This window comes from Erythrolamprus reginae, chromosome 7 (genome assembly GCF_031021105.1).
Source record: "Erythrolamprus reginae isolate rEryReg1 chromosome 7, rEryReg1.hap1, whole genome shotgun sequence".
In the NCBI taxonomy this organism is placed as follows: Eukaryota; Metazoa; Chordata; class Lepidosauria; order Squamata; family Dipsadidae; genus Erythrolamprus; species Erythrolamprus reginae.
The window spans coordinates 33,159,506-33,231,594 of record NC_091956.1 but is presented as its reverse complement, the minus strand read 5'-3'; the positions used below and the strand labels follow the sequence as shown (position 1 = coordinate 33,231,594).

Genomic DNA, 72,089 nt, shown 5'->3' with positions numbered 1-72,089 from the left:
AGTAAGTAGACTGTTATTTCTGAAAATTTTTAGTGGACTTTTTTTGACCATGATAATGTTTTAAGGTTTTGTTTATAGATAAGGAGATGCATTGCTGAATTTTAAATTTCTCTGATTGAGGTTAAAATAGCTTGCTTACTTACTTACTTACTTACTTACTTACTTACTTACTTACTTACTTACTTACTTACTTACTTACTTACTTACTTACTTACTTACTTATTTATTAGATTTGTATGCCGCCCCTCTCCGCAGACTCTTTTGTTGTTATCTCTGGTAATTTTTATTGCATTTTTATTGAATAGTTTTTAATGACAAAGTTTGGGAGATTTGTTTAACAATAGAAAATGGAGATATACAGTAAATGTAAAAGTAAAAAATTCAAGTCAGTTTATTAGAGCAAGTTTCTAGTAACCCAATAATCCTTAATGCTGATTAGAATAGATGGTGAGAATTTAAAGATTTGTTTTCATAGAATGATGTGAAATATGGGATAAAGACAAGATTTAAGACATGGTGATATGAATCTCTTTTATGAAAATATGTGTGTGTGTGTGTGTGTGTGTGTGTGTGTGTGTGTGTTTTTGCTGAATTTGAAAATTAATGGAGACTAGGATAGATCTATTTCGGCCTTATTTTGGCCTCATCAGCTAGCCATACCCACTGGGACTTGAACCTGCAACCTTTGCCTTATAAGGCAGAGAATTATCCTCTAGGCTACAGTAGCCAATCCCTTCAGCTCTGCACCAGGGAAGGGTTACATATTTTTGTGTCGAATCACCCTGGTGTATTGAAGGAACATCACAGCTCCTTATTTGCCTCTCTATATATTCATTTTAATTTATATTTTTATACTTTGTATTAATGTACCGTAACCTTAGTTTAATGTTAAATTATTTCTTAAGAAAGAATCAACCTAAGTGAAGATCTGTTCTTTCATACCTCAGAACTTATAGCTTGCATGTTGAAGCTATAAGTTCCTCAAAAGCAATCATTGCTTTTTATGGAAAAGACAAATAATAAATATTTAGACTATCTTGGAAATTTAAGCAGGAAAATTGATATGATTTTAATTGGGTCTCTTGGACAAGAGCAGAAGAGCAACAGTTACATTTGTCTCTATAGCTACATATAAGTTCAGTTTTACTGTTCAGTTTTATTGAAACATAGTTTAGTTTTACCTGTTAATTAAAGCTGACATCGGAACTACATGCTGATATTAAAGTACCCACACAGTTTTTCCTCATCTGACTTTTCAAGTGGATAGCAAAATTCTGCAAGAAAATCAGTTTAGAACTACCAAAGTTATTACATATATTTTGATAATTCTAATACTGTGCTACATCATAGTGATAGGACTGCCATATATAATTATCACCTGAAAAAGAATGGGAAAGGATATAGTAGATACAAGAAAAATGAAGGAAAGTATCAGGAAAAGAGTAACTGCAAGAGCAGATAGTAAATCAAACTGAATATTGGAGAAGGAAGAAGGAAGATGGTTAAAGAGGAAAGAGAGAGGGAGGGAGGCGGGAGGAGGGACAGAGGGAGGTATCACCAAGAAATTAAAGAAAAATGTAGCAACCATGAAAAATAGAAGAAAGGAAAGAAAAATGGTGAGGCTTTTCATTTTATTTGTAAAAAGGTGAACAAAGTTCAATCATTTTAATGGCAATTTTCCTGAAAAAATGTTTGAGGTTCCTATAGCTATTTTCCTTGACTTTTTATCCAGTGCATCTGTTTGTTTCATACACGCTTTATTAATAATGTACAAAATTATTATTTTTGAGAAAATGTATTGTGTGCTTTTTTTAAAAAAAGTGAATATTGTTTTTTTAATGTATCTTAATAAACAGCAGGTTCAATGTCCTTTAGTAGTTTTTGAGTATGATCAAAGTTTTGACTTTATTTCCTATTTTCCAGTCTCATGCACATCACAGTGTTTTTATTCACTAACAAACAAAACAATCCTTTTTAGAAAGTGCAAAAAGAAGAAAGGTTTGAAAACCCAAATTCATTCTCCATGCAAAAAACACTGACATGACAAATAAAATCAATGTGCCATACATGTGTATGAATATGAAAATGTGTGCATATATATGGTGAAATTTTAAACTTTATACAAGCTAAGTTTACTGATTATACATATTGTTTATGATGGCACCAATCAAAGGAATTGTGATGTTGTAATAGAGTCAGTTTTCATAAAGAAGAAATGTTGTGTCAATGATAATTGAAAGCCTACAGTTTCTTAGTTCCTTTTAAGTACTTTCTCTGTAGAAAAAGAAAGGATTGTAATTTTAATATAAATACTACTGTTATAATAGAAATTCCTTTGAGAGGCTTATCTGGAATTCCTAAAAGAGCCATTCATATTGTTAAAAAACTCTTTAGCTTAGAAGAAATAAATGCTGTTTCAGCTCCTGGCCATAGGGCTATGGTAGTCTCCTACTTAGCCTATGAACATTCAATTTGATAAATCATCATTGGTTTAAATGTATACAGGATAAAATACATATGAATATTTCAGGTTATGGATTTATAAATTTCAGTATGCAATTAACTTTACTATGAGTTCAGTAACTTTTGAAAATCTTAGACTATGATTGCTTTAATAACCACAATGGTTGGAATAATAAGTACAGTTAATAAGAACAATCTACTCAGCAACAGCAACGATTATCAATGCTTTATAAACTTGTGTGTGTGTAATAATAATATATAGGTTATGACCTATAAAGCCCTTCAGGGCATCGGACCAGAATGTCTCCAGGACCGCCTTCTGCCACACAAATCCCAGCGACCAATTAGGTCCCAGAGAGTTGGCCTTCTCTGTGGCGGCCCCAACCCTCTGGAACCAGCTCCCCCCTGAGATTAGAATTGCCCCCACCCTCCTTGCCTTTCGTAAACTCCTTAAAACCCACCTCTGCCGTCAGGCATGGGGGAATTGAGACATCTCCCCCGGGCCTATATAATTCATGTATGGTATGTTTGTGTGTATGTCTGCTTTAATAACGGGGTTTTTTTTAATGTTTTTAAATTATTAGATTTGTCTTGAATTGTTCTATTGTTGTTGTGAGCCGCCCTGAGTCTACGGAGAGGGGCTGCATACAAATCTAATAGATAGATAGATAGATAGATAGATAGATAGATAGATAGATAGATAGATAGATAGATAGATAGATACACTGTGTTTCCCCCAAAATAAGACCCTGTCTTGTATTTTTTTGAACCCTGAAATAAGTGGTTGGCCTTATTGCCATGCACTCAAAAGACAATTTGGGCTTATTATCAGGGGATGCCTTATTTTGAGGAAAACAGATGGTAGATATTCTTCTTCTTTAGCAAGATATTGTGGCTAATAATACTTTTGTCTGGATAAAAAAATCCATATGGCAGAATGAAGGATATAATTCCTTCTTACATCAGACTTGATCCATAAAGATTGGGAGATGATTTTAAGGGTTTGCATGCAGAAGGCTCCTGGTTTCAATTTCTGGCATTTCCAGAAAAGACTTTCAGGCAACTTGTGCCTGAAATTCTGGCATGCTGTTTGACAAATTGATCAATGTTCTGAATTAGTGTAAGGCATGTTTCTAAATGTACCACTTACTCTTTACACGTGGCTTGTTCCCTTCCAAAAATACCCAGATGTTTAGAGTAATTCAGAGGAAGGCAGGCTCTAGCAATTTTTAACAGTAAACTGTCAAACATCTTTGAGTCTTTTGTGTGTCTGCATTACACTCACACTTAACTGATTCTGAAGTCTGAGCTTTTTTCAGAATTATTTTGAGATCTTTGAGGAACACAGAACAAAATTCAACAAAATAACTGAACTGGACTTTCTTGGGGTTTTTTTCTTTGAAAGTGTTTGATTTCTCAATCAAAAAGCTTCCTCAGTTCTCAGAACAATTATATTTATTGGGTTCCAATCCAGTGGTGACATTCAATGTTTTCTCCTAACAGTTCTGTGGGTGTGGCTTGGTGGGTGTGGCCAAGCCCACAGAACTGACAGAACAGTTTGGCCAAGTCTCCTAGCATTCAACCTGGCTGCTCTTCGCCTCCGTCTCATGTTTGCTCTGTGTGTATGAGCCAGAGAAGGAGGAGAGAAGGAATGAGGGACGAGGCAGGGAAGTGATACAGTTAGTGGTACAATTTACTGGTTTGCCGAACTGCGCATAATCACCACCATCGATTCTACAGAACCTGTCTGAAAATGCCTCCCCATACCATAAGGTTTTAAAGGTGATAGCCAGAATTTTAAAGATGCTATAACATTTTAGAGAATTATAACTACAGGTTATTAAAGGCAACTCATGTAGTCCGTGTTACAGTAGTCAAACCTTGGAAAATGACCAAGGCATGAATAACAGTTAAACAGGGCTTCAAAGTTCAGGAATGGGCACAAGTGGTTCATAAAATGAATTATTGCAATTCCTCTCTAGCCATAGCTGCCACCTATTCCCTGAACTCTGTGAGTTCAGAAGGACCTCAAATTCTGTGCCAGCTCTGTTCAAAGGAAGTCTACCCTCTAAAGAATCAGATGACACCAGATCCAGGGGTAGTCAAAAATCCACAGGTGCTCTATCTTGCTAACCAGCTTCTTACAGATACCGTACAAGAGCACTAAAATTGTCTGATCAGCCTTTGTGGTATCATAAAATACTGGGCATATTGCACTCATGTCATCAAATAACCTCTTCATGTAGATATTAAAACACAATATTGAGACATCAACTCCCTAAAGCATCAATATCGTAGGGTACTAGAGTTAGTCTTTTCCTCTCCTTCCTTCTGCAGGAGTGGGTTCCTCCCTGTTCAAACCAGTTCACCCAAACCGATAGTGACCTGCTGGTGATGTCACTGAGTTGGATCAGTCAGTGCCAATCCAATTTTGTTTGCATTTTTTAATTTTTTTTCCTTCTGAGAATGTGCAGAAGCCAAGTTCTGGCAGTGTGCAAGCGGTTGCCAACTTGTTTTCAGCTTCATTCATTTATTTATTGAATATTTTTAATATATTTTTTAATTTTCTTCTGAGCATGTGCAGAAGCTGAGTTTCCAGCATTGTGTATGTAGTTGCCATCTCTTTTTTTTGCTTTGGGTTTTGTTTGTTTTTTTATTTTTCATTACTGCGCATGTATGCCCACAGAGCACTGGAGGAAGTGAATCGTCAACAAGGTAAGTTGGAAAACCCCCCCCCCATTCCCTGCCACAAGCAACTGCTAAGGAAAGAGGGAAAACATCACAAACAGTGCCTCCCACTCCAAACCGAAAGCTAGTCCAGAAGAATATTGTAGCTGATCATACTGAAAGCTGATGAGTGATCTAGAAGGGGCAAGATGGATACACTATGATGCCAGCTTATTCAGAGATCATTTACAAGCATGATCAATACCATCTCGGTACTATAGCCCTGCTGAAAATAGTCTAGTACTAAGACCTTGTTGGGTGTTGAGAGTTGGGGGTTCCCTTTTGAAGCTGTGCCCATTTGGGATTGGGGGTGGAATCAACCAAGAGTCCAGGACAGTGATAGTGGAATTGCTATGATCACCTGGGATATCCTGGTGACATTCAGAGGCTCTGTCCCACAAGTAACTGATGTGAGATTGCAGGAGAGGCGGAGTAACGACACGGACACAAGAGCTGGATTTAACTGGGTCATTTTTATTAAATTAAATTAGCATAATTTATTCAAATAAATTAGCATAAATCAGCATAAAATTTGCATAACAACTATGACCCAAACAATGGACCTGCAGGGTCAAACAATTGCTTCCGGGGCGGAAAAGTTTACGTCACATAAACTTCCTGGGCAACTTATGGGCGTAGCTCGATGCTAGTCCAGGTGAGGGACCCCTCCCTCACCTGAGACCCTGCCATGCCTTGCATGAGGGGGGTCACGCCGGCTAACCCCTAACAGGGGACTTAAAGGTGCGTGACCCAAAGACAGGTTCCCCCCAACTGCTCAGGTCGCTTCCACCACAAGCTTGGAGAGAACCTGTCAATCATCCCCAAAGATGCCCAAGGGAGAACACCAGTTGCTAGACCACCACCCAGTTTTCCGCCCCTAACCTGCCTACCCAAATGACCAAAGTTAAGCCAATCAGCCTAATGAATGCAAGCACCCCCTAACCACACATCCATCATCCCAGTGTGGAATGGGCGAAAAAACGGCCCTGCGAACAGGCAGAGCCGCAAAAAATTCCCATTCGGCCCCCCTAGGGGCGACCCACCTTAGCACACTGTAAAATAGGGAGGGCGGGCGGGTGTCTGCTCAGGGTGATGGTCCGGGCGAAAAGGCAGAGCCTCGGGCCTGCTCGCCCTTAAATAGGGCGAGCAGGCCCCGCCCGGACCAATCAGCAGCCGGCGAAGTCTCGCATCGCGAGACTTCGCCCGAGAACAAAGATGGCGGCCGCCATGGGGTCTGGTGTCTTCCCGGCCCCTCCCACAAATGCCGCCGGCGGGTAAGTCCGCCGGCGCTATTGCAGGAGAGGCGGAGTAACGACACGGACACAAGAGCTGGATTTAACTTGGTCATTTTTATTAAATTAAATTAGCATAATTTATTCAAATAAATTAGCATAAATCAGCATAAAATTTGCATAACAACTATGACCCAAACAATGGACCTGCAGGGTCAAACAATTGCTTCCGGGGCGGAAAAGTTTACGTCACATAAACTTCCTGGGCAACTTATGGGCGTAGCTCGATGCTACTCCAGGTAATGGACCCCTCCCTCACCTGAGACCCTGCCATGCCTTGCATGAGGGGGGTCACGCCGGCTAACCCCTAACAGGGGACTTAAAGGTGCGTGACCCAAAGACAGGTTCCCCCCAACTGCTCAGGTCGCTTCCACCACAAGCTTGGAGAGAACCTGTCAATCATTCCCAAAGATGCCCAAGGGAGAACACCAGTTGCTAGACCACCACCCAGTTTTCCGCCCCTAACCTGCCACGGAGCGGGGGTCAGATCTCTATCTTGGCCCCCCGACTCCCCCCTCTAGCTGCGCCAGCTCACGCAGAGACCGCTGCAGGTCCTGTAAGAAAATGGCGTTCCCCTGTTCTGACAGGTGAACGCCATCGGCCCGGTAAAGCCACGGCCGATCTACAGTGATGAGGGGATGGGCCACTACAACCCCACCTGAGTCCCTGACTACCCTTCCCAGGGCCTTATTGCCTCTACACCTGACCCGGTGAATGGCCCTAAGGGAAATGGCGACCCACAAAGATCCCCAAGAGGATCGAAGACCGCACCACATGCATGGCGGGCCACACAGCGTGAAGCCACCACAGGCTTCCGCAAGCCTGGCAGGTCCCCTACAGACCCCCAAGCAGGTACCGGTCCTTGCCCGAAGAGCAAGACCAGCGACCGGGGCGCAGCAATGGTATGCCGCCCTCCCCGAACAACTGGGCGTAGCCATGGGATGCCACCCACCCAGCACCGCCTGGGCGCAGCAATGGTATGCCGCCCTCCCAGTACCACCTGGGCGCAGCAATGGAATGCCGTTCTCCCAGGACCGCCTGGGCGCAGCAATGGGATGCCGCCCTCCCAGTACCACCTGAGCGCAGCAATGGAATGCCGCCCTCCCAGGACCACCTGGGCGCAGCAATGGGATGCCGCCCTCCCAGCCATAGTGGTAGAAACACCCGTCCCACCGCACACCCCTCCTCCCCAACCAGGCAACAATGACCCAGCTGCCGCGACAGCAGGGTCCCACTTCCCGGTGGTACCTTGTTGCTGAGTGGTCAGTGGAGCACAATGACCCAAAGCAACACCGTCGGTCACGTCCTGGCGGGGTTGAATAGAAGGGGACCAAAGGGAGCCCTGGCCTAAGAGCTTACCCCAGACCCTCAACTGGCCGTTCGCATACTAAAACAGGCCGTCGACCGCCGGCGGTCGGCATCCCCGAATCCTCTGTATCGAGAACGCCATCACCGCACTAGAGGCGGCGCCACTACGGAACGAGCGTTCCCCAAGCGGCGGGATCCACGCTTGGCCTGGCCAAACCCTGTACTCCAGAAACCACCCGACTAAGGCAATGAGATGGAAGGCCGAAAGGACCTGGCAACCTGCGATAAGGCCCTGGCCCAGCCTTCCCGCATCTTCACCATGCGGAAGTCACCATAAATCAATAAACCAGCCCCCGCTTTAGACAAAAGGCGAGGCCGGCCAACCTGGGCCTCAAAGTCCTAACTGAAAGGCCATACTGCCTAAGCTGGACACAAATATGGCCAGGTACACAACTGGGGCAGGCCAGCTATAGGGGTAACCCGTATCCTGCCTGAACTCCCCGAACTCTACACCTGTCTGGTGCTAAGCCCCCAGAGTGCCAGGCACCACAGAGAGGGCCGTAGCCCAGCAGACCTTTACACTCCAATGCTCGGGAGCCCGCCCAGGTTCCAAAGGTGGTCTGGGAATGCCTCTGGCGACTCTCAGGCCCACGGGGCCAGGGTCCGAAACCTGGACAACTGACCACGGGACAAGGCGTCAGCGACCCCGTTATCCAACCCGGGGACATGCCTGGCCAAAAACAACGTGTTTAGGGACAAGGACCTGTGCACAAAATGATGGACAAGACGCATGACCCTGTCGCTCTTAGAGGACAGGGCGTTCACCACATGGACAACCGCCAGGTTGTCGCACCAAAAATGCACAGTCTTGTCCCGAAACTGCTCCCCCCAAAGCTGTAAGGCCACTATCAAGGGGAAGAGCTCTAAGAAAGTCAGGTCCTTAACCAGAGAAGAGGCACTCCATTCCGGAGGCCACGCCGACCAGCACCACTGGTCACCTAACACTACCCCAAAACCGCAAGTCCCCGCAGCATCAGAGCAGAGCTGCAACTCAGCTTCCAAAAGAAGCTCGTGCCTCCAAAAAGACAGGCCATTAAACTTGTCCAGGAACTCCCGCCACACGCGGAGGTCAGCCCTGACCCCCACGCAGAGGCGGGTACGATGATGGGGCAAACGTAGCCCCTTCATCGCGTTGTACAATCTCCTTGAAAAAGCCCTGCCCGGGACCACCACCCGACATGCGAAATTGAATATCCCCGCTAGTTCCTGGAGCTGCCGGAGAGTGACCTTCCGGCAACCAAGAACCTCATCGAGCTGTCCTTTAATTTTAAGTAACTTATCGAGGGGCAATCTAGAAGATTGCTCCTCTGAGTCCAATTCAATACCGAGGAAGGTAATCTTGGTGGCGGGGCCTTCGGTCTTCTCAGAGGCTAAAGGCACCCCTAGCTGAGCACAAAGGGCTTCGAAGTCCCACATTAGAGCAAAACATTGCTCCGAATGCGCCGGCCCCGCCAACAAGAAATCATCAAGGTAGTGAACGACCGAACCCAGACCACTGTGCCTCCTGAGCGCCCATTCCAAGAAGGTACTAAAACTCTCAAAAAGAGAGCACGAGACAGAGCAACCCATGGGTAAAGCTCTGTCCACGTAATAACCACCTTCAAAATGGAAGCCCAACAGCTCAAAGTCGTCTGGGTGTATGGGGAGGAGCCGGAATGTCGACTTAATGTCGCATTTACCCATAAGGGCTCCCACCCCACACTTCCTAACCATAGCCACGGCAGCATCAAAAGACGCGTACCGGACTAAACAAAGCTCGTCAGGAATGTAGTCATTCACTGACTCACCCTTTGGAAAAGACAAATGGTGAATCAACCTAAATTCACCACTCGCCTTTTTGGGGACCACACCTAAGGGAGACACCCTAAGATTCAGGAAGGGCGGCTCCGGGAAGGGCCCTAGGACCCTGCCCTCGGCCACCTCCTTCCGAATCTTGTCTCTAACAATGTCTTCATGTCCAACAACCGACCTGAGGTTGTCGGACATGAAGGCCTTCCTAACCCCCACGTAAGGGATCCTAAATCCCTTAGAGAATCCTAGCAAGAGAGCGGCCGCTCTCGAGCGAGGGTGGTAGTCCTTTAACCAACCCTCAAGCACCTGTAAATTAATTGGGCTGGGCCCCTTTACCCCCAGCTGGTGGGGGAGGCTTTGGTGGACCCCCACCCTTCTTTTCCGCCCCTTTCTTGGGGCGGGGGCACACGGAAGAGGCATGGTTCCCCCCACAGTTACCGCACGCATGCTTAAACCTGCAAAAGGGACGAAAACACACCCCCTTTGCGGCAAACTCATGGCACGCCTGGGAAACCCCCTTCCCTGCTCCCCCTGCAGCCGCCTTGGCTGGCGTGGAAGACACGGGATCCTCTTCCATGAAGTGACCGCTGTCGGTCCTGTCACAACCTTCCTTGCCGGGCATATAAGTGGCCTGGAACCACAGGTCCGGGACCACCATATCCCAGGGCAAGGAGGGGTCATGGGCTATGCGCATCCGAAACCCCTTATCGTAATGCCTCCAAATGGTACCACCGTACTCAAAGTTAGCCCTGGCAATTAAATCAATGTATTTAAGCAGAGCAGCAGCCCTAACCGGCTGCCTCTGAATCACTACAGATGCGAAAGTCAAGAAAGCGTACAGTCAAGAGCTGAAACACTTTGTGACTTTCGTTTTCTTCACCTTCTCCCCGGGCACGACATCTTTGTCCTGCTTGGGGACTTCCCTATTTAATAGGGAGAAGAGGTCCACATACTCCCCCCGCCAAATTGCCTCCTTCACTGATGGGTGGAGGTGGTACCCTAAGGGTGTAGCGGGGAGCCCGCATGGGATGGCCCCAGGCTTGATGCTGGCGAACGGGTCCCACACGGTGGATACCCCCGTTCCCAGCACTCCTAGCCCCGGTGGATACACCAAAGGGGGCGGGGGCATAATAGCAGGCGCTGGAGGGATACAACCCCCCACCCCTGCCCCAGGAGGGAAAGCTACCCCCGGTGCTACTGCCGGCGGGGCCGGCGGAGCCCACACCTGACCACATGTGCCTGAAGTGGACCCAAAAAAACTAGTGCCACTCCCCAACGCAGGCGGGCTAAACCCCGGACCCTGCATGGGGAGGAGCGGTGTAGAGGCTAAGTGTGGTGCAACCTCACCTGCCCCATATGGGGTGGAAGACATCCACGGAGGGCCCATCCGAGTGGGGCCCTGGAAAGCTGACATCTGCCCCGACTGGGCCATCTGCCCGGCCTGGGCCATCTGCCCGGTGTGGGCCATCTGCCCGGTTTGGGCCATCTGCCCGGTTTGGGCCATCTGCCCGGTCTGGGCCATCTGCCCGGACTGGGCCGCCTCTTCTTCTGGATCCCTTCCCCAGGCCGCCGATGCAGCCAGGGGGAGCCCGCCTGGGCCCGCACCGGACCGCCAGCGCTCCAGGTCATCAAGCCTCTCCAGGACCCTGGCCCGAGAGAGAGAGGGAGAAACCTCGGGTTGAGGGGCTGCAGGCATAAATCCCACCGCCCCCTCAGACGGGACCACCCCAAGGGGCCCCTCCATACCAGCCCGAGCCCGAGCAGAAGGCCTCAAAGCCCTCCTAGGCCGCGCCACCGGTTGGGCCGGGGGGGCCCGAGCTTGCCTCTTCTTTGGGGCCATACCTTTACAGTTAACACAATGCAATAAAAACCCTGACCCAAAAAAGGCCCGAGCCAGGAAGCAAGGCCAGCCTAAGGACAGTAGGCCTCACCAGGAAGGCCAATCCACTCCCCCCCAGCAGTGGGAGCAAGGCCTCACTGCCCACAGCTTCAGAAAGGGGGCCTGGAGGAACTAGCCCACCCTAAGGGCTCCCTGGATGGTGCGAAGAAATGCCCCCCAACCTTGAAGGGAAAACCAGGCCGCACCCCCCAAAGGGCACCCCCCCCCACGCCCCCGATCCCGGGGCAACCGAAGGGGCAAACTGGAGCGGAGCCCAGCCGATGCTGGCTCCACCACTGTAGCAGCAGCTCCTGCCACCCGAAATGCCGCCCGAAATGCTGCCGACACTCGAGAGGCCCTCTTCGCCGAACCAACAAGCCACAAAATGGCGGCCGCGCACGAGGCCGCACCCAAAATGGCCGCCGCGAGCAGAACTGACAAGTGTCTGCTTGGGGCGATGGTCCGGGCGAAAAGGCAGAGCCTCGGGCCTGCTCGCCCTTAAATAGGGCGACCAGGCCCCGCCCGGATCAATCAGCAGCGGGCCTATGCAGGCCCAACTCTCGGGCAAAGTCTCGCGTTGCGAGACTTCGCCCGAGAACAAAGATGGCGGCCGCCATGGGGTCCGGTGTCTTCCCGGCCCCTCCCGCAAACGCCGGCGGCGGGTAAGTCCGCCGGCACTATTCTATTTGTAAAGTTGGAGTCTAGGGATCAATTGGAACTGTTGTGGAGTGTCAGCACCCTTATTGCATAGCACAGTCTTTTAACTCATCTCCTTGACTTTATTGCTAATTTGACAATACAATAGAATCTAGACTTCAAAAGAAATCATGATCTTGGCACAATGTTAGAAGGTCACATAATCACTTTCTAAATATGCATATGTTTTTTTGTTTCTTTATTTGGTTTATTTTATATCTTGGATTCCATTGAGAAACAGGAAGCAAAATCTACACACATACACACAATGTACACACGCTAGAGCATCACATCATAGTGTAATTTAGGCAAAGAAAAAACTTCCTAATAACTTATCAATATGCTGTTCTTATTGAGGCATATTTGGCTGGGAAAGAGTAATTAACACAATCACCCAGTTGTGAGGATGGAGTTAAATCTGAATTTCCTGAATTTAGACAGAATATTCTGGGCCTTTATTGAAGAGAAAAGGTAGATGTGGTAGATCTATCTCTAATGCTAATTGATAGTTCAACAATGGTAACAAGCAACTTTTAAGGTAGCAGGAAAATATTGTATTTTCTGCTCTACTTCACATTTTATAACAATCTTCCTTCTGCATATTAGTATATTTTTCAGACAAATGTAATGAACAATTATAACCTTATATAATACAGAATCACAATAGTGCAAATAATTGTCAATATTCTCATAGCTTTTAATCTGGAATTGTGATGGACCATTTTTTAGATAGGCTAAATGAAGAAGATAAGGATTGTCTATACTTTAAAATAAATTCAAGTTGTTCCTAAGCATGAAAACATATAAGCTTATTTTTGTCCACCAAACTGGGTGTTGAGATTTGAATAGGAAATTTTATAACTGGATGGTTCATCAATTTGATTCTGCTATTAAACAGATGATGCAGTTCCCACTGGCAGAAAATAGCTCATAATAAAAATTCTAATGAAGAGGTAAGAGGTGGAGCAGGCACTCTTGTATCTAGAATCAAATGTAAATTCTTTTTATGTTGTTATGATTACATAGGAATATTCTTTTTAGTGGAAGTCAGTGTAATTATTGTTTTCAAATAATGCAAGTTAATATAGGATAGTATTTTTGTTCATCCAAAAAATCATGCAAAAGGAGAAGATATAAATATACAAATAAATATAGAGACACTATTCTAGTGCCCGCAACTGCTCAGAATATAGTGGAAACATAGACTTCCATTTATAGATGAGAGGACAAAACATTTTATTTCAAAAAGAAAGATCATACTTTTTACATGAGTTATTTAGTATTTACATCCAGTGTAACTTTTTTGATGGGGTGTATGAGTTAAAGATAGCAATTGGTATACTTTAACATACTAAAAGGACAAGACAAATGAAGATACTCAGAATGTTATGATAAAGCAGTGTAAAAACGTTGGTTTTATGCTGTCTTGTTGATTCAATCCATTTCTTTTCTATGTAGGTGTTCCCATTCATTCCAGCTGATTCATCAAATCAGTGAAATGCCATGCATAGTTAAAAGGAATTGACCATTTGCAATCATATATGACTATATTACTGTATTATGTCACAAGGACTACTGTTTCTCTATAAGATGGATATCTGTAATGGAAAATTATAGTGCTAAGCATACAATATATTTCAGAATTTCTTTGGTAGCCACTTTTATTTTGTAACAGTGTTTAACTAATATAAACACTTTTTAAAATTCTTTTAACATAACAACTTTTAAAAAGCCAAGTCAAAAATATGTCGACAGGGGCTCAGGATGATTTACCTCCAACTTATTAAAGGTATAACACTAATATTTTGCATAAAACCTCCAAGCAAATAATACCCTTATACCCTTTTAATTAAAATTCTTGGAATACATTAGTGGAAAGAATAGTTATAATATTTCAGAATAAGAGGGAGCAAGCTAAATAGTCTAAAGTTACAATGGTCTTTGTTTTGCACAATGAAAACTATTTCATTGGTGAAACTTCTGGTCATGTTTAATCTAAAAACACAACTGCTTCAAAATGTATTCAAGAAACAACTGCTTGTTCTTTTATCATTCTCATTCAATTTGATTGCAAAAATGTTTCAAAATTTATATTAAAACAAAAAAAATGCTGGTTAAAATATGAGTATAAATGATTCTGGATAACTAAAAATGTGGATAACTAAATGATTCTGGATAACTTTCCAGAGGTCTGTAGCTTTGCTTCTGAAATCTTAGTTAAGGAAAGATATGATGTGAGCCCAGAAGGAATGTATGGTAGGAGTGGAGTTATATGTTTGTAAATTTAATGACATTTTTCTAATTATAAGAAAAAATGTAGTGAATTTATTACACAATATTAAAGTTTATGGTAATTTAAATGTCAGCACAAATTGAGATCATTTTTTTTCATTTTTTCAAACCCCTTCTATATTTGCATTTTATTTAAGCAAGCATTTGCAACTGTCATAAGAAATGTTTCTTATTAATTAAAATTAATAGAGAGTTGCAAATTTTGTCATAAAAGTAATGTTCTCTCCAATTGTTTTATTTTATTACCAATAAAATCAAACAAAGAGAGGTAAATCTTTAAGGATTTTTAGGAATTATCACTGTTCCTGTATTAAAATTCATTCTATTCAGCAGGATCCTGCAATGTCGATGTATCATTTTAAGGTAACTGAAGATTAGGGAAGAAAGGCAAAACTAGTCTTCTTGTTATCTGAATACAATTATCTGAATATATACAACCCTGGAGATAAGAATGCTTTTATAAAACAAAAGCACCCTGCGATACTATTAGCAATGTGCATTTTTAAAAAATAATACAAAGAGCAACATGTATTTGTTAAATGTGAAATCTGATAATTAATTCCCATATGTTTGTTGTTTGTCAGAATAAATCTATAAATAAGCTCATACATTTCATTGAATTTGTATTCAGCCAAGTATATAGAATTACAACATAAATATATCAAGCACTTTTTTTCATCACTGTGTGTTTGTCTTTAATGATTTCAGACTCATTCATTCATTGGATATATTTTTGCTCCGTGAGCATTAATGTAGGTGAGAAGTATTTTGGCTCTTTGCTCTACAACATCAATCAGCTTTTCAATGCCTTGACGCCCTCCTTGGCTATCCCAAAAAATTCTGTCCAGGAACAATGACTGAAGCAGTTTTTCCCGTAAATGGTCACTTCTCAGCACAGAAATAGCAGATTCGGGGAACCTGAAAATGAATAAATCCATGAAATGTAATTTAAGTACTACATTGCTATTTCATTGGCAGTAGTAAAAGGAATGACCATACATAAATGAGGCAAGTTTAGGGCAGACTATATAATGCAGGTAAATCTAATGGAGCATGAGAAGCCAGGAGTAAAAAAGTAAAAATCAGTGAAAGAGTTCCTGATATTTAAAAAAAACAAAGTAAAATGAATATAGGCACAAGGTTAAGAAGCACTTTGTAGACAAAGTTTGCCATGAGAAGGCAAATATGCTGATATTTGTAAACCATTCAGAGAGTTCTGTTAAACAGCTTGTAAGTCTAAGTGCTATTGTGTGAAACATATTTTAAATCAGAAATGCCTTTACTAGAAAATGAACTTACTCGTTAATGCCTTGTAATATTTTGAAATCCAGATTATCTTCACTTCTGTCAAAGAAACCTTTATTATGTATAAAGACCAAGTGCCTTGGGTCATCCTTTCTCTGAATAATGTGAGTCAATGCTATGTTGTCTTGGTCATCACATTGCCGATTTAGCCCTTTCTGTACACAGGAATCCTCTTTACGTGGTTTGAATCCACAACAGTTCTTATCCAAGCGATGATAGATCTGAAATTGAATAAAGTTTTGTTACCATCATGAATCATGGACTCATATAAACAGTTCATTTTTAGGTTTACGGGGTGCAAAAATAAATGTGTATAGACATGGACAACTGCAGATCTGTGAAAAAATATTAAGGTGAAACTCTTAATCATACTGACCACAGCAAAGGGAGCTTAAATCTGTATCCATCTCTCCCAGTTTTATAATAGTGATTTATCTCTTTTCCTGACACTTCTTTTCTTCATGGACAGTTCATAATGCTAGCAGAACAATGTGAATACAGATAGTCCTGGATTTCATGACTCTAATTGAGCCCAAAATTTATGTTGCTAAGAGAGACACTTATTAAGTGAACTATGCCCCATTTTACAACCTTTTTTATCACAATTGTTAAGTGAATCCTGCAGTTGTTTAATAACACAGTTCTTAAGTGAATCTGACTTCTCCATTAGCTTTGCTTATCAGAAGGCTGCAAAAGGTAACCCCGTGACACTGCATCCATCATAAATATGACTCAGTTTCTAAACATATGAATTTTGATCACATGACCATAGAGATGATGCAATGGTTGTAAGTGTGGGAAATGCTCACATTTTTCAGTGTTGCTGTAATTTCAAATGGTCACTAAGTGAACTGTTGAATTAATGCTATGACAAGTACCACTTAATTTGTCTCATGACAAGCAAATTAATATGTTGTAGACTCTATGCACACCTAACCCTTCTCCATTTGGCCAGTTCATAACTTTATATTAATGGATCCATGTCAACTCTGCCCAAAAAGTTTGCCAGTAGGTCGAGGACTACTTGTAATATTTGGGTTTGCCCAAATATTATAGGCCACTGAGAGACATGTCCTTCACTCTGGGCACTTCTACACCTTCTGACTTTGTAAAGGATCAGTCAGGTATTACATAAATGATCTTATACTGTATATCAATTTAGATTTTTTAAAAAATAGTAGTAGACCAGTTTTTAAATACAAGCACTTTTTCTATGCTACACAGAAGATCAGTTTAAACTGGGAAAAAGAAGCTGTTTCTTCCAGCTACATGTTTCTGCTTATGTTTCAAATGAATGCAGTACAAAATTTCTATTAGATTTTATGTAGCCATGCTATTTCCATTGACTTCTTTTTAACATCGCAGGTCATAAGAACAGAACTGGAATCTTTAGATCAGTGGCTCTCAACCTTTCTAATGCCGCGGCCCCTTAATACAGTTCCTCATGTTGTGGTGACCCCCAACAATAAGTCTAGTGCCAATTCTCCCAACAGAGCTTTAAGCGGATTGGCAGGAAGGTCAGAGGGACACACCCATTGTAAATGCCTGATTGGATGGATTGTAATAATATATTCCAAGGCCCCAGAATAGAAGCTTTAGTTCCAAATACCATGGGAAATTTGTTTTTTTCAAAGGTCTTAGGTGAAACGGTCGTTCAACCCCCAAAGGGGTCCCGACCCCCAGGTTGAGAACCACTGCTTTAGATACTTGTCTCCATTACTGCCACATGCAATAAATCACAAAAGAGACACATTCCATTAATCTGTTCAATTACACATATAATATACATATAATCCAGTACATATAATATACGTACTGGACTCCAGTTGGAGATAGACTAATTAACAAATCACATGACAGAAGGATATTAGTAAAGCAGAATGGAGTAACTTGACCTGTTACTTAGACAACTTGAGTAATGGTTAAAATACTCATCTCAAATACCACCTACAATTTTTGAATAAGAAATAGCTCCATCAAATATCAGAAGTGCAATTAGAGGTAAATGTGTAGGTCCATAAAATAAATGTTCATAGATCAATGGAACTTTAGGCCACAGATTGTTCACCACTATTTTAACATTTCTTCTAAAACATGTATACAGTACGCATTACCATTTCTCTTGTAATAACCACAAGTGTTTCTAATTACTGTGTGAGTTGGTTGCATAAATTTTAAAAAATTGTTTATTCCTTTAAAAATGTATTGCTGAACAACTTACATACTCTCAACATATCTCTTTGGATATAATTTTCTCACCTGTAAAAGAAAATCAAGAAGTGCCATCTTGGACCATTCATGGTAATGAATATCAGTACATCCCCATTCTGCTTTGGGTACTTTGCCATTTTGCCAACACTTTTCCTTTAGTTGTTTCTTGTAGGCTCCCCAGGTGAGTCTCAGTGAAGAATGAGTCTTGTTATCTGTCTGAGCCAAGGAGGGATCCCAAAGAATGACAGGGCATGGTCCATTATCTCAAGAAAAAACATTTAGAATACCAATGTGAACTGTCAGTGAAATTTAGCCTTATAATCCTTGACTATTCTTTATATATAGTCTCAAATAGAAATAGTTAAAAACAGATGTTAGTAAAGGGGCATACTGGCAATGATTTTATTTTCCTTAGTTAATGTGGTTATATTCCACATGTAAAGAAGCTATTTCAGTCAAGAAAGAACACCAGATTTTAATTGTTACCAATACCAGCTGGCTTTAACCTACAATCGTGCTCTGCTTAAAAAGAGCTCTGATGCTGGAGAAGATTTATTAAAATTAGAAATAATTTAGCCAATTTGCTCCTGATATAAATCTTGATAGCTTATTCAAATATTGAAAAGTAATGTTTGTTTGTTTGTTTGTTTGTTTGTTTGTTTGTTTGTTTGTTTATTTGTTTGTTTGTTAAAACTATGAATGACCAAGCAGGGAATAGCAGCCTGTAACAAATAAGTTTACATTCGTGTCTTGAATTTTTTTTAGTTTTTAAATGGATAGAATTCTAGCAAAAAGATATGCATAAAATATGTGGCTCTACTACTTTCAAAGAGGAAGCAACAGTGAGAATGCAAAAAAATAAAACTTCAAATCTGCCTAATTAATGTGCAGAATGGTCATGCATAATTTCAATTACATTATTTTAAAGATGTTGCTTGAAGTAGCATCGGTGTAAAGCAGCTATGCCTTCTCCTGGTATCAAAATTATTTTACATTCCTGCACAACTCAAAGCACTATTTGGACAACAGATCCAAAGTATTGCAAAGCTCTTCCTCTGTATGTCATGTGTGCAGGCCAACATGATGAATATCTACATCCATTGCAGAATATGATAATAATATTTGCAAGAAATACCATTTGCCTTCAGGCTAGAATGGGGACCACCCAATAGAACAGTAATAAAAGATGAAGGTATTTTGTTTGTTCTGGGACTTTAGAATTCAAACAGATAAACATGTGCCACATAATTCCCGAGATTAACAATTATTAAAAAGACAAAAAAAACAAAAAAACCATGCATAGTGGACATTGCAGTACCTGGAAATCCTAGCAGAAAATACAAAAAAAAAAGACCAGAAATAGAATTTGAAAGACTGTGACAATACAAAGCAAAGATAGTATCAATAGTAATAGGCACTTTGAATATAAATTCAAAATACCTGGGGCACCACTTGACATTGACAATTTAATTGACAATTAACAGTTTAAGATGTACACCTTACATCCTGGAACAATTTCTTTAACACCACCACACAACATATTACATTTTTGTATCTAATGTATACACTTGAAATTTAATTACTTTACAGTATATTGTCGATTTTCTCAGTTCATTATGTACAAATGCATACATTTTAAAAGAGGAAGTATCTCAAATTTGGATGGGAATGGGACAACCAAATTTAGAAATTGAAATACAGTGTTCCCTCGATTTCCGCGGGGGATGCGTTCCGAGACCACCCGCAAAAGTCGAATTTCCATGAAGTAGAAATGCGGAAGTAAATACACCATTTTTGGCTATGGACCGTATCACAAGCCATCCCTTAACACTTTAAACGCCTACATTACCATTTCCCATTCCCTTAACAACCATTTACTCACCATTATTACTGGTACTCACCATTGAATAGTGATCCTGATATTTATAAACATAATTATTTATTAACAATAATTATTTTTTTGTTATTTATTTGCAAAAATTATTAGTTTGGCGATGACGTATGACGTCATCGGATGGAAAAATCCATGGTATAGGGAAAAAACTGCAAAGTATTTTTTAATTAATATTTTTTGAAAAACCGTGGTATAGGCAAAAATCGAGGGAACACTGTATATGGTAGGCCATACTGACAAATTCCCAAACAAGAGAAACTGAGATGAATAAAGATGGCGGGATTTACCCATCTCTTACAGGAAGAGGAGATACAATTCTTGTTCTGTTCTCTATTCTTGCTCTATCCTCATATTTCAGAAGCTAAATAAATTGATACTTCTGTTTTCTGCTTTATTTAAACTAGTGATGCACACACCTTTCTGGTTGCTTTGCCCTTACAGTTATTTTTCCCTCCTGCAAATCAGACATAAATGGCTTTCTCAGCACATATATCTATTCTTGCCTAACAAAAGCTGATTTATCCAGCCCTTCCTGTTTTCCTATTTTTTCTGCTTCCACCCATACATTCTAGATAAAAGGAAAGGGGAGGAAGAATGGATAATTAATGTTATTTTTAATACCTTAAAATGTCATTTGAGAAATGGAGTGAAGGTGAAGTACAGGAAATGAGTGTTATTCATGGGAAACAGACTTTCAGTCTACCATAACAATTCATATTTCAAAATCTTCACCAAAACAGGCTTCCCACTGCTATTATGGACTCCTCCCCCTTCCCCCATCCAATAATATTATTTAACACAAGTAGAAAGAACCTAAAAAGAACCAGTTCCAACCCCCAGCTCTAATGCCATTCAGTTTCAGATGAAATTATGTGTATATCCCACATTAAATACCAAATGATTTCTAAATTGCTGTGAATGAACAGCTGGAGGGAACAAAGTGAACTTAGAACTAAAAGAATTAACACATACAAAACTACTGGCTAATTGCCCATCTCAAAGAATATCAAAATTCTAATGAAATAAACTTAGAGCTTGAGGCAAACATTTTAAATCCTGAATGGATAAACTGTTTGCAGCCAAAAGACCCATCTTTTTTTATTTCTTCATTTATTATGATATCTGGGGGATAAAAGCATGATAGTCACACAGTGACTTCATTGGAGAACTGGAATCAATATTTTAAATCCTTCTTTGGCTTAGTGGATAGGATCTCCTCACCCAAATATTTAGTACATTTATCAGCTTTTTGCTGTTCTAATTTAGCAGCAAAATCTGGGGTTGTGCTCAAACAAAAAATACATGTGCAGCCCATTCCTACTTTAGAGATTTATTTATTTATTTATTTATTTATTTATTTATTTCGTCCAATACACAATGAGGGTTTTAGTGGGGATATATATATACAGTATATACACACATAGTAAAATACATGATGAAGGTTATAGAGGAGATACTCATAGTAAAATGTATCTAAGAAAGAATAGAAAAGAAGATATACTAATATAACATATCAATGAAAGAATAGAACAAGAGATATAGGAATAGAAGAAAGGTATAGGAGATATAGGAGAGCAATAGGACAGGGGATGGAAGGCACTCTAATGCACTTGTACTCACCCCTTACTGACCTCTTAGGAATCTGGGTAGGTCAACCGTAGATAATCTAAGGGTAAAGTGTTGGGAGTTTGGGGTTGACACTATGGTTGACACTATGAGTTCCACGCTTCAACAACTCGGTTACTGAAGTCATATTTTTTACAGTCAAGTTTGGAGCGGTTAATATTAAGTTTAAATCTGTTGTGTGCTCTTGTGTTATTGTGATTGAAGCTGAAGTAGTCGTCGACAGGCAGGACATTGCAGCATATGATCTTGTGGGCAATACTTAGATCTTGTTTAAGACTTCTTAGTTCTAAGCTTTCTAGGCCCAGGATTGAAAGTCTAGTCTCGTAGGGTATTCTATTTCGAGTGGAGGAGTGAAGGGTGAAGTATCTTTGGACATTTTCAAGGGTGTTAATGTCTGAGATGCGATATGGGTTCCAAACAGATGAGCTGTATTCGAGGATGGGTCTGGCAAAAGTTTTGTAAACTCTGGTAAGTAGTGTGAGATTGCCAGAGCAGAAGCTACGTAGGATTAGGTTTACAACTCTTGAAGCCTTCTTGGCTATGTTGTTGCAGTGGGCTTTGGCACTTAAATCTTTTGTTATTAGTATACCAAGGTCTTTAACCGAGTGGGGATTATCTGTGATAATTTGATTATTCAGTTCGTATTTGGAGTTCAGATTCTTCTTCTCAATGTGTAGGACAGAGCTTTTGTTAGTTGAGATTTGGAGTTGCCATGTGTTAGACCACTCAGAAACACAGTTCAGGTCTTTTTGGAGAGTAGTTGTGTTATCGGTGGTGTTGAAGAGTTTTACATCGTCGCCGAAGAGGACACAGTTGCTTGTGATGTAATCACAAAGGTCATTGATGTAGAGAATGAAGAGCGTTGGTCCCAGTACACTACCTTGGGGAACACCGCTTTTAACTGGGATGGAGGTGGATATGGTGCTTCCTATTTTGACCACTTGTTGTCTGTTTGACAGGAATGCTGTAATCCAGCTATGGAGGTATCCTGAGATGCCATAGGATTTGAGTTTTAGGAGTAGTTTGTCATGGACCACTTGCAGAGGTCTATATAAATTGCATCTGTAGATTTCCCTTGATAGAGATGAGTTGTCCATATATTTTTCCAGTGGAGGAGCTGCAGGTTGCAGGATAGTTTTTTCTGAAATCAAATTGTTTGTTAGAGAACAAATTATTAGTTTCTAGATGGAGAGTAATTGATTTGTTTATAATTGATTCCATGACTTTGCATGGGATGCAGCATAGTGAAATTGGTCTGTAGTTATCAACAAGAGAGGGGTCTCCTTTTTTGAAGATGGTGATGACCATTGCTTTCGAGCATAGCTTAGGAAGTGTGCTGGTTCTGAAGGATTTTTCAAATATTATGCTTAGTGGTTCAGCTATGGCAGAAGAGAGCTATTTTAGGAAATAAGTACATAGACCATCTGGTCCGACTGATAGAGAAGGTTTAAGGTCACGTAATGGTTTTTCAACTGGATCTTCAATGAAGTCTACTTGGGTTAGGTCGTTGAGAGAGTTTGAGGTGCGATTGATGAAATTGGGGGATGAGCCATTGCTGTTAACAAAGACAGAGCCAAAGAAAGAGTTGAGGAGGTTGGCTTTGGATGAATCATCGTGGTATTCTTTGTTGTTGGGTCCTTTGAGAGGTGAGATAGGTCTAGAGTCTTTGAGTTTATTGTTGACAAAGTTGTAGAAAGCTCTATTAGATTTGGTGCCTAGGAGATTTTCCTCTTGTTTGCTGTAGTAGTTAAGGCATTCTGCTTTTATTTGATTGTCAAACTCACAGCATCACATTGCCATCAGGTGATGTTTCATGATGTTTTGCTCATTGTGGAGCTGTGTGTCATGCATTAGATCTGCAGGTCATCAGTTTGACACCCCTGCTCTAGTACAATCTTCTCATTGGGTATCATTCACAATTGTCAGCCTTGCTATAAGAAAGTCAAAAAAATCTGTTGTTTATCAATTGAGAGTCTGTGGAACTCAGGAGAAAATGTGCTTTGATTGCAATAATGGAAATAGTAAAAGGGGAAGTATCTTATCCTAAACATCTTCAATATTTCAATAAATGAAATACATATTTTTATCCTATGGAAGCCTGGTGCCAGGTTTTATCTTCTAAAGTGATGAGCAGGAATGGTAGCAGGAACATGATTGTTAAATTCAGCAGTAGCCAACAATGGAACCAAAAGGTCCTTACCCAGGCTTTGAAAAACTAGTGGGGATAGGAAAGGTGATAATGCAAAGTTAGCAGCAAATGTTTTGGAATGACTAGTTGAGAGATAAATACCACATTGATGAAATGCCAGCTATTTTTGCTTTTGAAGGTTTCTGTCTCCATAGTAACTTAGTGCCTTGCCTACACTTTCTAATATTAGAACTGCAAATTTGGTATATTCTGGTACACAGTTATAGTTTGCTGTAGAATGGCTTTCAGAGGACTCCCATCTGTTTTTTATTGAAGTGCCATAAAAATTCTCCCGTCTTTTGTTTTATTGGTTTAATGGTTCATTATATATACTGTATATAGATCTCATTTAAGCATGATTAGGAAATTGCAAAAGAATTCAAAAGTGAAATTTATCTATGTAAATTCAAAATGTATATCAACAAGTAGCAATGCTGGGCAAAACATGTTGCTTTGTTTTCTGCAACTTTTGGAAGGGTGTCTTAGGGCTTGTTTTGATAAATACTCCATACCTAATTTTATATGCAGTTTTTCCTAGTAATGAATTTTGTATGCAATTAATCTGTTGAGATCCAAAAGCATATGTACTCTGAGCTATGGAAGCTGAATTCCCTCATATGCCAATTGGCTTTTAGCCTCTGGGGAAAATGCAATGTATACTGTAAATTTATTTATTTATTTGGATTTGTATGCCGCCCCTCTCCGAGGAATTTAACAAACAAATTTAACCAGCAAATCCTACATATACTTTTTAAAATCAAAAAGCTGTATTATGAAAAATGGAGTGGGAAAAGTTAATTATTTTTTTTTGCTGTGCTTTAATTTGGCCAGTTCATATTAAAATATGAGGGGAAAACCAAATGTATCTTTTATTCTAACAGAATAACAGAGAATTAAAGATCTTGATAGCAATATAAGTAAAATAAAAATTCAAAATGAACCAAAAGCAATTGCTGAATTCCTGACCCAGATGAATGTGATAAAGGCAGCCAATTTCTCTGAAATTGATAGACAATGCATTATGATCTTCAAAGAATAATATTATAAAATAGCTGTTAAGCCAAAGGTTGTTTGATAACTCTCTTAGATGTTAACCAGGATGAAATCATTTGTTAGCTTGGGGCTAAAGCCCAAATAAAGAATTGAACTGTTCCCGAGCCTCACTCATTAAGACCATGTTAGCATATTTATCACTGGTGACGAAAGTAGGATACAGGCATCTCCATAGTCACATGATCTTGCCGGATGCAACATTAACATTCCAAATTATATTATATTATTATTATTATAAAATATAAATTTCAGCCAATGGTTTTCTAAAATTGGAAAGAGAGAGTGGGAATTTCTTGGAAGTCAAGAACTATATTCTGATGAAGTCCCTCTCATTTTTGGCAGAGTGAATTTAGTCCCAGGTGAGCTCCAGTCAGGCTTATCCTATGGCTCCCTTCCAGGCCACCAATACAAAATGAATGAAGTCAGTACGACTGAAGTGGAGAGAAAGTGTCTTTTGCAACAGGGGACCAAGGGGAGCAGGAGGATTGAGTATGACCATAGATCAAAGCAGCGGCGGGTTGCTCCCAGTTCGGCATGGTTCTAAAAACTAGTAGTGCCAGCAATGGGAAGCTCCGTCCATCTGCCTGGAATGCTTCTGCACATGCGCAGAAGTGTCGCACATGTGTGAACCGATAATAAAGAGTTTTAGAACCTATTACTGGATCAAAGCCCTGTCTCATTGACCTAAGGATCTGGACTTTAATCAGATGGCCTTCTTGCTCCTGCCCATTGAAGATGCCCCTCATTCTGGCATAATTATAAGAGGCATTGGTCTGGGTGTGCCAATGCATTAGACTAAATAAGTAAAAAATTATAGAGAAAACCAGTTAATGAAATATACAGCCCCAACAAGGAAAAATATCCCTGGTGGCGTTCCCATCTACAGTGACAAACTGTGTATCACAGTGCATGGTACTTCCTTTTATACATCAAATGACATTGCAAGAAATATATTAAAGGTAGAATTTACATTCTGATATCATAATGCACATTTCATCTTACATACCCCCTACAAATTCCTGTGACTATTTTCTGATTTTATTTCTCATCAACTTTCAGTTTGATGACTAAAAATTATTTCAAATTTTCTTTCAAAGGATAAGAGAATTATATTAAATTCTCAAAGTAAGAATATGGTTTTGCTCTGATTTAGTACAAAATAAAGGAAACCTGTAAATATTCTCATCTAAGATTAAATCAGAAAAATACAATCTTTTTCACAGAAGAAAAACCTCTGTGAAAAATAGCAAGGCGGGTTTTGATACAGCTTTAGAACATCATGGTAATTTTATAATCTAAGCCTGAAGAATGATTTTCTTCAAACAAAAGTCTTGTTTATCATCACTGAACTAGGCAATTACATTAAAGCTATGGCTACCCAAATGACACTTCACCAACATTAACATATGTGAGAAGAAAAACTCAAAGGGTTACACTAACTTATAACCAAAAAAAGGCTTTTCAAATACATTTATCAGTACAGTACTAGCATTTTTGGACCTTTGGACAGGAGAGCAACTGAACAAAAGTATTGGATCTGATGAATGGCACAAAATAATATTGGAGACATAATGAAGGTTTTTTAAATTATCCTTTACATTAATTAACCTGATGTATCCTTTCAAAGGCTGGAACACCATAAACACGTTTCTAGTTCTTGCTGCTGCTTACACTGCACACAGGGAACATGTATATGAAATTAGTTGAGTTTCTACTTCTGTCCATGACAAGTTCATATGTTTATATTCCATTGGTATAAAGCCAATTACAGAGCAAACAATTACAATGAAAATTAGAGTCAGATGGTCATTTGCACTGTTTCAAAAGAAGGTTGTTCTGAATATGACCTCAATAAATAACTAGCCTTGCAATCACTGCAGTTGCATGAACATTCTTTCAAGGCTTATACATACTATATGGGATTATAGAGTTTATACACAAATATATAGCTTTACATAGACACACACACATACGCACACACACACACAAACACAGACATATATATACATGTATATCTATAGGTGCATGTACGTATGTAGTGTGCATAAATACATGACTCCAGAAGACCTGCCAATTGCCAATTATAGAAGAGTTAAGCGGACTCTATACTATACAAAGGATCTGATAGCCTGCAGTTCAGAATACTTTACATATTCTTGGCATTCTCTAATTTAGTTATATGATCTGGCACAAAAACAGGATGGGAGCATCTTAAAGGTTAAGTATGGATATTCCTTATGCGTCATCGGACAATACTGAAGCTGGATTTCAGCATTCTTACGAAACATCTCTATGTAAACAACAAAAATATTGTGAGATTTAATGATTTCACAAGATTTTTTTAAAGAGTTGACTTTTAATTAAATTGGGACAGTCACGCTTATGACCAGAAACCCCAACAACCATGTTCTCTATTCCCATTGTGCTTGGTACAAGTAGTTTATTAAAGCCACATTTGTTCTGTTGGGCCTCCTTTGTAAAGAAAAACCTTTATTCAGCCAATATTACATGTGAGCCTAAGGACACAATTCTCAAGTTTGAAATAATTATTATAAATAGCTTTGAAAGTCAGAATTGCAAAATCCTTCTTTCCCTTCTCATCTCCAAGCTTTATAATTTTGATCTGTCAACAATAATGAATCTTAGAAAAAAGCACTGTCACCACGACTTATCTTTGTGATAAAGAAGCTATGTCAGAGGACAAAGTAAAATAATTTGATGATTTAATAGGTTCACTATTCATTTAGTCAGTGACAAACCAAAACATTTTATTAGCAAGTCAGACGTGATGAGAACTTCAGACCAGAAACAAGAGATGTAAGCTGAGGTTATCTTAAGGGAGGCTTCCACAAAATGAATAATATCTGAAGATGCTTACTGTGTGAAAGGGTAATATGGCAGCACATTTATCTTTTTGTATCCTTTCTTTATAGAGATAGGTTAATAGCACATTGAGATGTTATTTCCAAGCTTTATTTGTATTGGCTGCTGCTGATTTTAATATGGCTTCCATGTTTATTATTTTATATAATGGTAATTGTTTTATTTTTATATTTTTGTCATTTTAAATGTGATCCTCTGAATAAGAGTGATTTATAAAATAAATTAATAAACAACACTTATTCTGATAGAGAAAATCACAACATTTTGAGGAAAAATAAAAGAGACAAAAGGGAGCCATAGAACATTAGACAATTGTGGATTTATTATAGCAGCTAATATCCTCATTCAGTCTGGCTTTCTGAATCTGACTTTCTGAATTACCTTAGAGCTATACAAGTAGAAATATCTAAATATAATAGCACCATCATATACAAATATACAAAATTATACAAAATTAATTCTATTTATAGATTTCTCCTTAACCTGTTTCATCAGTAACCACACTGATATAAGAGTGACGAATTAGAGATAGACTATAAAACTCAAAACATATTGGGAGATTTGTCCATGCTTATTATAAAAAATGAAATCTTGCAAGAGTTGCCATTAATTTGTGCTGATATATTTTGCCATTATTTTTTCCAGCTCCTGCCAATCTAGCAGTTGGAAAGCAAAATGCAAGTAGATAAATAGGATCACTTCATGGGAAGATAACTGTGCTCCTTAGCTTAGTCGTGCTGACTAAATGACCTCAGAACTGGCAGATACATGGATGAAGACCATCTCCAAGAGTCAGACACGACTGCACACAGAAAATCTTTACTTTTATTTTTCATAGCATAACTACCAATAGCTCAGATTAGAATTTATGATCCAAAACAGTAAAGAGGTCTCCCATTTTAATGTTATTTATAACATACATCGTAACAAGAAGTGTACAATTTTTTATATCTAAATTGCCCAAATTATCTGTATAGTCTGGAGGACAGAAGGAAAAGGGGGGACATGATCGAAGCATTTAAATATGTTAAAGGGTTAAATAAGATTCAGGAGGGAAGTGTTTTTAATAGGAAAGTGAACACAAGAACAAGGGGACACAATCTGAAGTTAGTTGGGGGAAAGATCAAAGGCAACATGAGAAAATATTATTTTACTGAAAGAGTAGTAGATCCTTGGAACAAACTTCCAGCAGACGTGGTTGGTAAATCCACAGTAACTGAATTTAAACATACCTGGGATAAACATATACTATCCATTGTAAGATAAAATACAGGAAATAGTATAAGGGCAGACTAGATGGACCATGAGGTCTTTTTCTGCCGTCAGTCTTCTATGTTTCTATGTTTCTAAAGTCACTTTATGTAAGATGGACAGTATAGAAATTTGATAAATTTATAAATAATAAATGAAATAACAAAAAGGAAAACTGCGACTTTTCGCTTGCACATCATCACCTAGCAACAGTTCTCTACCTTTATAGAGAATGAAAAAGGCTGAACTATCCTTTTAACTTCTTGACAATCACAAATGATTATGCAGCTTAAAAACAACTGTTAATATAATTACTCAAAGAGCAGTTTACAGAGGGCCTCAGACCATGATTCTCTATCCTAGACCCTGAAATCCAAACTACCTCATTTTCTTCACCAGCTTTGCCCCAGTAAAATCCTTCCCTAAAAATAACATATATATAATAACAATAACAATATATAGTGTGACTTCTGTACTTTTAGAGTCTGAATATTTCTTAGAAGCTATTAAGCAGTCGCTCAGACTATTGATGTTTTCAGTACAGGGGCCCATAAAGTGACATTAAAACATAGATTATTTTTATATCTGCTTATAGGAATGTTTTCCTAGTCAATTTCTCCTAGTTTTCTTTGCCTTTAACAAAACACACACTGATTAGAAATTTTACATAAAACAGCACTGTGACCACATTGGGAAAGAATCAGTACAGAAATGGAGAACTATTTTAGGACTCTTTCATTCAAATGTACTTCAGCCTTCTCTGCCTATAATTATATTATGACTATTGCTTCAGTTGAAGTCATAGTTCAGCAATACAGTAGAATATGAAAAGGAGCATTCATTTCATTTAAACATTCATTCATTTAAACACTGAATGTACACAAGGAAGGTCACTTATAAATTTAGTGCTTATTAGGCAATTCATGTTGTATTATCTTAGTGAAACATTATTTTAAAATGTGAGAAACAAAGTCATAACTGCATTACAAAATCTTATTGAAACTATTTTTTTAGAAATAAGTTAATTGGTACAGACAGCAAAATTCTATGCAAAAATTATGGGTCATAGTATTCAGTCTGGCTATATAGAAAATTCCAACACCTGGTTGCTTTTTACAATAAAAAATAAAAGTATAAAGGCACTGAAAAAGAACAAGTGTTTCATTATATTTTTGACTTTGTCAAATCACCTTGATGTAGAATTGCAATACTGTATACAGTATTATTACAATTAAGCTTAGCACACAAATCACTAGCTAAACTTGTTTGGCAATCTCTGTAAAGACCACTGATTTATTCTGCAGTTTTGCAAAAATCTTACAAATGATAGAGACTACACAGCTAAAATATTAGATGACATATATGTCCTTGACAGCAATATCTAGCCCATACAGTACTTTTCTAGCTAAAGAAATTAAACTCCAACCAAGTTTTGCATCCAAAATCTTAATGTAATTTGACAACTCCATGTTCTCCAGACCAATTTTAATATTATAATACATGAATTTTTATAGTTTGTAATGGCTAAAATAGATCACCCATCCAACATTGTAATCATAGTGTGACATTTCATAAATTAAGAAAATTAATTTAGTTGAATATCTGAAATTTTGGTTACTCGAGCAATTTGTATTGTGACTTGACTGGGCAGTAGATACAGGCAATCTGAATCCTTCCAGATGTTTTGGACAGTAATTCCTACAGCCTTTTGCCATATGATATGCTCACTGGGGAAAAAACCCTTTAAAAAAAAGATATTCTCACTGAGGTTGAACAGAATCAGTCAAAAAATCTGAAAGGCATCAGATTTACATCAACTTCTACAGTTGAGTATTTAAAAACAATTATTTCTTGATGCTACTGAAGGATAAAAGCTTGCTCTAAGAGAAAATGTTCTATTTTTCCAATACAATGAGTAAATTAATTACCTTGTACAAATTCCAATTTCCTGCTTATTGTAGGCAAAGTCCGATTCAGCCTTAGGATCCTGTCTAAATGGAAAGCGAATACTTCACTCATTTCAAGTGGTGTCTTGATGATGCCACAATGACCTTGACTGCATATGTCTTCTTTGCCTGACTTATTATCAAGCTCTGTCCTCCCAAATACTAGAAGTACTCCCTGTTGCGTAGGTACTTCTTGAACACTATTTATTTTGGAATCTGCCATAAAACGCATGCTTAGGATGTCCTCTTTGCTGAACCAAGAAGGTGGACTCTCGCTGTACATCCGGATATTGCTCTCCTGAACATTAGTTTGAACATTTAGGCCTCTTATGATCATTTCAGGTCTCCAATGATTTATATTTTGAGCCATTTGTTTTTCTGTCCGCTGTTGTTTCTGCCTAGCTTTTTCTGGAACCGCTGCTCCTTTCCTCCTATTCATAGATTTACCATAAAATGGCCTATGTTGGATTATGCCATCTAGTGAGTTCTTATTCCCATACTGCAAAGGTAATACTTGCTTCTTTCTCTGCTTGGGCCTCACAGTGCCTCGAATCTTGGCAGGTTTCTTTCTCTTGGATCTCAAAGTGATGTATACCACATTAGGAAATATTGATGTGTTATCTGTCCCCATTTTAGATTTTTCAAGGTCAGAAAATGACCAGATGCCATCCATCGGGATTACAGAAAAATGAGGTTGAGCAACATCTTGAAGATTCCAAGAGTTTGCTTTTGATAATCCTTTTCTGTGTTGTGGTACAACACGACCTACTTGACTGACAAAGAAGCCCAAATATATCAGAAAGGCAGTGCCCAACAGCAATTTTCTTCTGGTCCTTGAGCACTTGCCACTCCAAAGAAGCCGAGGTGAGCACAGGGAACAAAAGAGCCTGTTGATAATTTGGCATGTCTGTACCAGGAAGCTCATTTCTCCAGTGAATCAACATGATGGAAGCAGTTTAAGAATCCACTGGTTGCCAGCTAGGATGCTGCTGCATGCCTTCTAAATGACCAGATGTCTCCACCTCTTTTTCCAGCTGTTGCGTGTGCATGTCTCTATGCATATACACATTGAAAATGCCAAACAATTGTAAATGTTCAGTTCTAATGAATCTTGACAGCATACCCTGACAAGCTGTTAAAATCTTTCAGCCACCTCAAAGGGTGTGATTGAGTTCAGTGAATGAATGGAGTTGACTGTATAAACAGAGTTAATTGAGTCACAGTATGAAAAGTCTGGGAGTCCCTTCTGGACTGCTGAACTGTTAGAGGGAAAAGAATGATAAATATCATTTTACAGTCATCATTACCCACATGGTTATTTTAAAACTATATATCTTCATTTAAAGACTACAGCTAGTCATATTTCCAAAGAAAGAAAATGCTAGAACTTCATGTTATATATGTCAAATTAATATAAAACTATAAAATTAATCCAGGAACACAATTTGAAATACATTTATTTTTCAAATTTTCATATTAGTTCAGATTACTAACAACATTCAGAAAGAGACTTTTTTAAAACAAATTGATAGTTGGTATATCTTCTTCCCATACTAGTGGCATGAAAGATATCTAGAATCACTTAACCTATTGCTTCTAGTTAACATGGAATTATATTTCATTAAACAGTGAAGGACTATGCAGGAAAATTAACTTTATTTAGCTAAAGGAGAACATACTAGTCAGGTAAAAAGATGTACACTCACAGATTTAAATCCATTTAGGCGTTCATTTTTTTATAAAGCATTTTTTTCCTTTTTTCAATGGATATTTTCAGTACAACACTATTATATTGCAAACACAAATATAAACAATTGCATGAATAAATTATGTACATGTGCATATTCTATTGTAAATGCATCCTTCTAAGTCTAAAAATACTATTATACTGATATGTTCACAAAGCATATCTGTAAAAGAAATGTATAAAACTTACAAATGAACATAATTTTCTGATGCTACAAAATCTTAGCATGTGAAACAACAAATCTTTTACTTAGAGTAACTGTATTGTTAAAATAAAGTTTAGAATAGTCTTACCGACACAGTTGGCCCAAATCTTAGCTCAAAAATTTCTAGTAGTAATGAATACTTGCAAAACCTTTAGGAAATAAGTCCATTTTTTCCAAGAAAAAATACCCATCAGCTGGACAATACTTTTATTAAAATTGAATAAAATATTACAAAATAATAAACAAGCTTTTATGTTTTCAACCTGTGTTTCCCCCCCCAAAATCCTGATGTATGCAGTTATTTATCAAGGCAGTTCTGCTTGAGGAAGACCAGTACAGATTACTATTTCTTCTACAAGTTCTGATCATCCCAGATGGGTGTTCCTAGTTGACTGCCACAAAGTTATATGAACTTTTCATTTCTTTTAAGCTATTTTAATTTCTGGAATGGGAAAGCCCAGCCTGATGTCTTGCTTCTAAAACAGAACACTAGATCTATATAAGTTTTGAGGGCCCCCTAGTGAACAAAACCCAGAATGGTTTAACCCCATCATTTTTACTACAAAAGAAAAAAAATCTAATATATTATTACAATTTGTGCCTACAAAATTAAGCATATTTCTCGAGATACATCAGATTAATTTTAATGCATTTATTGTACAACAGTGTCCCAAAATACTTTTAAAATTGTCAATGGGGGAAGCAGTAAAGGAGAGAAACAGAACAAGAAAGCAATATGTTCTGTTTAATTAAATGAGAGATAACTAATTGGGAAAGGCAATGGCCAATGGGAATTTTGAAAGGAAAAAGAGGCCAGAGGAAATTTTACCTGACCATAAATGTCTACTCTGTCAAAAATAGCATTCACAAAGCAGTCATTTACCAGAATAAAAACTGATGAGAATGTTCAAGATCATCTGTTTGTCCAACTCCCTATAAACCGTCTCTCTTTCTTTTTCCTGGGCAGGTAGATATGTTTAACAAGATTTAATAAATATCTTTGGACTATAGCCATGTATAGTCCCCCCCCCCAAATAAATTTACTCTTGTAAACAAAATTGATGCTGAAAGCACAAATCCCAGTAAATTCCCATGGAATATCAAGGCCAATGGACAAATCTAGCAGGATAATTGCATTCCAAGAATAATAGTGAACACATAGACATATGGTACAGTTTTGATAGAGTTTCCTTTATTGCCTAGAAAATAGAGAACATGTATATAATTTTTATACCAAGAGTGTCTGTGGACCATATACTCTAACATTAGTAGCAAAAATATTGGGAATTTATTGGTCTCCACTCAGGGGTGGGCTGCTAACTGGAATGCTAAATTGGGTTTGCCGCCGCGGCTCATGGGTGCTAGCAGGACCAGCACGATTTTGCTTCTACACCTGTGTAGATAGCAGAATCACGCACAAAACCGCAGGTGCGCCTGTGTTTCAGCATGCGCGGAAGCAAAAAAACTTGCTGAAACACGGGCGCACCTGGGGCTCCGTGCGCGATTCTACTACCTACACAGGTGCAGAAGCAAAATCACGCTGGCCCCGCTAGTACTCATAAGCTGCAGCAGCGAGCCCAATTTAGCATTTTGGCTAGCAGCCCACCCTTGTCTCCACTATATATGAATTAAAATATCTTTTTGTTAGAGATGTATTAAGGCTAATACTTCTTTAAAGCACATGTTTTTACAACTTTCCTTATACTTTTTGCAATTTTGCAAGAAAGCAATAATTATATAAATATGACTGTACAACATTAACATTTTCACAGGATAATATTCTTTGGAATCATATACCTATTACATATTTGACATCTAGACATCCTAAATGTATTATCTATGTCCTTACTATGTATTGGTAAAAGACTAATACTGCAGCATTAGATAGATGGATGGATGGCTCTATTCACTGAGTATTGATGACCTGATTTCACTTGCCACCTGTGAGAGGATTGCCTATAGTTGTAGATTTGGGACAAGAATAATGAAATATGGAATTCATTTATACAAAATATAATAAGTTGAAAATGAATGATAGTTATACAAAGGTACTCAAAATAAATATACAGTATTTGTATTTGAATAATACAGTGTTCCCTCGATTTTCGCGGGGGATGCGTTCTGAGACCGCCCGCGAAAGTCGAATTTCCGCGAAGTAGAGATGCTCCCTTTCCTTCCTTCCTTCCTCATTAATAGTTTTTGAAAAACCTTGGTATAGGCTATTCGCGAAGTTCGAACCTGCAAAAATCGAGGGAACACTGTATTTACATTAGGTAAGGAGGAAGAGAGGGAAGGATGCACATGCACATTATCCAGACCATTCTATCCCCATTTCCTACATGCTCCCTTGATCTATACTGCCACCACACACCTTCCTCAATCCTGTCACCCGCTTCATGCCCCTTCTGACTTGCAAAGCACCTCCCATGCACCCACAGTAGGAGTGGGTTCTAAAATCCTTTACTACTGGTTCGCACATGCACAGAAGCTTCCCAGGTGGGTGGGTAGAGACTCCCGCCACTGGCGTTACAGGTTCTAAAAACCAGTCCGAATTGGGAACAAACCACCATTGACCCAGATATATCTTAACCTACATTGCCTACCCATACCTATACCTGCAAGGCATCTCTGGCATACACCCACCACCTTACCCAATCTATATATTATATATAACTGAGCTCCTACAACTACTGTAATCCAGAAAAAACTTGGCTTTAAGAAGGGTAGACAGAAGATAGTCATGCCTCGGAGTCCTCGGAGAGGGGTGGCGTACAAATCTAATAAATAAATAAAATAAACAAATAAACAAATAAATAAATACATACATACATACATACATACATACACATACATAAATAAATAAATAAATAAATAAATAAATAAATAAATAAAAATATTCACTTTCTATCAAAATAATACATATTAATGGTGCCCAATATTTAAGTGAAACTGAATCACAGATTCATTGTTCTTGTGCAATATGTGCCAATGCTAATACTTAGCATCAGCAGATTGTCAATCTAACTCTACTAGATATGCATGTAATCTTACATTTAATTTTTATACACTCATGGATTAGTGTAGCTATTTAGAGATCTCAGAAATATACATAGGTTTTCTGAAGTGACTAGATTAACACTGAATAGCTAATAAGGCATATCTTCTTAGCTTAATATTCTTCTTTGTGTGACAAATAATTTTGTTTTAAATTTAGAGCTGCTGCACTAGACAAGCGTTACATAATTTAGAAATGTAAGCTGCTTTTTGGTTCACTCATCTATGGAGAATTTCTCCTGCTTTTCTAATGTATGAAGTTAAAATTGGTTACTTGGACTTGTCTTTCAGACTCAAGCATGAAACATACAATCTCTCAACCTCAATGTGTTAATATGATTGGTAAAATAACCCTAACAGAAAAGGGTTATACTGTATATCGATCTGGTCTGGAAAAATGCAGATGATGGCAGTAAAACCAGAGGGTGAAAAAATGAACTTTTTCCTCTCTTCTGTATCCAGCTTTGTATCATAAATCTAGTACAGGCTAGCTAGAGGATCTCCAACAATATTGGTCAGTGACCTACAGGGACATATCATTATGCCCTGCTAACCATGACTTGAAGACACATCAATGACTGGTTTAAGAGGACATAGGATCATGGTCAGTTTTTCGTCTCAGTCACAGCTGATCAGAGAGGAAACGGTTATCTTCTTTTCTGCCCATTGCCCTGGAAATTTCTTCAGCGCTAAAAAAAATGTAGCCAATAATACAAAGGCGGCTAATGTCTTCATTTCAATGGCTACTGGTTATTTAAAATCCAGAACACAATCCTAATGTTAGCAAGCAGATGACACGAGCAGATTTCACACGACGCGCCGGGCTACAATGCGACCAGTCGGACTAAAATGCGCTTTGCGAACCTACAAATTAACAAAAATCGATCGAGTTTTTTAAATGTTTTAATCTTTTTTTTAAATAGCACAGGATTTTTTCTTTTTTTCCCTAAAGCTCTAACGCTGCGTGCTCTTCTAACGGAGCCCCATAATTATTCTACCTTGGTAGCCTAAATTTAAAACTAGTCCCTTTCATCAAATAATAATAGAGCGAATAGCTCTACTTTAAAAGATAGAGTATACAGTATTACACTGTAATCTCGCGGGATTTTAGTTTTAGGAATTGACGCTGGGAGGGTGGAAGTCTTTTGTGTGCCGGATCTCCTTCCCACAGTTTATTTATGCTTTGAACAAAATCATTTGCAGTCAACGAGATCCAGACAAAGAACGCGCTTTTTAAAAATACGCAGCGTTTTTGCCACCTGCCTACTTAGAGCTGGGCTGCAAAAAATCAAATGACCGCGAAAAGGCAGCAAATAGATGCAGCAAACCCATTTTTACTGCCACGCCGTGGTCGTCTGGACTTAGGCAACTGGGCTTTGACCTGTGGCGAGGCATCACGTGAGGCCTGGGCGGAACTCCTCGTTTCTTACCGCTGTTGGCCCTTGAATGATCGAAGCAGGAAGCAAGAGCCGGGTGACTGCCTTGAAAGTAGCATCAGTGTACGAAAGGTAAAATCTGCCTTTCTGCTAAAGGCAAACGAAGAATTGCATTGACGAGTGGTGGTCTCTGCGGTTTAAGTTCTGTAAATTGTCAGCAACCAGAAGGGAAGGGAAGATTAAACAAGTAGAGACAATGCAGAGTCGATTGTGATATTATCCAAATACCAAAGCTTTTGGGTAGGCTAGTAATTAGTTGGTCCCGACCTTGTGCTTTCCAAATGTGCTGGAAAGATATATACCAGCACTGTCCAGAGAGTAAGCTGGCTAGATATTTTGTGCGCTGCACTCTAGTGGGTTATAAGGTTGAGGAAAGGTGGAATAAGTTCATCCTGAAGTCACTAAAGTAGTTTTCAACCCCTTGCTTCTTTCCAGATTAGGTGTCTAACCCTGAATTTATAGTCCATCATCTGACACATTAATGCTGATTAGATGGGGGGGGACCCCATACAATTACTATCAAATTCACATTAGATCATTCAATTAAAAAAACATGTTTTGAATTGCTTGACTTCAGAACTGAATCATCTACTAGGAATGCTTCTACTTATGATATCATTGCATGGATAGTGTAAACTAAAAACACCATAGCTATTTTCAGATATCATAACATAGTGTGGTTTCAAGTCTTGTTACAAACCCAAACCTCATTTCCTGAAAATTTATTTACAGAGCTATGTTGAGAGTAGTTATGAAAACTCAGAGTAAGACTTACAAGACTACTACTGTATTGTGTAAAAATCATGGTGCAGAAATACAGACATGGGTTTGTCAAAAACAGATCATGCCAGACTAATCGTATTGTATTCTTTGACAAAGTGATAAAATAGGTGGAGCAGAGGAATGCTATTGATGAGGTTTACTTGGACTTCAGTAAGACATTTGACAAAGTGGAGCATAACCTACCAGTAGATAAAGTAGAAAAATGTGGGATGGACAGCAATACCACCAGATGGATTCAAAACCTCACTCAACATGTAGTGCTCAATAGAACTGCATCTACATGGAGGGATGTATGCAGTGGATACCCCAAGGCTCTGTTTTAGGCACTGTATTCCTCAACATCTTCATCAATAAGATGAGCAAAGGAATACAGGGAACTGATCAAATTTGCAGATGACACCTAACTGGCAAAATAGCAACTCTCCAGAAGATAGGCTTAAGATACAGAAGGATTTTGACAGACTTGAACATTGAGCGCTATCAAACAAAATAAAATTCAATGGTGAAAATAGTAAGATTCTACATTTAAGCAGGAAAAACAAAATGCACATTGCTCAACAGTAGTAACTGAGAGGGATTTTGGAGTCCTGGTGGATAACATTTAAATATGAGGCAGCAGTGTGCAGCAGCTGCCAAAAAAGCCAACACAGTTCTAGGCTGCATTAACAGAGGGATAGAATCAAGATCACACAAAGTGTTAATACCACTTTATAATGCCTTAGTAAGGCCAAGGAATACTGCATTCAGTTTTGGTCGCCGCAATGCAAAAAGGATGTTGAGACTCTAGAAAAAAGTGCAGAAGAGAGCAACAAAAACGATTAGGGGACTGGAGGCTAAAACATATGAAGGATGGTTGCAGGAACTGGGTATGTCTAGTTTAATGAAAAGAAGGCCCAGTAGAGACATGATAGCAGTGTTCCAATATCTCAGGGGTTGCCGCAAAGAAGAGAGAATCAGCCTATTCTGCAAAGCACATGAGAACAAGAAGCAATGGGTGGAAACTAAACAAGGAGAGAAGTAATTTAGAACTAAGGAAAAAATTCCTGACAGAACAATTAATCAGTGGACAGCTTGCTTCCAGAAGTTGTGAATGTTCCAACACTGGAAGTCACTTTTTTCAATGCCATTGTAACTTTGAAAGGTCACTAAGGACTATCTGTATCTCAAAAAATAGCATTATAGTATTTATACTGCTTCACAGGGCTTTACAGCCCTCTCTAAGTGGTTTACAGAGAATAACATATTGCTCTCAACAATCTGGGTCCTCATTTGACCAACCTTGGAAGGATGGAAAGCTGAGTCAACCTTGAGCCTAGTGAGATTTGATCTGCCAAACTGCTGGCAGCCGGTGATCAGCAGAAGTAACTTGCAGTACTGCACTCTAACCACTGAACCACCAAGACTCTTCAAAAAGCACTTCAATTTACTGTTACAATTAAATAAGTCTGAAATAACCTTATTTATGAAGTAGCTTTATGAAGTCTGCCCTCATCCTCTTGGTCTTCCAAATGAGCCTGAATATCCGGCTCTGACAACTGGTTTGAGTTGCCAATTGGGGTATCACACCTGGGCAGTGGTGAATAGATTAGAAGATCCCACCTCTGCACCACTAATGCATTAGTCCCTTTTATCTAATTCTTGATGAATTTTAATGTTTTGATTCTTAATGTTGAATGTTTCTAGTGTCCTTATTGTTTTATATTATGCTTTTATATTGCTGTAAGCCACCCAAAGTTGTTGGACAATGAGATGGGTGCTGTATAAATTTAATAAATATATAAAATCTATGTTTAATTTTACCTAAAAGCTAATTGTAACCAATCAGAATAAAGGGGACTATCATACTGTAGTACTAGCATGAGGATTTTGTTAATATGATGTGTCATTTATTCCATGGTTTTCTCCTCCTAGTGCTGCTTGAAGGAAGGGAATCTGGAGAAGTCAAATCAAGCACTAAAAGCAGCATGGAGAACTGGCAAGGCATACCCTACTCTGTCAGCAGTAATACAACAGATCTGACCATTGGCTTTATTTCTTCAGCAGTTGCTGTTGTCTTATTTGGATCAAACTTTGTACCGGTGAAGAAGTTTGATACTGGGGATGGTAAAATGTTTATCTTAAAACAAAATTGCTGTTATTATGATGTGTGCAGGTAGTTGGCATTTCACTTAAAGAGTCCCTTTAAACAAGATTTCACTAGATAGGGTAAATAAAATATACTTCTAGGTAGACTGAAGCATTTCACTAACAGAGGCCCAAAGTTATTATAAAATACTATAAAATTGTATTTTAACATAACATAAAGGAAACTTTATGAAATGTATTTTTGTAAATATACAGCTCTTATTTTTTGTGTTTAATTTAAATATAATGAAATCAATTCTGATTTGTCATGACTTCCTCCACTAATTTTCCTTAATCTAATAATTTTTTTAGGGAAGAAATTGAAACAGTGATAATTGCCATTTCAACCAAAGTAGTTGATATTTCTTGCATATTGTTACCTAGTGCATAGGAACTAGATAAATGGTCTAGAACACAGATGTGAATCTCGATTGCATCACGGGCAGGATTGTGACATATTGCAATGTTTTTTGCCTTTGTGGATTGAGGGTGGGCATGGCCTGTGCATGACGTATCCGGCCCACAAGCCACCAGTTTGGCAGGCCTGGTCTAGAAGCTATTTTGTTTCTCTAGGTAAAGGAAAAAAATATCCTCTATTTCAAGCTTTTGTAAAAAGGATATTTGTTGAATATTGATTTTTCTATAATACAAGACTAAGTTGTGTGTTGTATTATTTATAAACAGATGCTTAGATCAGCCACTTTTATTTTGAATGAAAAATTATTATGGGTTCTTCACCTAAAAACGTGCTACTCACTTGACCCCCTAGACTCACTTTTCTCTTTCCTCAGCACCTGCTATTTATTCTCAAGGGTATGTTACTTATTATAGACTTTTGGAGATAAAGGATATGCTCAGCAATATCTAGGCAAGGAGCATATTTTACATCTTCAGAATACAAGAAGCCAACTTAATAAATTTTGAGTATTTAATATATAGTTTGTTCAGATGACCTCTTACTTCAGTGGTTTTACTTCACATTACATTACTTTCCTATATTTCTCACTGCTGCAGTTTCATTTGTAAACATTTCATGGGGTGCTGGAGTGGTAGTCATTGTCCAGAAAAGTCTTTGTCCTCATAGGATCCCTGCCCCGGAGATTGTTGGGTGTGAGTCTCTCTTCTTGAGGCTGGACTCACAGGTTCAGTTGTGCTTGTTGTTAACATACCTGCCTTCCAGCTGCATTTCAGTAGCCTTGCCTGCACTGCTAGAGGCAGTAGCTGGTTTGGCGGTAGAGTTTCCGAGGCTTATGGTACTGGGGAACTTCAATTTGCTGTCACTTGGCAGTCCCTTGACAACCATGGACCAGACCCAAGTAGTTCAGGGTCCGACTCATGGGGGGGGGGCACACACACTTGACTTGGGATTCCTCTCAGGCAGTGGAGAGATGATCTGGAATTAAGGGCTATAGATTCTTTTCCCTTGTCATGGTCAGATCATTTTCTGCTGAGGTTTGACTTTAGGACACTACTTCTCCACCGCAGGGAGGTGGAGCCGATTAAGTGGTTCCCCCAGATGCCTAATGGACTCTGAAGGGTTCTAGAAGGAGCTTGGGGTGATAGTCCACAAATCCCTAGTCCACAATCTGGCTGAACCCTGGTGGCTGCCTGGAATAGGGCACTGGACCAGATTGCACCTTTGCGACCTTTCCATGAAGATGGATCCAGGAAAGCTCCCTGGTTTACTGAGGAGCTCCAGGAGATGAAGCACCAGAATAGACTTCTAGAGCGATGCTGGAGTACTAGTAACTCTGAGTCTGACCGGAACACTTTTAAGAGCCTTTGTTAGGACTTATTTAGTGGCGATATGGGCAACAAAATGTTCACATTTTTTTACACTTATTGCATCTGCTGTTTCGCACCCAGCTGACCTATTTAGGGTGAATTGTTCCCTCAATGTAGGGGGAATGGAGGAGCCCCTGTGGGGTAGAGCTGAGGAGTTTGCACAGTTTCTATCAGATAAAGTCGCTCAGATTCGGACAGACCTGGACTCTGGGCAATTCTGACCAAGATGACAGGAGCAGGTCTTAGTCTTATTATATGGGAAGAATTTGAGCCTGTGACTCCTGAGGAAGTAGACAAGGCTGTGGGAGCGATGAGTTCCTCCACTTGTTTGTTGGACCCGTACCCTCCTGGCTAGTTTCAGCCAGTAGAGAGGTGACATGAGGCTGGCTTCAGGCTTTAGTTACCACATCCTTGAATGAGAATCCTTCCTGCAGCCATTAAAGGAGGCAGAGGTGAGACCCCTCCTCAAGACGTCTTCCCTGGATCCAATAGAATTAAAGAACCTTTGTCCAGTCTTCAACCTTCCCTTTCTGGGAAAAGTTGTAGAAAAAATAGTGGCACTTCAACTCCTATAGTCATTGAATGAAATGGGTTATCTGGACCCTTGTCAGTCTGGCTTTAGATCTGGCTGTAGCATGGAAACTGCTTTGGTCACGCTGATGGATGATCTCAAGGGGCGTGCACCAGTGTGCCTTCCGTCCCCTGTCCAATTGTCTCTCCTTATCTCATTTATCTTTTCTTCCTTTCAAATATGTTCACCTATACTTTTATATCTTTTCTTCTATTCTTTTCTTTATTTATATTATTACAAATCTATTCTCTTCAATGTGTATTATGTATTGGACAAAATAAATAAATAAAATAAATAAATAAATAAATAAGCCCAAGATAGGGATCATTCCTCTATCTTGGTGCTACTTGACATCTCAGCAGCTTTCGATACCATTGACCATGGTATCCTTCTGGGATGACTAACGGAGCTGGGGATGGTCATTCACAGTCGGTATTGGCAGGAGGAAAGTGGTCAACCCCTAGACCCCTTGTTTGCGGAGTACCTCAGGTCTCAGTCCTCTCTCCCCCTCCTATTCAATATCTACATGTAACCACTGGGTGAGGTCATTCGATGCCTTGGGGTGAAGTATCAGCAATATGCTGATGATACCCAGTTGTAGATCTCCACTCCACATCAGTTCAGTGAAGAAGTGGGTGTGCTGGTGCCTGGAAGCTGTGAGGGTGTCAACAAGCTCAGACCTAACCCAGAGTGGCTGTGAGTACTGCCTCCTAAAGACTGTATTGACTGTCCATCCTTGGATTGGGGGGGGGGGAATTGTACCCCTCAGAATGGGTCCGCAATTTGGGTGTCCTCCTAGGCCCACAGCTAAGATTAGACCAACATCTAACAGCTGTGGCTAGGGGGACCTTTGCACTGGTTCATCTGGTGCACCGATTGCAACTCTACTTGGATCAGGAGGTTCTCCTCAGTCACTCATGCCCTGATCACCTCACAGTTGGATTATTGCAACGCACTCTAAATGGGGCTACCCCTGAAGAGTGTTCGGAGACTACAATTGGTCCAGAATGCAGCCATGCAAGTGGTTGTTGTTGTTATTATTATTATTATTATTATTATTATTATTATTATTATTATTATTAATTAGATTTGTACGCCGCCCCTCTCCAAAGACTCAGAGCGGCTCACAACACAAAAGTTGTGGGTGCACCTAGGTAACACTCACATTACACCAATCCTCCGCAAGCTGCATTGGCTCCCTACTGGTCTCCAGGGTCAATTCAATTCGCTATTAACTTTAAAGCCCTACATGACTCAGGGCCAGGTTATCTTCAAGACCACCTTCTACTTCATAGTTCCCAGCAACCAGTAAGATCCCACAGAGTTGGTCTTCTCCAGGTCCCGTCAGCTAAACAGTGTTGGCTGGTGGACCCATGGGAAAGGGCCTTCTCTGTGGCTGCCCCAGCTCTCTGGAACCAACTACCCTCTGAGATCCAGACTTCTTCCACTCTATTGGCCTTCCAGAAAGCATTGAAGACCTGGCTTTCCCAGCAGGCTTGGGGCCATTGATCTCGCAATTTATAAGGTCCGGCCTGAATGATTTTTGCATGTGATTTTTTTAAACTGTTTTTTAATATTTTATGATGTTTTAAAATATATTTTCTAAATTCAATTGTAAGCCGTCCAGAGACCTTTGAGAGTTGGGCAGCATAGGAATACAATAAATTAAATTAAATTAAAATAAATGACATTGCTGACATTTAATCAATATTAACTACATTGGAAATTTATAATTGTTGTTCTCTTTTATTCTAGGAATGTTCTTCCAATGGATTCTTTGTGCTGCTATCTGGATTGTTTCTTTAATTGTTAACCTGATTCAGAACAGCCCTAGGTTTTGGCCTCTTGCTATGGTTGGGGGCTTTTTATGGGCTACAGGTAATATTGAAATTATTTATTTATTAGATTTGTATGCCACCCCTCTCCGCAGACTCCTTCTCTGTCAAATTTATTGGAGAAAGATCTATCATAAATTGCATGATTTATAAGAGTGCAGTAAAATATAAAAAAACCTAGACTTGACAACATATTAAGTTTTCATCTGAGTTATGACAAGATTTGTGAGACAGTGAATCAGATGCGTCATTAATGACACTCATATTTTTCCTCACTGAAAATTTGTGATTGCAATAGCAGCATTACAATTGGACTCCTAAGGCACTTGTTTTAAAAGGACAAGTAAAGATTCGCTGTTTCGTCTGGGCATTTGCAGGGTAATAAATGTTCTGAAATCTAAATGTTGTTAATATTTTATGGTCATGTTTTATGGGGTTTATTTTGTTTTTAACGATATTTATTAGAAATTGTTCTTAATTGTCTAACATGCCATTCTGAGCTTCTTCAGATAGAATAATGCAGTAATTATTATTATTATTATTATTATTATTATTATTATTATTATTAATTAGATTTGTATGCTGCCCCTCTCCGTAGACTCGGGGCGGCTCACAACAGTGATAAAAACAATACATGGTAACAAATCTAATAATTAAAATCTAAAATAACAGTTTTACATTAAAAAGTCTAAAAAGAAAAAAAGAAAAAAACCCCAATATATAAAATACATACGCACAGTCATATCATGCACAAAACTACATAGGCAAGGGGGGGGATGTTTCAGTTCCCCCAAGCCTGATGACAGAGGTGGGTTTTAAGGAGTTTACGAAAGGCAAGGAGGGTGGAGGCAGTCCTAATCTCTGGGGGGAGTTGATTCCAGAGGGTCGGAGCCACCACAGAGAAGGCTCTTCCCCTGGGTCCCTGGGTAATGACATTAATATAGTGAGTTAGAAAAGATTTTCATTAATTTTCCATTTTAGAAAATAACAGGTTACATTTTAAAGGTGTTTGTTTGATACAAACACTTAGATATGATAATATAATGGGGTCAGCCTAAAAACTCTCAGAGGGAACCTTTGATGGGTCCTGCCCACCAGGAACCTTTTCATCATGTAGTGAAGGTCTCTGGATATATATTAAAGTATGTGAGAACTGATTTATATAATTTTCTTCATTGTGAGAAATACACTCAAAAAAGTCAACAGGAGTCCGAATGAACAATAAATACTAATTGAACATTTATTAGAATCTTTTGCAAAAGGCTTGGAAAAGGCAAAAGGCCTAGACCAGTGATGACAAATCTTTTTGCCCTCAGGTGCCGAAAGTGTGTGCACATGTGCCATAATTCAGTGCCAGGGAAGGGCAGCCCCATCTCTGCAGAGGCCCTCTGAAGGCCAGAAACAGCCCATTTCCCGACTTCCGGTGGGCTTGGTAGACCAGTTTTTCACCCTCCCTTGGCTCCAGAGCTGTCCCAGGAACCTGAGGAGATCAAAAATGCCTCCCTATCTTGTTGATTTCCTCTTTCTCTGGGAACAGAGAACACAAAGAAAGCTGACATGCAAAAAATACATTTTGATTATACAAAATAATGTCATACAAAATGACTGTGCTTTTCCTCTTATATGTTTTACAAGAATAAAGTTCCATTTCTCACAACTATCTTCTCTTACATGTAGGATTGGAATGTATAATGTTTGTGAATTATGCTTGGTTTCATTGTAGTCAGTACAGTGCATAGTGGTGAACATGGTAAGAAATAAAGCTACTGTAATCTGCAAAATCCCTCATATCCCTTTTGCATTTGAATATGAGTTATGCATGCCTAATATTCATACAATTATCCATCAAGCCATAATATGCATTAAAAGTGGTAATGGTAATTATTGTAGGTCATTATAATTATGCAAATATATAGATGTTACTAATTCTGCCTAATCAATGAGTTTCATTCTTGTGTGCAGGTAATGTAGCAGTTGTTCCAATTGTTAAAACCATTGGGTTAGGCCTTGGCCTTTTAATCTGGGCTTCTTTTAACTTGCTAACTGGCTGGGCAAGTTCAAGGTAAACATGCTGCATTCTTAACATTTATTCTTGGAGCCAACCATATATTTGTACCATTTAATCAAAGATCAAAAATAAACTTCTTGGAGAAAGATTTTCTTCTTCACATCAGGGGTACCCAACCCCCAGTCTGTGGAGTGGCACCAGCCCATGGCATGCCAGCAACCAGACTGTGAAAACAAGCAAAGCTCCATCTGCTGTATGCAGGCAGCATGCAAAACCATGCTGCCTTCAGTCTGTAGAAAAGCCTTTCTCCATGGAATCAGTTCCTGGTTTCCAAAAGGTTGGGGGGCTGTTGATTTACATCATACCTGTTTGTAATGAATTGTACAAGAGGATTACATTCTCCTGCCCACAAGATTAGGTTTAGAAATATGTATTAGCTCATTTGTGACCTCTTTTGGAAGATCCTTTCTCCTCTCTTCCCACCACCCCCTTAGATAAGGTCACTATAACATAAAGTATTAGATAGGTGAGTCTTTGCACTGACAGAACTTAGCAGAGGCTTGACTTTTTAAATAGGGAACTTTTATTCTGGCATTTTCAGCACCACTCCAGTTCAGCTTAAATAGAACAGCGAACAGACTTCTGAAAGCTCCTTTTATAGTGTGGCTGTCAGACAGCCAACCAATCACAATGTTTTAACTTCCCGCTCGAAAGGCCCCTTGTACTTAGCCAATTAGGCTTCAGCATCAGCCTTCCTGGCTGGTCATAAGTCGAGCACTTTGCGTTTCTGGTGAGGTTGTAAGTCGAGGACTTAACATAAAGCATGTAGAAATGCTAATAAACATTAAGCATTTAAAAGCTGTCAGTCTGTTAGAGGCAATTATATGTTTGTATCTTAGAATAATTTTATTATTTTTCAAAATCTTCAAAATAGCATTAACCCTAAATAGTATGATATTTCAAGTGTTTAAAATATAATAGTTTAGATGTAGAAGTTGCCTGCTTGCCTGCCTGCTTGCCTACGTGCCTATCACATAACAAACACAGTGAAATCGTTAATTAGAGAAAAGCTATAACTGTAGCTTGACTATTCCTCCTACATGAAAATATACAACTAAATCTCTCCAGCAGGCAACCATCAAGGATGAGCAAAGTGTGCTCCTTTTAGAAGTTGCTAAATGACATGTTCAACATCAGAAAGAATTTATTAGTATATCTGCATGTAGCAGGAATAATCAAGCTGCAGTAATGGTGCACAGTGAGATTTAGAGTTCAACAGCATTCAAAGAGTCAATGTTGCAATCTCTGATCTAAATTTTTTAACATTTAAAGCTCTTCTACAATACAAACATATAATTGCCTCTAACAGTCTGCCATTTATTAAGGAGTGCTTAATGTGTATTAGCATTTCTACATGCTCTTATTTATGGTGAACCTATCCAATTTAATGGTGGGAAGATTGGGAGGGTAAGACATAATCTTCCGAAAGAGCTCTATAACTACTTCAAGTCATCACAGGAGCAAGCAAATCTGGAATGATTACATTCAAATATAACCAGATGATCTGAACAAGAGAATATAAATCCTCTTGCATAATTCATTACAAGCAGAAGTGTATGTATTCATATAAAATATGGTTTTACAAAAATATGTGTATATATTTGTGAAAGAGTTATTACTGATTATCTGTAACTGTATTCTATTTTTCTTATTCTTCCCCTATGCTAATTTCATTTTCACAGCTGAAAAGTCATTGTAAAACTTGGAGAAAATAATACATGTTTTTAATCTACCTTTCATAGATTTGGTTGGTTTGGAATTGACCCAGAAGAAGTTGGAAAACCAGTTCTGAATTACATCGGAGCAGCACTTTCAGTACTTAGGTTTTTGAAAACATTATCATTTACTTAATGGTTATATACTTTGATTTTAAAATATCTGTAAGTAATCATTCAAAGTCAGATGAATCAAAATGTTTCTATTTTATTCTTGTGACCTAAGCTACAAGCATGTTTTATTAGAAAGAATATTTCACTAGATTCCTGTATATATTCCAAGAAAATTAATATTGAATTGTTTTAAAAATACTAATGTTCAGAAAATGGGTAACTATGCTTTTGCTTAGGTAGTAAAGAAGAATATATCATAGCAAGTAAAGACAAAAATACCAGTTAGCTAAAACTATGCCTCTAATTACATGGATGACTATTGATGTTCTCTCTTTTCAGCTCCATCATATTTCTTTTTATAAAAAGTGAAGTTCAAAATTGTTCCCCATCTTCAGAAATAACTCCATTATTAAGAGAACAGGTATATTACTTTTTGTTACTGTTATAGTTTTCAAGGTGGTGGCTAAAAACTGTCAACTACTTTTTCCCTTAAAAAGTTTCAGCAGCAGTAAAGATTTAAAAGGATGTAAAAGTACCATAACACGACACTGGGGGTCGCCCCAGTAAATTTATGCCTTTGTTGTGCAACAAGCATTAATATGGAGTTTATCGCAACCATTTGCTGTCCAAAGCTTTATGATAAACCCTGTAAGGTACAAAGCTTCTTTTCCCTTGTAGGAATCTGTTTCAGACTGCTGATTTTCAATGAATAATGAAACAGGAATTTTTAAAAGTTAGATTACATGTTTATCAAAGGCTGAATAACTACTGTGTGCATGAAGTGAGAATATGCCGAACAGCTGGCGTAATCTTTGAAAGCATATGTTTATTCTGTTGGATATTTGACAAATGTCTACCTTGTCCTCTAAATTCTGCTAAATAAGCTTCAAGAATAAAGTGATTCTTTCCATAACTAAAAGAAAAAGATGTGGAAAGCATACAGCATTGAAAAGTTTCATAAATTAGTATTATATTAATTATATTAAAATAAATATGATCATTAGTATCACAACTTTTTTATCCAAAATTTATATTCTTTTTCTTGTTTTATACTTACAACAATTATATGATATAACTTGTTGTGGCTCAGTCTGGTTAAGTGGAAAAGAAAGAAATGAGAAAGTACACATTTACATTTTTGAATCCCTTGCGCAGTTTCTTCAGAAAAACAGGTTTTGAAGGGATCTTGCAGGTGGTTCTAGCCTAACCCCTGCTCTATTATATCATAGTTTGTACATTTCTCTCCCCCCTCCCCCCCCCCCCCCCCGGTTTAAGAGACTGGCCCGACCCATCTGACAAAATAAGATAAAACCGGCCTACCTGAGTCCTTCGGGGTTGGGCAGAATAGAAGTTGAATTAAATAAATAAATACATGCATACATTCATATATACATACATAAATACATACATACATACCGCACAGGGTTCTTGGTTCCACTCAAGCATGCAATACTTATGAGACAAACCCCACAGTTTGTAGCCAAACCTATTTTAAAGCAATTTTCAAAGCAATCGGTGGGGAATCGGAGATTTTAGATCATGTGCAAACAAACATTTATATACATTGCAACATCTACAGAATTATTCAGCTAGTAGATGGCAGCGTTCAGTTTGCATCTATGGTTATAATCTATGGCAAGGGTTCCCAAACCTTTTACACAGGGGGGCAATTCACTGTCCCTCGGTCTGTTGGAGGGCCAGATTATTAAAAAAAACTATGAACAAATCCCTATGCACACTGCACATACCTTATTTTAAAGAAAAAAACAAAATGGGAACAAAGTCTGAAATTCATATATGTTTATGTTTTGTTTTTAATTTTCTTTTGTTAACATCTGATTGGCTATACAAGGTTTTCTTGGCTTATAGAAAAATGTATAAAGAAAGAAGAAAGCACTTTGACATAATGGTTAATAAGTTAGAAATATAATTGGTGTTGTACTTTTTGAAAGAACATTAAGGAGGGAATTTAATTAAAAGAAAATGAATGTAACTGGATGACAAAATTAGAAAAAAAAACTTTTGCAACTTTTTTGATGATTGATATTAGTTACTAACAAAATACCACATTTTATTCATGGAAAATTAGATGGTACACTGTGTTGTTTGAATGTATGTTAAGAGAAAAAAAATTACTCCCCCCCCAAGACAGTCCTTCGTTCCTCTGTCCCTCCATTCATTTTCTTCTTCCTTCCTTCTTTCCTTCCTTCCCTCCTTCATCCTTCTCCACTTTTCTTTCCCTCTCTCTCTTTCCCTTTTCTTTCTTTCTCTCTCTCTTTTCCCTCTCTCTCTCACAAAAACTTCTGTGCCGCGCCATGCGCCTTGGGGGGTGGGGGGTGGGAGAGGCTCCGCTGCGAACACCAAATTATCAATCTGTATTTAAAGTACGCTTAACATTTAACAAAGCCAATGTCTAAAAAATATGAGAGAATTCTTGAAAAATGAGAGGATTCCAAATAAGAAGGTGGTTTTTTATGAGGGTGGGTTTTTTGTATCCTCACAAAATATCCTCTGAGAAAGCTTTTTCAATTTAACACATAGCTGAGACCCATGTAATGTGATCACTTATTGTTTCAACGAACAATTCCAATATTAAAAAGTTTAAGCAGGCAGGATGAATGAACGTGAGAGGGTGCATATCTATCTATCTCTCTCTCTGCTGAAAAAATGAGGCCCCGCAAGTCAACTTGCGGGAAAGGTGGAGAGAGGGCGAGGCGACCGCTCTGGTGTAGGCACAAGTCTACTCCCGCCGCTTTTTCCCCAGGGCGCCACTTCTGCGCGCAAGTGGCGAGGCCATCTAACTGCTGCCTCTTGTTTCCTGGGGGGGGTTTTTGCTTTCTGTTTCTTCCCAGCAGCGGGAAAAATAACGGCAGGAGTGGGCGGGGCGTGGTCCCAGGACACAGCTGGAGAAGCCAGGCGGGGCTCAGAGCCCATAGGGGTTTCTCAGCTGTCGGACGGGAGAAACAGCGCTAGCTCTACCGCGTTGGGTTTGAAAAACCTGCGCGGAGTTTGGTTTTTTCCTGCGCGGCTGCGTGACCACACAGGCTAGAGGGAACAGTGGCCAGGAGCACAGGATGCGTCCGCATCCTGTGCTCCTGTCACTCACCTGCGAGCTGGATAAATGGCTTCAGCAGGCCGCATGCGGGTCTCGGGCCGTAGTTTGGGGACAGCTGATCTGTGGTTTCCTTTGAAGGGACCTTGAAGGTTTTATTGTCCAACCCCCTGCTCAATAAATTCCGGATAACAGATTTGGAAAGGACCTTGGAGGTCTTCTAGTCCAACCCCCTGCTCAATTTATTCAGAATAACAGAGTTTAAAGGGATTAATATTAGAGAGCAGGTTGACATTTGTACATCTCTCTCCATCTCTGTGTCTCCCTTCCTGTCCCCCCTGCTTTAAGAGACTGGCCCGACCCATCGGCCAAAATACAATAAGACTGGCCTACCTCGCAAGGTTCAGGGTTCCACCCAAGCAAGGGTGGCAAACCCCATGGTTTGCAGCCAAACCTGGTTCCTTTATTTTCTGAGGAGACTCCTGTGGCAGTGGATGAGCAGCCAATCAAAATGTGCCTGATGAGTCTTCATGCAAAGCATCTGCTTGTCTTTTCACCAGCCAATCAAAATGTGCCTCCTATGGTTTTCACTAGGGAATCCTATGTTTTTGACCAGTTTTTACCTGTCACAGGTGTGATATCTATATAATTTAGGAATATCATAAGGGCTGTATTTATTTTGAACACTGTATCAAAATTTCAAAGCAATCATTGAAGTACTTTTCAGGATTAGCCCTCCTTAATAAAGATATATTTACATTTTTATTAATATAGATAAATGTTGAAAAATACTATGTGGGCCAGTATCATCCAGAGATTGGGATCATGATCTCTATAGATTTGTAAGACATAAAGTTGTTGCACTATATTGGTTTTATTAGTCTTATTAGGAGAAGTGGACAAAATTGAGAACAGCCAATTCTGTGTTCTCAACATCTAAACATTTGCTGCAAGGATACCAATCTGTACCTGCCATATAGTATGTTTTCATTTGATTCCCAGGCATAATAGGAACTCTTAACACCATATTTACAAGAGGTATGGCAGTCAGTACTACAGCCCCAGAAATGGAAACGATTGATAATGCATTTTAATTGTATTTATAGTATATAAGTATAGTTGGGCTGTGGATATCAGGGAACAGTATCAGGAAAGGAACAAGAACTACTGAATGGTTGTGTTTAGGGATGCATAGTATTTCTTAGACTTATATACCTTTTCATAGTGATTTACAACTTCTAAGCAGTTTGCAGAATCAGAACATTTTCCCCAATAATTTGCTTCCACATTTTATCAACCTTGAAAAATTGGAAGGCTGAATCAACCCTGAGCTGGTCAGAATTGAACACCTGGCAGTGAGCAGAATTGGCCTGCAATACTGCATTCTAACCACTGCACCCCCACAGCTCTTACCTTACATTTGTATAAGGTTGGCGAATATATATTAATAGATTTTACCTCCGAACTATTTTGAGAACAAGTGGGGCAGTTCTTTCTTACATTAATTTATAATAAATGTCTTTTTTTACAAAAAGCATATTAACAGGTTAATTCAATTCATATCGTCTCATATTTCATTTAGAAAGCTATACATTGATTTGCAAATGGAAATTAAGTTAGAAAATAATGTATAATTTGCCTAATTATAAATGGTGATATAAATTCAAGAAGCAGGAGAATTTGCTGATCTGGATTTTCAAAATAAAATAGTTTTCATTGTACCACAATTCACGTAGGCAGAGTTCTGTCTTCAAGTGTAGATTAAATCCAAGTTTAACTGCATTCAAAAGCTTTTGGAAATCTTAAAAAAAATGTTTTGATTTTCATCAACAGTCTATCAACACTTCTGAATACAGAGTTGAAAACAGGAGTGATGTATCTTGGGTGGACAACCTTTCTCCATTAGGAAAAAGAATGGTGTAAGTTCAGGGTATCTTCCTCTCCTACCTTATTCCCTCTCTTGTTTTCTGTGATAGCTGTTAGAAAAAAGAGTTGGTAAGCTAAACATTTGGTTGCAATCAAGAACTTTTGCTGTTTCCTCATAAATAATAATTTCTAAAAATCAGTATCTTTTCTCCAGCAGTGTTGTTTTCATGTGCAATTAACATTGTGACTAAATCAATGTAAAATATTTCTGTCTTTTTTTCCTACAAGAGGCTGCTTTTTGTCTATGATAGCTGGGATATTCTACGGCTCTAGTTTCGTACCTGTGTTTTACATCAAGGACCATGGCAGAAGAAATGGGTCTATGTATACAGGAGCCAGTCAATTTGGTAAAAACAGATGGCTTCTTCTGAACTGTGGCCGTTTATGATATACAAATGGAAGGGAGGGAAATTGTTTACCCATTTCCTTTTACATGCCTCATGCTACTTGCCCCAGAGGTAGATTTCAGGTATCTTTTAGCAAAGATTTTGTCCTAAAATCAATTGCTTGCTTTAGAAAAATAAATATATATATAATTTGGCTTATAATGTATTGTGTTACATTTAAAACTTTTTTTATTAATAGCTTTAAAAGTATGGGCATTTGGAGGATTTGCCTCCCAAATATCACATTAGTAAGAATTTATTGATAAATACAGATTAAAAAAATATGCTGATTTAAATAAAATATTATATAATATTATGCGTTTATTATACTAATTCTGATAACATTAAAACAGAGCGAGAGATTGCCCTTGCTATTTACTAAAGCTAAGCAACTCCAAATAACTAGACACTAGAAAATGAGACCATGAAAAAAATATAATTTATAAGTAAAAGCCACCTGCAAATTGTACACATTACATTAAAAAAAATCCCATTGTGGGGAAATTAAACTCTTTGTTGTAGATTCTGCATTAAATATATATTTTATAACCCTGAATATAATAAAGTATGGCTAGTGAAAGTAAGAATATTGAAGGCCACATGTATAGTGTTCTCTTTAATCTCTTTATGTGTGCTTGCGTTGCTTGATCTCAGTGTATTGCTGCCCATTCCATTGTATTTTCTCTCCTCTAAAACCTTGTCATTCTAGCAGGAAGAGAGAAAAATCCACCATCTTATGCAAAATAGACAGTAGACTTTTTTTCTATAGTGAAAATCACATGCTCTCAGAAACAGTAGTGTTTGCAAGTACTACTCATCCTCAGCAAAAGAAACAAACATTCTTGTGCAGCAATTTTAAGATATAATTTTAAGAATAAAATAATTTCAGTGTATGAATGCATTGTCTTAAAATAATTATTCAATATTTTTTTAAAAAAAACGTTTTAAAAAGTTAAAGAAAAAGTTAGAAAATGGGCCTGTTGGGGAGTACCTATTTTTCTATAATGTTTCTATTGTTTAATGGTCTTTGGCATCTATTTGCTGCTGAGTTGTGGGGGTTTTTGCTTCACAGTTTTCTGAAAAGGTTGTAATAATAGGAATAGGACATTATTTTTACTCAGAGAGCACTGGTACTATAAGTCCTGTGGCCCAGGGTACTCCCATCTTTTATGGATCTTCTATTTACATGGCTTATTTTTGATAGATGAAAATGTTGATTAATTAGAATAAAAATCTCCCAATTAATAAATTGTGAATGATTGCAACGTAATCTTGCCTAAGTAATAAAATCAATGAATAACATTGGTGAACTTCTTGAACATATGTTTTAAATATATATTTATATATTGCATATCTTTTGATATTTATTTCAGATTTAGATTATGTATTTGCCCACTTCAGTGGCATCTTCCTTACAAGTACTGTCTACTTTCTGCTTTACTGTGCAGCAATGAAAAATAACCCTAAGGTTTATCCTGCAGCCATAATACCAGGTATAATTTTCAAACAACAGCGAGGACTTTATTCAGATTTATAACCTATTTGGAATATGTATCTTGTCAATAAGTACCTTTTAATAATGCCTGCTATCCTGGGCATGATTTTAGTGCCTTTTGAGATCAAATATCAAGATTATTAATTGAATATTAACTTAATGTAGTATGCTTCTTCAACATTCATAAAGAAAAAAACACAAAGTAAGTAGAAAAATAAATCCCTTAAACTCAGTCTGCTGGTGCTAGAGCTTCAGAAATATTGATACTTTGCATGTTCTAATGTCAAATATTAGAAACATTAGAGAAAACAAACAACCCTTTTATTGATTGTATTGATTAGAAGACTAATACAAATCCATTTTAAGGAACAGAACTACATCATTCACATAAATACATGAAAGCCACAATTCTGTACTATATTTTACATATGGTCTTAAGAGTCAACATGAACTGCTTCTTTATCTTTAGAATTGTTCCCTAGTCTTATGTAGCATTTTTAGCCTAAATTCTGGGTATATAAGTAACATATTTCTGCAGCTAGCATTGATCTGGTAGAGGATATTTGAGTGCACAGAGAAAGCTTATGATTTGCAGAAATATCTTCTTCTCACCTATAAATAAGGAAAAGAAATTAAGGAAATCCCAAAGATATTGGAAGAGTCATGACTCTGTGTGTCCTTGAAGGAGCATGGCATGCTGGCAAAAATATTCAGATCTCCAGGATGTAATACCATAGTAATCATTTTTCTTACCTCTTGTCAGGATTTATTTCTGGCGCATTATGGGCAATAGCCAATTGCTGCTGGTTTATAGCAAACCACTATCTCAGCGCTGTTGTGAGCTTCCCAATAATTACTGCTGTAAGTATCAGAGAAATTCTTGGTTAATAAATGAGAGAGGAGCACATGCTTAAGCATCTCTTTTATGGGAGTCTCATGCTGCTTTCAGGAACTCTTCCTATGCAATGTATTGTATGCTATGTTATTCTTTGGGAGAACATTACTTGATCTCAACTTTTAAATTAACTTTTATCTGACTCTGCTTATGTAAATGGCTCTGCTTATGCTAAGCAGTTGCCTCCAATCTATGAATTAATCAAAAAAGCTCCAAATAGGGGGAATAGGGCAGATATTTTCTCTTTTTTATTTTCATTTCTTCTATCTGACACCACTAAAGCAGACATAAGTATGCGAGCATCCTGGATTGTTTCTATCTAGGTAGGAGCAGCGCAGTGCCTCAGCATTTAAGACATTGGGCTTGTTGGCTAGAAGGTTCGAGACCTCAAGGCCATGTAGCAGGATGAGTGCCTTGTGATGGGGTGAGCTACCATCCTTCCCCAACTCCTGCAACTTGGCAGTTCAGTTCAAAAGCAGGCAAATGCAAGTAGATAAATAGGTACTACTGCAGTGGAAAGGTAATAAGTGTTCCATGACAACATGCAGGCCACATGGTTACAGAAATGTCTTTGAGCAGCACTGGCTCAATGGAAATAGAGATGAACACCACTCTCTAAAGTTGACAATGGCTAGCGGAGTAAAATCTACAAGGATTCCTTTACCCTTTTTCAAAAACTCTAGAATAGGATCAAGGAAGCCTCTAAGGGAGGGTTACCAAGCCTAAGATGTCAAAAACCTAGAAAGTGCTAACCACAGTCTGTCAAAGCTGAAAGTGTCAGATTTCATCATGTATCATTTCTATCTGTAGAGTACTACTGAAGTGCTCCTTCAATTATGAGGCCCAGCAGATAATTTTAGAAGGGATTTGTTTTCAAAGCCATTATAGAGATGGAAAATCAAACATTCCCAGCCCTCCCTTGACCCCACAAGGATTAACATTCACAACTCATGCACTTGACAGATTCTGTGTAACAATTACCGTATATACTCGAGTATAAGCCGAGTTTTTTAGCCCCAAAAATGGGCTGAAAAACACAGCCTCGGCTTATACTCGGGTCATTGACAAAGTCACCACACGAGGGCGCCATTGCTTGAGCCAGAGCGAGGAGGCACCAGCTTTTGTCTCCTCTCGCACGCCGTAGTTCCTCTCCCTAGCTCAAGCAAAGAAGGCAGCCATTTGCAATGGTGAGTCGGATTAAAAAGGCCCCCTGCTGTCAGATTCTCCTCCCCCTCCTTTGAAAGGATTTAAACTGTTTAAAAAATGGTATTTTGTGGTAGTTGCTGTCCTTGCTTGGATAGGATCTAATACTGTAATGTGTTATGAGGCAGAGATAGACAGGAATTCTTTTTCTATCTGTCTATCTTTCTATCTATCTATTTTTCTATCTATCTATTTTTCTATCTATCTATCTATCTATCTGTATCTATTTCTTTCTATCTATCTATCTATCTATCTATTTTTCTATCTGTCTGTCTGTCTGTCTATCTATCTTTCTATCTATATCTATCTATCTATCTATCTATTTCTATCTATCTATCTATCTATCTATCTATCTATTTGGTTTTCTATGCTGATAACCTCACAGCAGCTAATGCTGAAGCTCTTCTTTGGATACACTTATTTGTTTGTTTGTTTGTTTGTTTGTTTGTTTATTTATTTAATTGGATTTGTATGCAATCCCTCTCCAAGGACTCAGGGTGGCTCACAGCATATATAAAAACAGAACAATAATGTAAATCCAATTAATGATGAGAAGGAATCCAGTTTTGAAGGATTTTAACTCTTAGGTTTTAGCTTCCTGATCGAGCTACTTTTTTTACTTTTTAATTTATTGTTAATATTGTTAATTTGTTTACCCTCTTTTAAATTTACAGAGCTAGTTTACTGGTTTTCTTTAAAATAAATATTCTAAAACATGTCTCAATTAATGTAATTTTATTGTTTTCCATTTTTATAAGTTACCAGTAGCCACTGCATTTTCTAACCTCGGCTTATACTCGGGTCAATACGTTTTCCCAGTTTTTGTGGCAAAATTTGGTGCCTCGGCTTATACTCGGGTCGGCTTATACTCGAGTATATACGGTATGATCAGGATTTTTTTATTTTTTTTCTCCCACCTCTTCTCCAACAATATGACAACATGAAAGAAAGTAATGAGAATGTCCATCACTCCCCACACATATACAAGTAATTTTAAAACTTGGTGGTAGTACCACAAGTGGGTTCCTCCCAGTTCAGACCGGTTTGCCTGAACCAGTAGCATCCTTCTGGTAATGTCACAATGATGTCACAGAACTGGATTGATCGGTGCCAGTCCATGGAGGCTGCCATCTTTGGGGGGGGGGGGGGCATTTTTTCTGGGTTTTTCTTTTCTTTTCTGTGCATGCGCAGAAGCTGAGTTTTCAGCACTGTACATATGGCACAGGAAGAAGCGAACCAGCAGCAAGGTAAGTTGGAATCCACCCCTGGGTAATACCCATTCTACCAATACATAAAATAACAGTGACAATAAAAGTAGTCAGGAAAAGAGATACCGACTGTTGAAGAATGGATTTTAATAGAATAAAGCAGAGATGGTGAAATTAACAGCTTTGATTAGAGACAGTGAAGTGGACAGCTTTATAAGCGATTGGAAGCCATTTGGGGATTTTCCACATGTTCATCTGTTCTAACGTAGTGTTAGTGCAGCTGCTGAAATATATAGATTAAATAACTGAACCAGCTAATCTCAGTTATAAAACATTAAATATTTAGTTAATATAATGTAGTGGTGGAATACAAATTTCTTTACTACCAGTTCTGTGGGTATGGCTTGTTGGGCTTGTTGTGGCAAAATCTCCCTTCCCACCATATTCTGGGGCCAGCCACAGGTGGTATTCGCCAAATCTACGAACTCAAAATTTCTGCTGCCGGTTCTCCAGAACCTGTCAGAACCTGATGGATTTCACCCCAATATAATGCTAACTTTGAAGAAGGCTGTTATTCAGAAAGGGAGGAAACTGCAGTTCTATCTTTCCTCTTTCATGTTGCCCATTTCATTTTCTTTATTTCCCTGAGCATTTCTCTTTTCTCTCCATTCCATTTAGTAACACACGCCCCTTCTTAGTTGATACACAATGTCTGCCCAGCCCTAACATAATACAACTAGTTTAAAATACAAGATATACTCAAGAGCAATAATAAAATTTTAAATCATTATGATCCAAATTCATTTTTACAAAAAAATGGTACTTTCTTCTGCTTTATCTTATTTTCTTTGTACTTATCTACAACCATTTATCAAATGATTTTATTAGAAGCATAATGAATCAAATATTTTTTCATAGATTAAAAATATAACAAAAGCAGGAATAAATGTTATATTCATAGATATTGTTCATCAAATTTTATTTCTAGGGTCCTGGTTTTATAGCTGCAGTGTGGGGAGTGCTGGTTTTTAAAGAAATAAAGGTATGAAGAACAAATGAAAACAATTTTGTCTTGCACACAGTATCTTCATTTTTTCCTATGACTTTTAGTGTATTTTTAATAAATGGAGACAGCAAATTAGATAATTGGGTTGCATGTCTGCCTGTTTCTTCCATTTTGTCTAGAATGTGAATACAGATAGTCCTCAACTTACAACCACAATTGAGCCCAAAATTTATGTTGATAAGTGAGACATTTGTTATTTTGAGCATGACCGATGGGGAAAATTACGCTCATGTCTGAAAAATAATTGGCTTAAGAGGCTTACGTTTAATCTCATTTCAATGTAAATGAAATTCATTAAAATTTAATTTGCCGTATTTCCACCAATTACTTTTAGAAATGCAGCTTCTAAATGTTATCCTAAAATGTGTATGCCATTTTTTAAAAGTAGACAATAATAATCTTATAAAATGTATTCTAGCGCGTGTACATCTGTACCAGTAATATGTTAATTTTCAAATGTGCTAATACTGTTTTTTATTTCTACAAAATAATGTTATTTCTCTTCTTGCCCCCCCCCCCCCCTTTTCCATCCCATAATGCCTATGCAGGGACTGAAAAACTATCTGCTGCTCTTAATAGCATTCTGCATTATTTTGGCTGGATCCCTCACTACAGCTTTTTCTAAAGTATGAAGAAACATATTTTGATCCAGCAGGTGGCACCACTACATGTAAGATTGCTTCTGATCTTTGGAGGCATCACTTACGTCTTTGTTCTCACCATAAGAACAGAAATTTAATTAGGAATATTTAATGAAGAATATTGATTGTGGTCTGTCTTCATTGTTTAAAATAAGAAATCCATTTTAAAAAAAGAAGTTTAAACTAGGACAGTTAACGATATCAAAGATTTTTCAGAATATTTAATGCTGTAAATATTTTTTTATCTTCTGGTGGGAATCGAAAGAAACATTAAAAAAATAAAAGAAATAAAATATACTTACTATCTGTTTGTCCTACGTTTTCTTTTCCCTTAGTTTCTTTCAGTACACAGATTTACATTTTACTGGTCCTGAATTATTTGAGAGTTTCATTTTCCTACAGTCTGAGAGTAGATCAATGAATTTCTAACTAGGTGTTCTACATTGAGACTCCAAATCAAGTGTCTTCCTGAAGTTAAACAGGCCTATGCAATATCATGCGAACTCTTGTTTATAGCATTATGAATTTTTTATATAAGAGATGTAGACTATGTGGATTAAATAAAGAACATCATAGTTGTAGGCCATGTATAGTTGTGCGGAGAAATTACCATGGCCCTTTAGCTGAAATATTTGATTGAAGTGTAGGAGGATTGTGGTTAGTTCTACAAGTACAGATCCAAAGGAAAAGAACACAGGACAAAGTTGCATAGAAATAATGGGATGTAATGTGATTTATAATAAAGCAGCTCCATGGTCTGCCAGGAGACTCCGCACCCCCATTTATGTAAAATAGGACTAAAACTCTAGCTTTCCTCATGCTGATGTAAGCAGATCTTGATGCAGGATCAAAAGAGCTTAGGCCAGTTATGGCGAAACTATGGCACGGGTGCCAAAGGTAGCACGCGGAACCATATCTGCTGGCACACAAGCCATTACCCTAGCTCAGCTCCAGTGTGCATGTGCAGGCTGGCCTGTTGATTTTTGGCTCACGGCAGCTCTGGGTGGGTGTCTTCGGCTTACAGAAGGCCTCCAGGGGGATGGGGGAGGGCATTTTTGCCCTCTCCAAACCTGTGGGGAAGCCTCTAAAGCCTAGGGAGGGCAAAAAACAGGCCTACAGGGCCCGCCAGAATTTAGGAAATGGGCCATTTCTGGCCCCCAGAGGGACTCCAGGGAAAGGGGTAGGCCGTTTTCACCCTCTCCAGGCATTGAAATATCTGCATGGGCACTCGCACATGCACAACAGAGCATGTGCATGGACTTTCGGCACCCATGGGAAAAAAGGTTGGCCATCGTCAGTTTTGGCTGACAAAAAAAATCTTAATAAAAGGCAAAAGATTTATACGATCTGAAGAGAAACCAAAGTATGGAAAAGGGGGCGGGGTCTTGTGACTGCAGCATCAGGATATTTCCCTCTCCTGGGAAATGTTCCCAAGTCCCATTGCCCGGGGGTTCTGGTCCTTTTGGACTAGACCGGATCTCTCCTGCAGGGAGAGTGACGCTTGGGACACTGGCAGGGGCCTGGCAGGGGTCTGCATGCCCCGCTGGGCGAACTGGCTTGTCTCGCACCGGCTGTGGTGAAGCCGGACAGGCAGCCATGCCTGTTCCGACACAGCTGCAGAGACTACCCAATGCCGGGAGGATAGCCAAATGATTCCATCTGGAAAGAGAATTGAAAGACTTACTTGCAGAGGGGAAGCAGAGATTTTTTGTCTATGAGGGTAAGAGGAGAATGCCTGAATGGGATTTTAGACCTTTGTTTCTCACTTGGTTGCTGGACGAAGCTAAAATGGCCTGAGATTGAAGAAGGCAGCTAACTGTGCAACGTGGCATTTCAGCGAAAGCTTCTAAAATAGTGAAATAGCCCATCATTTGGATTATTTTCAACTACCTAATTGGTTCTATATGACATTCACCTTTTGAAATTTGAAATTTTTAACTTTTGTTTTGGAAACCTTATCTTTCTTTTCCTCTATAAACAAAGAACATCATAAGACAGGAAGTACGAAACAGGAAGCTACAATAAAAGTGTCATTTAAAGCTATTCATAGAGGAGCTACATAGAGAAGACTTGGAACATTTATCACCTAGCAACATCGTGTGGCCGGAGGAAATATAGCAGTTTGCTACTGGTTTTTAAATACAGTGATCCCTCGATTATCGCGAGGGTTCCGTTCCAAGACCCCTTGTGATAATCGATTTTTCACGATATAGTGGTGCGGAAGTAAAAACACCATCTGCGCATGCGCGCCCTTTTTCCATGGCCGCGCATGCGCAGATGGAGCGACGAAAGTTCGGAGGCTGGCAATGGTTGTTTTTCATGCCGGCCCCCCCCCAGCGCCTCCGGGCTCCTCGGCGCTACCCCCCGCCCGCCCGATTCGCCCCTCTCACCTGCTTTCTTGGGGCACGAGTCCTCCTTCAGCAGTGCTTGTGGCAACGGCTTCTCGGCTTTTAGAATGCCCGCCTCCTTCCTTCCTTCCATCCCTCCCTCCTTCCTTCCCTCCCTCCTTCCCTCCTCCTTCCTTCCTTCCTTCCCTCCTTCCCTTCTCTCCTTCCCTCCCTCCCTCCTTCCTTCCCTTCTCTCCTTCCCTCCCTCCGTCCCTCCTTCCCTCCCTCCCTCCTTCCCTCCCTCCCTCCTTCCCTCCTTCCTTCCCTTCTCTCCTTCCCTCCCTCCTTCCCTCCTTCCTTCCCTTCTCTCATTCCCTCCCTCCTTCCCTCCCTCCCTCCTTCCCTCCTTCCTTCCCTTCTCTCCTTCCCTCCTTCCTTCCCTTCTCTCCTTCCCTCCTTCCTTCCCTCCTTCCTTCCTTTCGTAAAAAGCACTTAAACAATGACAGAATAAAAAACCCCAGCCCTCACCTGTGTTTGAATTTCATTCACTCAGTCATTCATTCATTCTTCTGTATGCCACTCAGTCCCAACACTTTCAACCCACAAATTACCATTTCCCATCCCCTTAATTACTGTACTGTACCTCTACCTGTACTGTACACATTGAATAACACACTTAGTCATCCTGATAGAAATAATAACAATATTTATTTACATTTTTACATTTTTGGGGGGGGGGGTAGCATAACTAGGATAAATCGGGATCTTCTTCTATCACCATGTCTACAATGGACGCTGCAGGTGATGGTGTGACAGACCTCTTGGTTTTTGTGACAAACATAGTTATGGGCAGTTGTTGGCGCATTTTCTTTTTCTGGGCTAACGTGGCTCTGTATGGTGCAAAGGTGTTGTCAAGGGAGGCCTTAAATTGTATAGAGCGAGTCATGTTGGGATCCCAAAGTTCCACCTTGCGTTGTACATTTGCAGCAGCTCTGTTCAGTTCTGCAAGCCGCTCAAGCGTTAGGCCAACATCTTCTTCTTCCTCAGCTTGTTCAGCTTCCGCTTTCTCCTCTTCTTCACTCGCTGACCTGGTCAGCTCCTCCAGATCTTTGTCAGCGGTAGGCCATGCTCATCAAGCAAACCATTGACTTCCTCTGGTGTCATGTCAATGAAGCCTTCTCCACCCAGTGCCTGTGCCAGCTTCACAGAGTTCTGGACTGCAGCATCTTGAATTTCTTCGGGAGCAAATCCCTTGTAATCATGCACCACTTCTGGCCACAATTTCCTCCAGCAGGCATTCATTGTCTGTGACTTCATATCCATTAAGACATTCTGAATGTTCTTCAGACAAGATGCAATTGTGTACTGACGCCAGTAGGCCTTCAATGTGAAGTTTTCATCAGCATCCATTGCTTCCACGATGCTTCCAAGAGAATTGCGCGTGTACAGTGCCTTAAATGCGCGGATAACACCTTGATCCATCGGCTGGATAAGCGATGTGGTGTTTGGTGGCAAGAATTCAACTTGCACCCCATCATGTTCATGTGCCAGGTCATCATGGCCTCCAGCATTGTCCATTAGGAGAAGCACTTTGAAATTGAGTCCTTTGGCAGCCAAATAAACCTGCACCTGTGGGATGAAGCACTGATGAAACCAGTCCCGCGTGAGGGGTTTTGTAATCCATGCTTTAGGATTATGCATCCAGTACACTGGCAATGCATTCTTATTTCTGTTCTTGAGGGCTCTTGGATTTCGTGACTTATAAATTAGCCCTGGCTTCATCAAAAAGCCTGCTGCATTCCCAAACATGATCAAAGTCACTCTATCTTTCATGGCCTTAAAGCCAGGGGCTTTGGCTTCATCTTGCATCAAGAAAGTCCGTGAAGGCATCCTCTTCCAGAACAGGCCTGTTTCATCCATGTTGAACACCTGTTCTGGAAGGTAGCCCCCTTCTGCAATTAGGTCTTTAAACGTGCGCTGGACGAAGTTTTTGGCTGCACCTGTATCTGCTGAGGCAGCTTCTCCATGCAATGACACACTCTTCAGGCCATAGCGCCGTTGAAATTTCTCAAACCACCCTTTGCTTACTGTGAATGTGGCTGGGGCTGAAGAAGCAGAAGATGTTGATGGCTGGGGGTCTTCAGAGTCACCAGCACCTTCATCTACAGAGAATGACAGGAAAGGGAGAGAGAAGTGACTTGAATGAAAGCATACAGTTCTTCCTTCCTTCCTTCCCTCCTTCCTTCCCTCCCTCCCTCCTTCCTTCCCTTCTCTCCTTCCCTCCTTCCTTCCCTCCTTCCTTCCCTCCTTCCCTCCCTCCTTCCTTCCCTCCCTCCCTCCTTCCTTCCTTCCCTCCCTCCTTCCTTCCCTCCTTCCTTAAAAAGCACTTAAATAATGACAGAATAAAAAACCCCAGCCCTCACCTGGGTTTCCCTCATCTGCATCGCCTCCTTCTGTGTCTGCAAGACGGTTGTACAGTTGCTGCGCCTTGGTTCGTATAGTGTTCGTATCCAAAGCAATGCTCTTTTTGCGGCAGTCTTGTACCCACATGGACAAAGCAGCTTCCATCTTCATAAGGCGTTTGTTTCTAGGCGTCACCATTCTTTTTGCAGCCTTGTTGAACATTATCTGAGAAGTTTGCCTTATCTTCTTTTCGTCTTTCCGAATGTATTGCACAGTCGATTCGTTGATCCCATAATGCCGACCAACATCTACATTAGAACGTCCCGCTTTCAGTATGTCCAAAAGTTCAATTTTCTCCTTAATTGTCAGCATCTTCCTGCTCTTTTTAGCGTCGCCGCCTCCACTCCACGTGCAACGTTTAGGAGCCATCTTCCAACAAGTCTTAACAAGTTCCAAAAGTTCCAAAAGTTTCAAAGCACGCTGAGCAAACAACACTGATTGGCCGAGATTTCGGCCAACCAGCAATGGCAGACGTCAGTTTGGTGATGACGTGTGACGTCATCGGGTGGGAAAAACCGTGGTGTAGAAAAAAACCCGCGCACGTATTTTTAATTTATTATTTTTTGAAAAATCGCGATATAGCATTTCGCGAAGATCGAGATCGCGAAAATCGAGGGATCGCTGTACAGTATTCTAGAGAAGAATGACCAGCCAATGCATTAAGGAAGTCAACATTCAAGATGAAATTATTTGAACTGAATTAAATGATTTGAATAGATTTGATCTAATTGGACTGATTGATTTGACTAAAATTACATTTGGACCATTTGATCTGACTGAAATTACATTGAATAATATAAATTGAAATTAAATACTTTTAAGGATTAAATGTCTTTAAGAAAATTAAAATTAAAATACGTGTAAGAATATTTAAAAGTTACTAAAAGATATTAGCACCTTTTCTCATTACTCTGTTCTTACAAAGTTATAAATTACAAAAAAAATTGAGTATACTTAATTAATTGGATTTTTTAATATTTTAACCTTATGGGAGCTTTTATATATATATATGTACAAATATACAAGCAGGTGATATAAAGTGTAAAATGGAAGAATTATATAAGAGGAGAAAATTTAATGGCTTATAAATGAAACAATTGAAAATAGCTTTGATTATTGCGCATAATATAGATGAGGCATTTGGTAATGATTATGATTATCTTTGGATGACCTTTTTCTATTTTCTTTGCTTTTGTTTCTCTCTTTTTTAATTTATTATTCTGATTGAATTATAAATTGCTTATTTGATTTATGGTGATAAATAAAGTGGGAGGGAGGGGAAAAGATAAGGGAGGAGAGTTACAATAACAGGAGTAGGATTAATATAGGATAATAACTAACACTAATTATGTTAGGTATTACAGTATATAGGAAAGACAGATGAAATAACAAAGAGTTAAAATCAATAGATTAGGGAAGATTATCACTGAGTTCGATAGTGGAAGACATTTAGAATTAGTGATAAAATATAGATTAGGGTAATATAAAGATTAGGGAGATTATGACACTGCATTTAGCAGTAAAAACAATTAGAATGGGGAAGATTATTGCATTGATATGACAGTGACACATAGATTAGGGAAGATTATTACGCTAAGAATGGCAGTAGAAAATATCTAGATTAGGGAAGAATATTAATACTTTGGTGTTTTGTTTTTTTAATGGAGGATACTTTTTGCATAAAATAATGGAGTAATAATGATTTCTATTTATTTTGATGCGTTAAAATAGAAATGACATACTGATATAATGAAAGAAGTTAAATAAATGAATTGAGTAGGAAATGGATTTTAAAATTTCTAATAACAACCCTTCCTCCTATGTATAGATTAAGATAAAATATGAATAGTGTTTTTTCTTTTCTTATTGTTTTCTGCTCTTCTTTTTTCTTTCCTTTTCTCTTTTATTCTTTCTTTTTTTCTTTCCTTCCTGGACTTTTAAAGAGACGTAAATTTGGATATTTTCTATTGTTAAGGGCAATTATGATAAAATGAGGGGTGTGTTTTTTTAATGAAAGTAGGAATGTGTTTTCTAAGAATGCTAGAAAGGGACTGAAGCACGATGGCATAGTTAGGAAAAACAGCAAATAGCCAAGAGAAATTTAGATTGCTATAGCACTTTAAATATAAATGAAAGCAAAGAACATTATCTAAAATCCGGATGACAGCATTTAGAAAGGAGGCAGCACAGGATGAATGATATATACCAGAAATAATTGGATAAATAATTAGAAAAATTTGATTAATTTGACAAAGAAATTGGCATTTGATATTGTATTGTATTATATTTTAATTTGAGGTATGTAAATTGGAATCTCTGTAAGGTGGGAAAAACAATAAAAATTTATACCCCAAAAAAAATCTTAATAGAGCAATGTGATAATGAAACCAATTATCTAAAAGGTTGATAAGCTTTTGAAACAGAAAGCACATAGAAAGTATACAGAAAATACAATTTCAAATTATTGACATATAATTTAAAAAATGAGTTTTACTCATTGCAGGATGTTCTACAATGCCTCTGGAAGGAGAGTCCAGCGTGGGTTTAGCTCAAGTCTTATTGGTAGGGACTGAGTTTAAATTAACATAATTAACATACTAATTAGGTACCGCCCCCTAGCTGCCCCAGGAGCTCAGTTTTTAAAAACTCAGGAATAGGGACTCTGAGTTTTTCCTGTGTGGTTTGTTTTAAAAGATAACTTTGTTTTTAAAAAAGTTAATATGTTTCTGATTACTGATGTGTCTTCTTGCTTTACAGGTAAGTTTTTAGCCTGGGGTCTCTGCCCTCTGCGGGCACCCCCCCCCCCCCCCACGATCTCCTTATGGGGCCTCTTCTCTTTGAGAGTAATGCCCCGAGGAGGAGAAGTTGGGCCACAGGTCACTGACCTCCGTTGCCATGCCTAGCCCGTCATCCCACAGTGATGGGGTCTACCCCTCCCACTGAAGGGGGGCAGCATCGCGAAGGTACAAGTGCAGGGGGACACTAAAATCACCGTCTGGTATTCCCCCCCATGGCAGAAACACGAAGATGCATGCTGGAGGCTATTAATAGAACCGCCTCTCAGCTGGTGAATGTGCTGGCATGCAGCGCCTGGCTCAGGAGAGGGCGAATTCCAGGGGCTTGACAGAGGCCCATCATTCCTTTTCCTCGTCACACCCACCATTTTGGATCTGGCAGCGCAAAATGTTTATTTAGGGCTCAGCTGTTTGGCGTGAAGCTGGCAACGTGCCATACAGCATCAGGCTGGATTCTGCCCGGTAACAACAAGGGATTGGACAACAGGGAGCTGTCAAGGCCTGTCAGGCCTTGGCACAGAGCCAGGAGCTGCGTAGGTGTGGTTATTTTCCTCACTGACAGTTCTTTCTGTCTTGCAGAGCCTTCGTGACAGTTTATATACTGTATTGTGAGTAAGCTGCCCCTTGTAGTGGACAATGGAGCATGTTGCTATGGCTGACTAAGTGACCTCAGTGGAGGGGGAGCAAAGCCAGGCACTCCCTGTAATCTCTAAGGCTAAGGAGAAATCGTCTGGCAGTAAGGCCGAGACTAAATCGTCCCAATCCCCCTCTTCCCTCAGAGAGGCAGAGAAAAAGATCAAGGCCTTAGAGCAGCAACTGGAGGTGGCCTTGAATCCTTTGTGCTCTAGTTCAGGGGGGCTAATTACAGCCATACCCTCCTTTCAACCAGTGTCACAGCAATTGGGATCATCATCTCACAGAATTGCGATGGGGCCCATGGGATCTGCAACCAAAAGGGACTGGTCACCTGACCAACAGTTTTCAAATGTCCCACCCCCACCGATGCACTAGGCCTGAAAGACCAGGATCGGCCAACCAGGCCAGGTATTTGACAACCAGCGGGGTGCAAGGCCCTCACGCTCCTTCAACAACCTTTACACCCACAGCTGCAGGGCTCAGAACCCAGAATGACCCTTGGCAGAATTTCTCCCCGTCAATGCAGGACATTATTGTTAACGCATATTTGCAGGGCATGATGGCTGGGGTCCAATGCTCTACATGTCTACCATCACACCCGGCACAATCCAGGAACCTTTGGTCAGCACCACCGGCCTCATCTGGATTGAGCTCAATGGTGGGCGAGACACCTCGGCTGGAGGAGGCCAGTAACCAAGACAACAAATTGTCTGATGACAAGGGCAATTTTCCTGAACAGCTGGTTTTTGCTTCTTGGATATCGTGGGTCTTTCGGCCTCCCCCCTCCCCATGGAGGATTCCAGACCACAAAGTCTCCCTCAGCCAGGGGGCGGTTTTCCACCCGGAACCTCAGTGGTTCCACTTAACTGTCTGGCACTTGAGGGGGACAGATTGAGGGGTCATCAGTTGCCAGAAAAAGTCATCACCACGATGCAAGCAGCCCAGCGCCCTTCAACAACCAGAATCTACCAGACAACATGGGCCGCCTTTACATCTTTCTGTTCAGGCAAACAAATTCAACCGCAGGACTCGTCACTAATTCCGATTTTGGAATTTCTCCGAACAGGACTGGACAAAGGCTTGGCTCCAAACATGTTAAAAAGACAGGTGGCTGCCCTTGCAACTATTGTGAAAATGGAGGACGGTGGTTCCCTGGCCCACCATCCATGAATCAGGGATTTCCTGAAGGGAGCTACCAACAAACACTCCCCACCAGTCCACCATTTTCCTACCTGGGACCTATCATTGTTCCTTCAGGCCTTTCAGGCCCACCATTCAAGCCATTAAGAACTATCCCTTTAGGACTGCTATCGATCAAGACTGCCTTTTTAGTAGCGATCACTTCGGCTTGCCGGGTGTCGGAGCTGGCGGCACTTTCGGTTAGACCGGACCTATGCACATTTCATCCAGATAGAGTCATCCTACGTCTGGATCCTACATTCATCCCCAAGGTGAACTGGTTGTTTTCACAGAACACAAGAACTAGTGTTGACGGATTTTTGTGCTCATGGAATCCACCCATCAGAGTTGAGATGACACAAGGTGGATGTCCATAGGGCATTGAAAATTTACGTTAGGCGCACAAACTCCCTCTGCAAGATCAAGGTCCTGTTTATTTCCTTTTCCTCAACATAAGTTAGGCCTCAAAGTTTCTTCACAAATGATTAGTCGTTGGCTTAAGATGTGCATCATTGAAGCTTACAGAGCTCGCTCGCGTACTCTGCCCAGTGGGATCACGGTTCATTCTATGTGGAGCGCAGCCACCTCGGCTGCATGGTCCATGCAGGCATCCATTGAGGACATCTGTAGGGCAGCTAAATGGACTGCACCGATGACATTTATACAACATTATAAACTGGACACGTTCGCCTCCGCTGAGGCTGCTTTTGGGAGGAGAATACTTCAGAGAGTGTGCGGGCCTCCGGCGCCCCTGGTTCAGGCATCTCCCTCTCTTGAGCATTGAACTTGGGTTCTCTCTTTCTCTTTCTTTCTCTTTTTTTCCTCCCGTTCTTCCTTCCTCTTTCTCTCTCTCTTTCTTCTCTCTCTCCCTCCCTCCCTCCGTCTCTCTCTGTGTCCCTCTCATTCACACACCCACACACCCACACGGGATATGGGTTGGTCAGCAGGCTGAGATCCTGCTGTTGACTATTCAAAGTTAGTCCATTTCTGCATTGTAAACTTACTGAGTTCTTTGGCTCTTTCGTTAAAACTATTAGGTAGAATAGAACCAATATAACAAAATATATTTTATGTACAATTAATGTGAAAATTGAGAGATAATTTTAGCTCACAAATGCTCATTTTCTCTTTTATAAAACCTATATACTTTTTAAATTAAAAAATATGGTGGGTGATTGGGGTATTGGTTAACATAGTCTCTCTTTTTACTAAACCAATTCAAGTTGACTTTAAATTTCCCCTTATTAAAGTCTGACCTAGATGTTTAGCAAAATAAAAACTATTGATTTCTGATTTAGACAACAACAACTTTGGACAATTTGTTGACAGAACTGAAGAGGGCAACATACATAATAAATAAAATGATACTCCTTGCACATTATTTATTCCATTTCCAATTCTAGCCCATCTGCTGTCTTTAATTATATTTCAGGCAACTTCTAGGTAACAAAAATACCATCTGCCATGTCTGTTACCCCACTGAGTCTATGTATTAGTGGTCTGATGGATAAAGATCTGACAGTAATTACTTTTGGCTCAAGCAGGGGCCATATCTCAATGTAATTTATTTTACAGAACCTTCTATAACACTGATTAAGTTTTATTAATGTAGCTTGTGATCAATTCAGTTATTTCTGGATGAGACATACTTTTTAGTGAATTCAGTTATGACAAACATGACTTCATAAGTTGAAACTTTCTAACCCTAGAGATCAACAGGGTAGATGCCGCCAACTTAATTCTGTTAATGTTATTTAAAAGAGACGCAAGTGGCATATATTGCATATGGTCTCCAAACTCCTTTGTTTGTGGTCCCAGAGCCCTTAGATAAAACACTCTTGGAATTACAGTGTTCCCTCGATTTTCGCGGGTTCGAACTTCGCGAATAGCTTATACCACAGTTTTTCAAAAAATATTAATTAAAAAATACTTTGCGGTTTTTTTCCTATACCACGGTTTTTCCCACCCAATGACATCATATGTCATTGCCAAACTAATAATTTTTGCAAATAAATAACAAAAAATAATAATTATTGTTAATAAATAATTACGTTTATAAATATCAGGATCACTAAGTGTCTTATTTAATGATGAGTTCCAGTAATAATGGTGAGTAAATGGTTGTTAAGGGAATGGGAAATGGTAATTTAGGGGTTTAAAGTCTTAAGGGATGGCTTGTGATACTGTCCATAGCCAAATATGGTGTATTTACTTCCACATCTCTACTTCGCGGAAATTCGATTTTCGCGGGTGGTCTCGGAACGCATCCTCCGCGGAAATCGAGGGAATACTGTATTGCCAAATATATTGAGGAAACTAAGAGATAACATAATTTGTAACAAAATACTTCAAAAATATAAGAAAATAAAAACATCCCCAAAACCAAGATCCTCTTGAATATTATTGCCATACCACAGAACTATTTTGACTTTTGGCTGTGACATACTCTCAGACTTTTCCCCTGCCCCCCTGATATTTCTTTTCTTTGCCATTTCAACTTTAATTGGTGTTCAGC

The 72,089-nt window shown here is 39.2% G+C and overlaps 3 protein-coding genes across 3 annotated transcripts; 1 reads left to right on the top strand and 2 right to left on the bottom strand.

Annotated features, from left to right (window-relative positions):
* Positions 1-13,427: 13,427 nt before the first annotated feature.
* Positions 13,428-33,126, bottom strand: GASK1B (golgi associated kinase 1B). The gene is made up of 5 exons (XM_070757296.1): positions 32,906-33,126; positions 30,848-32,124; positions 18,073-18,287; positions 15,808-16,034; positions 13,428-15,426 (listed from the first exon to the last, which is right to left on the bottom strand). The coding sequence occupies exons 2-5, from the start codon at positions 31,788-31,790 to the stop codon at positions 15,219-15,221; spliced, it is 1,593 nt and encodes a 530-aa protein (XP_070613397.1). The 5' UTR covers positions 31,791-32,124; positions 32,906-33,126; the 3' UTR covers positions 13,428-15,218.
* A 3,833-nt stretch (positions 33,127-36,959) lies between these two features.
* Positions 36,960-60,476, top strand: TMEM144 (transmembrane protein 144). The gene is made up of 12 exons (XM_070757295.1): positions 36,960-37,379; positions 40,002-40,193; positions 44,326-44,448; positions 46,368-46,467; positions 48,216-48,296; positions 48,642-48,723; positions 53,188-53,273; positions 53,509-53,627; positions 55,040-55,159; positions 55,925-56,022; positions 59,456-59,509; positions 60,082-60,476. The coding sequence occupies exons 2-12, from the start codon at positions 40,055-40,057 to the stop codon at positions 60,163-60,165; spliced, it is 1,086 nt and encodes a 361-aa protein (XP_070613396.1). The 5' UTR covers positions 36,960-37,379; positions 40,002-40,054; the 3' UTR covers positions 60,166-60,476.
* Positions 60,477-63,225: 2,749 nt separating this feature from the next.
* LOC139169913 (tigger transposable element-derived protein 1-like) lies at positions 63,226-65,641 on the bottom strand. Its single transcript, XM_070756584.1, has 2 exons — positions 64,925-65,641; positions 63,226-64,663 (listed from the first exon to the last, which is right to left on the bottom strand). Exons 1-2 carry the CDS (start codon positions 65,331-65,333, stop codon positions 63,594-63,596), a joined length of 1,479 nt encoding a protein of 492 aa, XP_070612685.1. The 5' UTR covers positions 65,334-65,641; the 3' UTR covers positions 63,226-63,593.
* Between the last annotated feature and the right edge of the window lie 6,448 nt (positions 65,642-72,089).

Excerpts from the sequence above, each read along its gene's own strand:
- LOC139169913 (XM_070756584.1), bottom strand. The coding sequence starts at position 65,333 with ATGGCTCCTAAACGTTGCACGTGGAGTGGAGGCGGCGACGCTAAAAAG. Across the intron at positions 64,664-64,924 it reads TGCAGATGAGGGAAACCCAG|ATGAAGGTGCTGGTGACTCT; the intron begins GTGAGGGCTGGG and ends CATTCTCTGTAG.
- GASK1B (XM_070757296.1), bottom strand. The coding sequence starts at position 31,790 with ATGAGCTTCCTGGTACAGACATGCCAAATTATCAACAGGCTCTTTTGT. Across the intron at positions 18,288-30,847 it reads GAAATTGGAATTTGTACAAG|ATAATGGACCATGCCCTGTC; the intron begins GTAATTAATTTA and ends TTTTTTCTTGAG. Across the intron at positions 16,035-18,072 it reads TTCTTGATTTTCTTTTACAG|ATCTATCATCGCTTGGATAA; the intron begins GTGAGAAAATTA and ends ATTCAATTTCAG.
- TMEM144 (XM_070757295.1), top strand. The coding sequence starts at position 40,055 with ATGGAGAACTGGCAAGGCATACCCTACTCTGTCAGCAGTAATACAACA. Across the intron at positions 48,297-48,641 it reads GCAGCACTTTCAGTACTTAG|CTCCATCATATTTCTTTTTA; the intron begins GTTTTTGAAAAC and ends CTCTCTTTTCAG. Across the intron at positions 55,160-55,924 it reads TCCTGCAGCCATAATACCAG|GATTTATTTCTGGCGCATTA; the intron begins GTATAATTTTCA and ends ACCTCTTGTCAG.